General features: G+C 34.3%; 1 protein-coding gene and 1 pseudogene across 5 annotated transcripts; one reads left to right on the top strand and one right to left on the bottom strand.

Moving 5' to 3' along the window:
- Positions 1–12,623: 12,623 nt before the first annotated feature.
- LOC118607507 lies at positions 12,624–12,742 on the top strand (annotated as a pseudogene).
- Positions 12,743–24,511: 11,769 nt separating this feature from the next.
- On the bottom strand, positions 24,512–66,108 carry EMB (embigin). 5 transcript variants are annotated; one of them, XM_036226058.1, is made up of 10 exons: positions 65,824–66,108; positions 55,205–55,294; positions 46,684–46,870; positions 46,368–46,456; positions 38,117–38,244; positions 35,414–35,690; positions 34,605–34,851; positions 31,546–31,600; positions 28,619–30,954; positions 24,512–24,830 (listed from the first exon to the last, which is right to left on the bottom strand). In XM_036226058.1, the coding sequence occupies exons 1-7, from the start codon at positions 65,903–65,905 to the stop codon at positions 34,763–34,765; spliced, it is 942 nt and encodes a 313-aa protein (XP_036081951.1). In that variant the 5' UTR covers positions 65,906–66,108; the 3' UTR covers positions 24,512–24,830; positions 28,619–30,954; positions 31,546–31,600; positions 34,605–34,762. The 5 variants fall into 5 exon arrangements, with proteins under 5 accessions (XP_036081951.1, XP_015976815.2, XP_036081954.1 ...); XM_016121329.2 differs by lacking the exon at positions 24,512–24,830 and having other exon boundaries at positions 26,523–30,954; XM_036226061.1 differs by lacking the exon at positions 24,512–24,830 and having other exon boundaries at positions 26,523–30,954; positions 65,969–66,108.
- Positions 66,109–72,089: the final 5,981 nt, after the last annotated feature.

Below are 72,089 nucleotides of genomic sequence, written 5' to 3'. Positions count from 1 at the left end.
ATGTGCTTCAAATATTTAATGGATTTTTTGCATAAGGTTGCACTCATTACACATATTCATAGGAGACTAAAAACCTTATGTCTAGACAGCTGATGGCTGTGTGAATAGTAGAGTAGATATTAAATTAGAAGGCTTTCCAAATGATTTCACAATTAAGAGACTTTTAAAATTATCTTTTTGATAAGTGGCCAGCTTTGTTCAAAACCTTATAAGGTAAAAAGATTTTGAAAGACTTTGAGTCATTGATGGCAGCAGTTGTAATACTTTCTGTCAGAATTTTTATATTAGGACTATGCAAATTATCATCTATTAGACAAACATTTCTGGAAAGTATGAAGAATAGACAATACTATTATCCAAGGTTTTCTCCTATAAAAAATAATCTGTCTTATTTTCAAAATCAACACTTTTTATACATAAAGTTAGAGAAATTCTAGAATGCTATGGTGAAACCATACATCCTCATTTTAATAGGTATGAAAGTCTACTCCAGCAAGGAATAGGTAGGCATAATAGTTTCACACATCTGTAGTAACATACAGCACATATACCTTTCATTCCAGAGTCTACTGACCATATCTAGTCAGCTTGCATCAAAAAACAAGCAAGCAAATGAACGAAAACAACAAAGCCTTGACTCTACATACCTATGTTGATTTCCAGGCAAAGTGCAGTAATACAATTCAAAAAATACTTGTAAACTATTACTCAAACTTCAGAATGCCTAATATTTCACAGATAGCAACTCATTCGTTTTAATAGTGCCTTACTAACTCTGTATTAAACAGGCAAAGCCATCCATAGGAGCTGACAGTTTATTTATCCTTTCAGTCAGACAAGAGGCAATATACTAAATGGTAATTCTGCTGAAAAGACATGCCAATGGGAGCTCAAAACTGCATTTCTGAAAAACTGGTAAGATGTAAAAACTATAACAAAAATTAAACAAAGCTCAGTAAAGAGAGCCACTGAAGTATAAAGCAATGGCTCCAAACAGTGGAGAGCTGGGAAATGGCAGCTGGAGGAAAAAGATTAATTTGTCCTAAAGTAATCCTGCGTCTGCGCCTCTCTCTCTATCTCTATGTATTTCTATCTATCTTGATCTGTATTTCTGTCTCTATCATCTCTGTCTCATCTCTCTCTCTCTGAAACAAAGAGAGAAAAAAAATTGAAAAATAATAGTTTTTATGTGGCTACTATTCACCTATATACAAATAGAATTATTCCTGTTCATTTTAGAAATTGTGGGACGCTCCGAGTTAATAATGCAATATGACAAATAACAGAGACGCATGGACATGGACAACAGTTTAGTCGTTACCAGAGGGAACAGATAAAGGCAAAGAAGATCAAATATATGATGACGGAAGGAAATTTAGCTTTGGGGGGTGAACACACATGCAGTATACATATGACATATTATTGAATTGTACATTTGAAATTTATATAATTTTATTAACCAATGTCACCCCAATAAATTTAATAAAATCAGTAAAAATTAATTAAAATAATGCAATATGAGATCTAGTAAAACTTGCACTGATATAATAGGTACACATTTGACTTAAAATTTAATTTTCTCTTTAATATTTCATATGTTGTAAAATATTTGTAAAATATTAATCAATATTTTTTCTTGATATTGTCTTCCATTATCCTCCTTTTACCTATTACCATGTTCGAGCTGCTCGGTTTTGTTTTTTTTTAATACTTATTTCCTCAGAGAAGGAAAACATCGGGTAAGAAAAATCAGATGTAAGAGATGAGGACAGGTGTTCAGTGGCCTAAAGGGGTCTTAGAAAGAATCAAAACCGTGGACAAGTTGGTGAGATCTGAGAATCCAAGAGTCAGTATGCTGCTGAAGGAATGAAATACCCCAGAAGCAGCAAGTCCCCAGAGAAAGAATAGATATCTCTTGTGGTGGACAGGGTTGTAGACTGCATCCTCAGAGAGTCCCCTCAGCTGGTAGGACATGGAGGCAGCTGAGCAGTTCTCATGCTCATGAGAACAGCATACAAACAGCAGAAAAACCCATAAGATCTGAAGTAGTGGTAAAGACAGAAACAACATTAAGTTGTCTTCCTTTACATCTAACTTTCATGATCTGAGATTTTTATCCAGCTAATTTTCAAAATAATTATCACGTTAAAATGTCATCATCCACCTTTATGGCATTTCTGGGTTTAGTGGAGGAGTTATAAACATAGAATCTGATCATTTGATTTCAAATTCCAACTCTCTAATAATGGGCCAAGCAGAGTGCTCCACCTTGTGCCGGTCAACCCTGCATTCCTTCATTGTTACCAGTCTCTGTCTCTGCCATTATGATTTCATCCGATTGCATCACCAGAATGAATCAGGAGTTGACATTGAGCAGAAATAATTTAGAGAACTGTTTCCGTTTAGTATCTATATTTTGTAATAAAGCATTATATGTATTCTAAAGTATACATATTTTAGAAACTTGAGAAAAAGGGTGCAGAGAAGTAAAAAAAACTTAAACATAATATCATTGTCCATAAATAATCACTGTTAAAAATGTGATACCCTTTAATATATATATATACTTTTTAAAATCGTAAATCTTTTATATATCATACCCGTTTCATATATATATATACATAGATAGATATGTAATAACTGTATAGTACTATTTTCCAGTTAATAGTATTGTGAAATAATTTTTGTATTTATATATAAATGTTTGCCTCATTTTTAATTCAAACAGTATGAATTTTTTAACTCAACTATGAGTACCAAATAACTTTTCAGATTTTGCCATCTCACAACCAGTAGATGAATAGTTGTTATCTAGAAGCATGCTTTAAATGTTTTTCTCCCAACTTATAGAATAGTATTCTGAGTTTGTCTTTTTATATTCAATTTACTTCATTATGTCAAAAAAAAGGTCACAAAACTACATCTTGCCCTATATACTGCTTTGTCATATCTCATTAGGTAGTATGAGTCTGACATCTGCTGGCTACCTGTGAAGTTGCACAATTGTTACCAAGTGGAATTTACATTTAAATTTCAGTTAGTTAAACAAGAATTGGGTCTCAGTGTTCCTTGTGAGTTAAAGATCATTAGTGATTTTTTTGTGCACATTTCAGGTTCTACTTTTCTTAATAAATTTGTTTACAACTTGATATATTTTTACTCTTGAAATGATGGGTCAGTATTTTAGATAGAAGTCTTAAGAAGGATTTAAACCTCAATATTATTTAAATCTTATTTAAAAACTATCTTATGGTAATAATACAAGTTCAAATATAAATATTCTTAGTTTATTCTTATAATTTAACAGCTTTACCAAATGGATTATTTTTAAAAAATTAAATAAACTTGAAAAAATTTTGCACCATGTTGCAAATACAAATTGTAGTCCTATTTGGGAATTTTTACTACCAATTTCTATCTGTTGTTTTCAGCTTGTCAGAATTGGGATCTTAATGATTATATGTCAATATTTTGATCTTTGCATTAATCATTGTTTATTTAGGGGTTTTCATATATTCAAATAATAATTAGCATCTTTATTTTTCTTGGATGCTTTGAATATATCCTGATTTATTTAATCACTCACATTTTGTTAAGCTGCTCACTGTTACTGCTTTTCATGACTTAAAATTATACCAAAATGAATATTGTTATGCATAGAAACTTTTATATTTAAATAAATGAAAAAGTTTGTATGCATGAGAGATTGAAAGTAGTGTCCAAGATAAATGTTCTTTTGGGCATTTAAAGCTAATACTAAATATATTCAAATTCTAGAGCAAAGCAAGGTATGGTAGAGCTCTGTGTTGTGATTCCAGTGTTATCAGTGGGAAACTTCACTGGGTCCTCCTTTGTGTGAACCTCTGACTTAAGCATAAGAAAGAATGAGACACAGTAGTCTCACTTCTTGCTCCGGAAAATGCCATTAGTGGAGATGAGATATAGACAGACGTTTCTAATACAAAGCAGTAATGAATCATTGCAATAATGGAGGTCGAAGAAAAATATGACTTTCAAAAGGAATATTCGAGGAACTCTTCATTAATAGAAATTAAATAAAAATTGGGGTATGAATTCCAGTTTTTTTACTTATGCTATTTATGCATATTAACAAAATTACAATTTTTATGTTAGATGTGTTTCATGATCAGGATTACTAATATAAGAAACATCAGGTACTACCTCGCATTGAAGTGGTATTATCTGAGATTTACTGAACAAATTCCTACCAATTAAAAAAATAATAATTGCAGCACAATGTAGTGGAAATAATACTAACAGGGCTGGGTTTCTGAAGACCTGGTTATTTTCTCAGATTCACTTATTTTTGCAATATGAGATCCAACAACAATTCAAGCTACATATGATACATCACCACCTTTATCAATAAAGACCACACACACACACACACACACACACACACACACACACACACAATGTGCTGTTCAAGTATTTTTAAGTAATAGAAAAAAAATTTATGAAAATGCTCATCATACAAAACAGATAAAATTTCATTTACTGAAACAAGCAGTAGGAGGAGAGAGCCAGATTTCCCCAATCCCTGCCTCCACTCTTGCTTTATCTCTCAGAAACTTGATCTCTAGAAGAGCTATGTTAGGAAGAAAAAAGCATTCCCTGACATGTGAGAACCAACCTGAAACAACCAGGCATGTGACATGTGACGTTTTAGCAGCTGTCCTGATGCTCATGTTTAGGCCATGTTCTTGTCCTGTTGGACATAAAGAATCTCACAGAACCACAGTCACTCTGCGACCAAGAAGCTATGTTACAAAACAAGACCACTTGATAATTTTGTCTAAGCAAAGAAAAAAACAAGGTCACTGGGCAAATAAAACATCCAGTAGCTTCTTCTTCAGGCTAATATAACTGTATTGAGTATATAATACTTCTTTATAGGAATATATTGTATAGTAATATATTTTATCTGCTGCTGCTTTACCAATTATGGCTTTGGCCTACTATTCTGCACTCCTTTGAGCTAAAATTAAGACTCAGTCATGGAATTGTCCATACTTCCTGGCAGCACCCAATTCAGAATCTCTGCTTTCTTAGATCCTTCCCGAGATCACCTAACTAAAACTCAGGTAACAAGTAACAAGTCCTTTCCAATATGCTCTTCTTGAGACCCTTCGGTTTTCCATGGTGCATGTTCTTCCAGTGGATTCAATTGCAGGTGTGCGACCAGTGGTCTTTGGTGTAGAGAAATACAATTCATTTTTGCATGTTATTCTTATATCTTGTGAACTTGCAAAACTCATGAATTGGTTTTTTCTGTGGGTTTTTTATTTTTTGGTTTTTTGTTTTGTTTTGTTTTGCTGATTCCATAGCATTTTCTGTATCGACTATCATGTTGTCTGCAAATAGTTTTACTTTTTCCTTTCCAATCTGAACATCTTTTTATTTCTTCTATTTTACTGTCTAGATGTTGAATAGAAGTACTGAGGATGAAATCTTTGTTCCTGATCTTAGAGGGAAAGTATTCAATTTATCACTGTTTCTAAGTATGATGTCAGTTGCAGCTTTTAACTGATGCTCCTTATCGAGTTCAGGAAATTCCTTTCTATTCTTAGTTTCAAGAGGGTTTAGGTAGAAATGATATTGGATTTTTAAAAAATACTTTTCCTGCATCTATTGAAATTCTCTTACTTTTTTTGTGTATTTGTCACTAACGTAAATTATATTGATATATTTTTGAATGTTAAACAAGCCTTGCATTCTGGGGTAAATTCTATGTGGTCGTGATTCTTTTCATACATTATTGGATACGATTTGTTAAAATTTTGTAAGAATTTTTGCATATACATTTATGAGGAATATTCATATGTGTGTAGTTGTTTTTCTTTTACTGTGATATCCTTGTCTAGTTTGGTTATTAAAGTAATGTCGACCTCCTAAAATGAGTTGAGAAATATCCCCTCCTATTTTCTATAAGCAATTTTTTCTTCTTTAAATATTTGGTATTTAACAATTTCTGTTGTTTCCTTTGAGAAATCTCCTGACATCTTTATTTTTACTTCTTTATATGTAACTTTTTTTCAATCTACCACAGAGAAGGGGAGGGTTTTTAAGATTTTTCTTTTTATCAGTGAGTTTTAGTAATTTTATCCTACGACCATTTGGCTCTCATCTCTGCAGCCACACTGGCTTATTTGCTGTTTTTGAATATTCCAAGCATACTCCCACCTCATAACTTTGTACTGACTATTTTCTTTGCTAGGAAAGATCTTTGTACAGCTCTTCACCTCTTTCAAAGTTTTTATGCAAATATTACTCTCTCATTAATACTTACCGTGTTCATCATATTTAAAATTATAAATCTCCTAGCACTTTCAAACCGCTCTTATTATCAGTGATATAATTTTCCATAACACTCATCACTTTCTAACTTTCCATATAATAAATATATTTGTATGTTTATTTTCTGTTTCCCCAACTGGAATGTAAGCCAGGAGAATGGGAAACGTTGTCTGTTTTGTTCACTGTTGAATATATAGTACCTAGAATGATACCTAGAACAATACCTAGAATGGTGAACTGTCAGAATATATTTGTCGAAAAAATCAATAATCAAATAAATGAAAACTAAGTTAAAATTCTACTTTGAAAATAATATTAGAAATATTAATTCTTTTTGGTTGGAATACATTTTCCACTACAAGATTCTTTATTTTACTTTTGTCTTCCTGGCAATGGATAAGTGTTAAATAAATTTTTATTGAACAAATTAATAGTAAATTCTTTATTATGTCTTAAGGACAGCATATGAGACTTCAGTTGACAAATCTAGTGGAATACAAATATAATAATTTTATATTCGTTTATTTATAATTTTGACTGAAATGTTCTTTTGGCTTTGAATGTTCATTTTGGAAAATATTAGAACTAGTATAGTATAATAAAAAAAGTTGATATTATAGTCAAAAGACCTAAATTCAAGTCCAAGTTTTGCCACTTCCTAGACTTATGACCACAGGAAAATTTCTTAAGCTTTGAGTTTCAATTTTTTTAACTTTAAAATAAATTAATTTTAATTAATTATTCTGATATTATGCCTCTTAATTTTATACTTAAAATGAGGACAATGAATTATACCTTCTCTAAGTCCTTTCCAAGTCTAATGTTCAGGGAACCTATTGCAATAAATAACCTATCCAAACTCAGAATTGTAGAGGGTGATATTTTGCAGCTAGGCAACATTAGTACCATGCAAATTCTGAATCAACAGTCTAGGAAAGGAACCAAGGTTCTACATGTCTGAGATGCTCATGCTGGTCCAGGAACCATAACATACAGAGGAAAGTCTTCCATGACAGTGGGTGCTGGGATCAATGGCCAGAAGACTAAGCTTATTTAACTGGGATGACGTAGAATTCAAAGCCATAGATTCCGAAAGCTTCTCATCCTGGCTGATGAAAAGTTCAAAAACTGCGGACTTGTCATTGACATCTAACTTTTGTAGATATTTTTGTCCTCTCATTTTATTATGTTTAAATATGTTTTCTTCTCCCACCCTAATTCCTTAGGGATTCTTTTTATACTTCCTGCCTCCTAAGAGTAGGTATTCTACAAAGCTCAGTCTTGTGATCTTTAATAAAGATCTTTATTAAAGATCTTTAATAAATAGATCCTGTTTATGAGTTTAATTAAATCTGACCCACTTTTGATTTTCAGAATTGCATGTCCAATGAGAAAGAGAGAGAGAGAGATTTAAACAAAAAGTGAGATGTTTTGTATAATAGGAGCAATGACATCTTCAACAAAGGCTTGATCCAACTCAAACTGTATTCCCGTTAACAAAGTTCTTTTTTTTCCTCCTGCCTTCTGAAGTGCAGTCTTGACTCTCAGACTTGACCTAGTTTTCTCTGGAATATCTAGGACTTCCCTTATGATATTAAAATGGTTATCAAAGTTGCAGGCCTCACTTCCTGTAAAAGAAAGAAATATTTCCCATTCCCCATAGTCCCACTAAACATTTTTTACATCTCACTCACTTTAATTTGACCAAACCTGTACTAATCATTGAGAATAGGTGATGATACAAATTTATCTGTTTAAGTAGTTTGGGTGAAGTTAATCTCACCCAAATCTCATAGCTGAAAATGTGAAAGAGTACTTTGAGTGATAAAAAGGAGAAATGAGTGTCAATGAAGAAATGAACAAAATGTCCACTATCTTCAGCTCCAGTTCTCTGATTTTGCCTTATTTCCCAACATTCCCCACAACTTCAGTTAAGATATTTTTCAAAAAGCACTTCTCATCTCAAGTTCTTTCTCCTTGCTTTTTACTCTAATAATTCATATCCTACCCATTTTGGGGGTCTTGCCTCACAATTGCTCTTTGACCTTTCTGAAACACATTGCTTTTCCCCTCAATATTTCTTCAGTTTGCATTATTCTTTATTTTATATATGTTTGTTTCTGTACAACTAGATTATAAATACATGAGAAGATCAGGATATGTCTTACACCTTTTATATCCTTCCTCAATACTGAATAGGTTATCAAGCCCTTAGTCCTCACTCAATGAACAATTGCAGAATAAGACCTGTTATAATTAAACAGGCAGCATGTTGAGTCAAAAGAACACCAAAGTGGGAAGTGGACTTGAACTTTGATTCCAGCTCTGTCTTCTTCCAGTTGGCCAATCTTGTACAAGCTCTTTAACCTATTGAGCTTCATCTATAAAATAGACGGATCTCTATATGCTGTGCCTGTTTCATATTCAATTGTAGAATCAATTGAAATGAAGTATTTTCAAAAGTAAAGAGCTTTTTAAAAAAAACTTGGCGAACAATCTGGCAATGAATTCTGAAGTTTTTAGGCAATACTTCCAGGGGGGGAGCATAGCCAAGCTTTATGACTACCTTCAGAATAAGGAAGTGGAGAGAAGGAAGCCAGAAATTCAGGAATTAACATTTTCCCTGAACCACAAGAAAACCGGCCTAACTGATACTCATTCTTTTCAAATCAAATTGAAAAAGGAAGCGATTTATTGTCACTCTTTTCACAGTTGGAAATATGGAATTTTCCAATATTTTCAGTGAATTCATAACTCTGGCTCTATTAAAAATCAGGAGTTGAGGAAAATAAAAGCAGCCATTGCCAGTCAAACCAATTGTATCACAAAGTCACAGAATTGCAAAAGAGGAAGGAACATTAAGAAAGTGTCTGGTTCCTTAAATTAAGAAAATATCTCAACTTTTTAAACCATGCAAGAAGCCAATTTACAATGACTATAACAAGCTTTTTCAATTTCCCTGAGATGTAAAATCTCATCGTGTCACTACATTCATTGTAATACATATATAAATGCGTGTAGTTGGCCCCAAATCCCAAAAAGCCTTCATGTAGGAAGAAACTAATTGTCTCTCAGAACCTAAAGCTATGGGACTGCCAGAGAGAGTTTCTTTGTGAAAACAACTGAAGTGCTAACCCTACACCTGATTCTTTCCATTACTCTAACCTTGCATTATTAGCCTGTGGTTAATGTAAACTTGATATTCCTGAGAGAAATCTAAAATACCCAACAGGATTATTTCCTAACAATAAGGACAAACAGGAAAACAGATGGAGGTCATTCAGATAGGTTTCAAATCCCTGCCCAGTTTTCTCTAGCAAAACAAATGTAAGGAATTATAAAAATAACATCTACAGGATACCAGTATATACTTTTTTGGTATTTGAGACCTCTAATTTTAGGAAGGGAATTCTTAAGAGTCATTACTAATGAGTTTAACAATCACATAATGATAACTTTGCTCACTAATCAACTGCAGTCTTTTTTTAATACTGCTCAACTAACAAGTTTCTTGAGTTTATGGATACATTTTTATAAATTTCAACCTTACAAATATCATAAAATGAATAAATAGACTTGTAAATAATAACAATAATAATAAATATGTGCTTATTAATTCTATTCATTCATGTCACTAGTTATATGCTTTATATTATAAAGGAGAAGCAATTATAACACCATTGTATTTCTTCAATCTCTACCTTTAAATATGATACATGTAAAGATATTTCTCATGACAAAACACCAAATAACAAAAGTCTGTTTAATCTATAGGAGACTGGTTAAATAAGTTCTGGAATACCTACCAAAAATAAAAAAAAAATCAGCTACTGTAGAAAATAAAAATGAGCACTGATAGGAACTTTCCACACTGCTTACTTATCAATCCTTTTATGTGCATAGTTTTATTATCGTTTTCAATTGTTTTAAATTCCACTAGTATTATCTGTACAGTGAGGTTAAAGGCTATAATGGTTTTACTTTTTAGACTATTATGTACTTTAGAAAAATCACAAGTCCTAGATACATGTCTTATTTTCCACACACACACAAAAAATGGCAAGTCTGGCTGTGTAGGGCCTTTATTACAGCAATGAGTATGGGGACTTTGTAGGAGAGGAAGATGCTGTCCAACATGTTGCAAAATTATTTAACTGCAGAATCTTTTTTAGAAAGGATAACCACAGAGCCTAATATTCTATGCAAGAAATATTAGAAATTTCTGACTTTACCAATTAAGAAAATATTCATTGAATGGGTTCCTTCTTGTTGTTAATTACAGAGAATGTGATAAAATACATTTAACCTATGTAAGTCCTATAACTCCTTTTACCTTGATGCATATTTTAAAACAACTAAATTTATAATTCCTTAGTTTAGGGCAGGGGGTTGGCTTTTTTGTAAAGAGCCAGATAAGTAAATATTTTAGATTTTGTGAGCCACGTAGTCTCTGTTGCAACTCTTCGGCTCTGCAGATAAAAAGGGAAGCGCCATAGAGGATACGTAAACAACTGGACATGCCTAAAGCCCATAACATTTTACCTACAAATACAGATTTGGCCCCTGGGACCTAGAATGTAAATCCCTGGTTAACATTATTTTTCATGTGTATTATAAAAACTAAGAATCAAGTAGCCCTGTTAAAGCATGTGGTGTGTGGTATTTTTGGACCTTACACTCTATAATAGGCTGGGCAGCTCTGTTCAGCCAAGGGTAGTTCCCACAGATTGCTGACAGCCGAGGGCTGTCAGCCAGAAGCAATCCCAGCAGACAGGAGATAGTCCTTCTGTCCTAAAAGGGAATTTGGGACATAACACTGTATTAAGTACGATGCCTCTCTTCAACACAGATAGCTGAATCTGATTAGTATTAATATATTTACTTATTTGCTCTATGAGAATATACCAAAAGTAGTTTATTAGCTAATCACCTATGTTAGGGTATTTTAGATTGGCGCTCTTATTTTTCAATTATATACAGTATTGCAATTTATAAAGCCTTTTTTTTATATATATTTTTGAAACTGTATCTTCAGAGTTAATTCCAAGAAGAAGGATTGCTAGGTGTTTTATGTTAACAGATTTTAAAATATTGAACCCACTTTGAATTCATGAAATAAATTGCATTTGTGTATCACGTATTCCTTTATTAATTTAGAATTGTATTCCAGTCACTGATATTTTATTTAATATCTTTGCAGTGATATTCATAAGTGGTATTGCTTTATAATTTTCTTTTATTGTAATGACCCCATTAGATTTAGATATCATTATTATACTTCCATCTAAAAATAAAATTAAGAAATTTATCTCTATTTGTTGTGCTCTGGTATAGTTGCATAGTATTGGGACCACCTCATTTCTGAAGGTTTTATAGAATTTCACTGTGAAAATATCTGACAGTGTTTTCTTGTAGAGTATTTCCTAGATAATGTTCTCTATTTCTTCTACAGAACGTGCTATGTCTTCTGGAACAATATCCGCTTAATCTAGATTTTCATATTTATTTGTAGAAAATGTCAACAGTTACATATGTTTTTAAGTTATTCTCTTTTAATGTTTATTTCTCCTCTTGTAGCACATGAATATTGGTATTTTCTTTCATTTCTTTGTCTATTGTTGGTTTTACTTTTTTAAAAGAACAGGATTTTGAGTTATTAATTAGATAGAATTTTTCAATTTCTTACCTCATTTAATTTCTACTTTTATATCAGTTATTCCTCTGTCTCTTATGTCTCTTTATTTGGTATTCTTTTTCTAAGATTATGAGTTGAGATCATATTAATTTCCAGTTTTCCATTTTAATTAATACAAGTATTTAAGGTTATAGGCTGTCCACTGATCTTTGTTTTAAGTACATTTCATAGATTCTGAGATGTAGTGATTTTTTAACATTTTATTTTGAAATAACTATAGATTTATATGTACTTTTAAGAAGTAATACAGAGATACAATATATCTTTTTTTCAAATTCCCACATGTTTGCATAGGTATAATTTGCATAAATGTATTATAATATTACAACCAGGAAATTAACATTAACAAAAGCTATCAACCTTATTCAGATTTAATCAGTTTTGCATGAATTTATTTACATATGTGTATTTAATTCTATGCAATTTTATCACATATATGGACTTGTGTGACCTCAGCTGCAGTCTAGATACAGACAGTTTTATTACAAAGATCACTCATGATGCTGTTTTACAGCCACAGCAAACTAGTTCTCTCCCTGCTTCCTCATCCTTGGCAACAAATAAATCCATTCCCATCTCTATAATTTTGTCATTTCATGAATACCGTATAGTTTACGGCCATGCCACTGTGAACAAGCCCAATCCTGTCTGATCTTGGAAGCTAAGCAGTGTTGGGCCTGGTTAGTACTTGGATGACAGACCACCTAGGAATACCGGGTGCTGTAGGTATAAAAAAAAAAAAAGAAAGAAAGAAAAAGAAAAAGAAAAAAAAAGAATGCTGTATAAGTTGAATAATACAGATACAGACTTTGGATGTTGGCTTTTTTTCAATTAGCCTGATTCCTTGAAATCCATCCAAGTTCTTCTATATATCAATAGCTCATTCCTTTTTATTGCAGAGTAGTATTCTGTGATATGGATATACCACACTTTGTTTAACCATTCACATTGAGGGACATCTGGTTTGTTTCCAGGTTTTGCCTATTATGAATAAAGCTTCTTACAAACATTTATGTACAGGATTTCATGTAGACATAAGTTTTCATTTCCTTTGGAAACATGTCCAAAAGTTCAGCCACTGGGTTATACGGTTATTACAAGTTTAGTTTTATAAAAACCTGCCATATTCTTGTCCAGAGCAATGGTAGCATTTAACATTCCCACCAGCAATACGAATGGTCCAGTTTCTCTATATCCTAATCAGCATTTCATGTGATAACTATTTTTTATTTTAGCCATTCTCATACATATATAGGGCTATCTCATTGTGGTTTTAATTTGCGTTTTCCTAATGGCAAATGCTATTGAACATCTTTTCACATACTTATTTGCTGTTTATTATCTTCTTAAATAAAATATCTATTCATTCTTTTGCTAATTTTTCAATTGAACTTTTTTTTGAGGTGGGTTTGAGATTCCTATTTTATATATTCTAAATACAGGTCCTTTTTCAGATATGTCGTTTACAAATATTCTCTTCTAATCTGTGGCTTCTCATTTTAGCCTTCTCACAGAATAGAGAAAGGTTGTGTAGAGCAAATTTTTTTGTAGAGCAAAGATTTATAACTTCAATGAGGTTTATTTTATCCATTTTTACTTCTGTAGACCAGGCTTCTGGTGCCAGTTCTATGAACTTTTACCTAGCTCTACATTCTTAAGATTTTTCTCCTGCATTTTTTCTAAAATTCAATAAACTTACATATTACATTTAAGTTTTTAAATTAATCTTATTGGGGTAGCATTGATAAATAACATTACATAAGTTTCAGGTGTAAAATTTTATAATATGTCTATATATTTCATTGTGTGCTTGTCACCTGAAGACTATTCTCCTTCTGCCACAGTATTTGACCTTCTTCATCTTCCCCTCTCCACTCTTCCGCTCTGGTAATCACCATACTGTTGTCTGTATCTATGTTTAAGTTTGTGACTCATTTTTGTATAAGGTGAGAATTAGATCAAGGTTGGGTTTTTCGGTTTTGTTGTTGTTGTTTGCTTTTTTTTTTTTTTTTTTTACCTATAGATACCATTTGTTGAAAAGTTTATCATTTGCTCCACCACCATTTGTTGAAAAGTCTATTCTTCCCCCATTGAATTATTTTTACAACTTTGTCAAAAGAAGTTTGCTAAACTATGTCAGTTCCTCCACTAATGCCACACAATCTTGATTACTTTAACTATGTAGAATGCTTTAATATCAAGTAGAATCATTCCTCCTTGTTCTCTTTCTTTAACATATTGTTTTTACAATTTTAGGTCCAGTGGCTTTCTATATAAATGTTAAAATATGTTTATCTATATCTACAAACGAATCTTGCTGAGATTTTTTTAAATAGGAATTGTCTTACAGCTATAGATCAATTTGGGGAGAATTAACTTTTCATATTGAGGCTTCAATCATTGAACAGAGTATGTCTCTTCATTTATTTAGGTATTTTTGGTTTCTTTCATCAGTATTTCATAATTTTTACCATATGTATATTATTTAGTTTTTAAAAAATTTATAAAGAGTTTCATTTTCCTTGGAGCAATTTTATGTGATATTATTTTTATTTGTTTCATACTTAGTATGTGAATTATTTTTTGTCAGTTAACCTTGTATTCTATAACCTAAATTTACTTGTTCTAAGAATTTCTTTATGTAGATTTTTGTAAGATTTTACTTGATGATGTCCTCTATAAATAGAGAATTTTCTTTCTTTCCATCTGTAAGCATTTATATTAATTTTATATTATTGCAATGGCTATAGCATTTCTAATTGGTTTTTTTGTTTTGTTTTGTTTTGTTTTTTTTTTTGTTTAGTTTGTGTTTCCCCTTTCACCAATATATAAATCATGTCTTTTTATTCTACTTTTTTCCTCAGGCATCTTGTAATTTAGTCTTTATTTATTATACAATTTTGTCTTTTCCTTCTTTTCTTTCCTGAGGTCAATCAACTGCCATTTTATTTCTTTATGATTTTGGTACATCTCTGTCCTTTGTAAATTTCTAATTCAAGGTTATTGGGATTTTTTTTTATATCACCAAATGTTTGAGAATATTTAATTTATTTCAGAATATTGGTTAGTTTCCGTGTGTGTGCACGTGTGTGTGTGTGCTGGGAACTTTGATTGCTTTTAAAATAGCTTTATTCTCATTTGTAGTTTTCTTCTAGAGATCAAAACTTCTTTCGCCTTGTGTTTCATGAGCAAGACTACTGGTTTAGGGTGATTTAGAATGCTCTCAGTTGAAAAGCAACTCCTCTCCCCTTTTGTCAGTGTAGGAAAATGCAGGGATTTTTTTAATGAAGGCATTTGGAGGATAGTTTTTGTGTTTTGAATTCTGTGATTTTTGCTTTTGCTTTCAAAACTTTTCCCTACTTGCTACATTTCTCTTCATTGCACAATTTCCAGAGTCCACCTCTTTTCTCGTTTTTACCCTCCCCCAAAACAATAATTTTCTGAGGCTGCATACTTTTAAGTCCCTTATATACATCTAATGCTCTCTGATAAGTAAGAGCTCATTTTCAGTATTTTAGCACTTAATGTAGACTTTCTTTTTTTCTGGAGGGGATTTTAGTCCATTGTTAGGCCCTCTATTTCCTTCTCCTATCTTCCAGACTGTTTTTCAAAATATCTACTTTTTACTCTCTGCAAATGGTAGGTAGGAACTGAAGAAATAGCTCCACTGAAAAGTGATGTTTATTATCTGCTACAGGTAAAGTGAAGTTGTTTTTGTTCTGTTTTCTACTTCTACTGAAGGCTTGAAGGCTTTATGTGAGTGTTTTGTTTTTGTTAATTTGTATAGTTTTGAAGACTATATTAGAAGATTTTAATTTAGGTAGCTACCATTACTTTGAGTATCCAGAGTCAACATATATAATTTAAAGAATGACAGTTGAGTTTCATCTATAAACTCTTAATTTCAAATAGAAGAAAATATAAACTACTTAAGATTTTATTCGGGATTTTTCACAATATGGCTTCAATTTACAGATTCATTAATCAACACTTAACTCCCAGCCTTTCATTTCATACTGTTTTAATAATTGGTGCCACAATTTTCAGCATTCCTTGATTTTGCCTTTATTTCTCATCTCTGAACCTTTACTTCTCTACTCTTCTCTCCCTGATAAACTCACTCTGTTAAATATTCACTATCTGAAAATATTATTTTCCTGTTTAGTGTCTATCTTTCTCTTTAGTAGTAATTAATCTATCATTCTATGGAAAGAAATCAAACCAGGAGTGACTTCCCATTCTTGAGATTGGCAGGATGACCAAAAGCAACATATAAGTAAAATAATATTTTTCTCTTTTTCAAAAGATAATTACTGTGAAAGGAATATATTCAACAAAATCAATCATCTATGATTCATTAAAATTGAACTCTCACTTACTGTTTTGATAACATATGGTGAACTTTTCCTTAATATACATTATGATTATCAAGTTTCAGTTCCTGCAATATTTCATATTCTTCAAAAAATATTTTAAAGGTATAGGAAGTTTTAAATTATTAAAGGGCTGAATTTTTTTCATGGCATGAATACTTTTTTATTCTTAATTAACTATGACATGACACATAATTAGGAGCTTGGATGCCAATTCCAAATTTTAAAAAGAAGCCAAATACTTTGATATTTTCTAATTCATAGATATTGGGGCTGACCTCCACTCTCATTTATACTCATGAACTAGGGTGTTCTTTGGGTTCTATCCAAACATCTAGAGCAGAATATGAAGAAAATAATACCGTGCAGAAATAAAATTCACTGACAATCCATGAACTCCAAAGTTCTTTATCAAGAACTCCAAAGCAACTACAGTAGTACCCCCTTATCCATGGGCATATGTTCCAAGACGCCCCAGGGGATGCCTAAAACCATGGTAGTACTGAACCATACACACACACACACACACACACACACACACACACACCTCTGTTATTTCCTATACATACGTACCTTTTCACACTTTATGGCTTCTTTGGCATATTCAAATTTCATCATCACTACTCTTATGCTTTGGGGCCACTATTAAGTAAAATAAGGATTACTTGAACACAAGCACTGCCACATTGGGACAGTAGATCTGATAATTTGATAGTCTATATATAAGCAGGCACTGAACCATACTTTAGAAAATTAACTTTTAATAGTCTCCTCTTTAAGTGCCCCCTGCCTTTCTAAGCAGTACTTTCCAAAATAAATGATTTCACCAAGTGGAGGAAATGCCTATAATTGTTGGAATTTTCCTAGTACTCCTCAAATTAGACCAGTGTGCAGACAGTTGGCCTTAATAGCAAGATACTAACCACATTGAATTATTTTGGAAATCAAATTTAATGCTCTTTAGCTGATGAAAAAATAATGACTTGTTTTCTGAGTTCTTTTTCTTTTTATATTTTTCTCTCCCTCTACCTTGTCCTCAAAGATCACAACACAAACTGCATTTTCATAAGCAAGTTGAAAAATATGTTCAGAATCAAAATATAATTTTTAACTCTTTGATTAAAAAGTTCATACATTAACAAAAACATTTTGTAGGGGTAATTGGTACGGAAAATTACAGGGAAACAGTGAAAACTATACGTAGCTTTACCAGATTGTCTTTCTTGCTGCCTTCAACCATATCGCTTCAAAAGAATGACTGTCTCCCTCCCTCTCTCCCTCCCTTCCTCCCTCCCTCCCTCCCTCCCTTTCTCTCTCTCTCTCTCTCTCTCTCTCTCTCTCTCTCTCTCTCTCTTTCTCTCTCTCTCTCTTTCTTTTTCTTTCTTTCTTTCAGCTATAATCTGGGTTCTCATTTGAAAGAGATTTATACTAAGTTGGAAACTATATTTTAAACTCTAGTCCATCTGGACTGGCAAGAGAATGAGCAAAATGTTTTGTTCTAAGATTATGCTCTGTAGTAAATAACATTGATTTTAGTGATTTTTAAAAGGTTGCTAATATCACCAAACATATTCATTTTTTTCATTAACTTTGCACAAATTTATATATTTAATATACAGGTAGAATTTCCTATTAATGAGATTCGATATGCACCTCGTTGAAATAGGGATACAGAAAGAGGCTTCTATACTGTCGATTGACTGTATTTTTTTTGAAGAAAATATTAAGTGGATAATCAAGGAAAGATAAATTTGGTGCAGTTACATCAACAACTGGTATTTGGTTAGTTCCAGGGTAAACCTTGCAACTACAAATTTATTAAATTATTGCTAAGGTGACCTTAATAGAATTTAGATTACTACTGTAAACTTTTATCTGGTCTCCCTGCCTCAATTCTTGCACCTTCCATTCTCCACATAGAAGTCAAAGTAATCCTTTATTGTACATCATATCATGTCATGCTTCCGCTCTACACCATCCAATAACTTCTTATGTCAGAGGCTACTCCTTTTTCACCAATTTTATGTACTATTCTTTGAGAATATAACCCCTGATTTCTTCACAAACGCCTAGGATGAAAAGTACATTTTTCACTTTCTATCAAAGTTAGGTGTGGCCATAAGACTAAGTTCTCTTTAGTGGAATGAAAATATAAATGTATTTAATACTTTCTTGGCTATGACTTTATAAATAGAAGCATTTTCTTTGTTTCTTGTAGTTACTGATGATTGAAATACAGAGTTGATCACTGAAGTTCATCTAGCCTTTTTCATCCCTAAAGCTAAAACCATATTCTGAGGATGATTAAACAGCAAGATAGAAAGAGCTATATATTCCTGGCAACTTTTTGAAGCTGAACTTGATACCTATATCTTGACTTCTTTATAGGAAAAATAATTAATCTATTTTTTCTTAAGCTATTCTAAATATAAATTTTTCATCACTCTCAGTGCTACCTAATTCTAACTTTTTATGTGAATGAGAATAAAATTAAAGTCCTTTTCAGGGCCTACATGTTCTTTGGCTAATTTTAGCCCTTATTTCTTGCCTTCACCTTCCTTCAGCTATACTGGATTTCTCGCTCCTTCTTGGACACATTGAGCACATTATTAACTAGGGTCCTGTTCCTTCTATCCCTCAGCCTATTAAACTCTTTCCCTTAGATATACACAACTTTAGTCTGGTCTCCACTTGGACCTCCTCCAGAAAAGCCTTCTAATCACTGTATCGTAAAACAAGTTTGTCTTTCTTTGTCTGCTTTATTTTCCTTTATAGTGTTTATCAATCCCAGTTAAGATAGTATATATTTTATTTGCCTTTTTTTTCTATCTGTCTTTTCCACTAGAAGATAAGTTCCTTGAGGTAAGCACTGATTTTTTTTACCCTACCTCCCAGACAAAGAACCAGTCCAAACAGTTGCACATGTATGTATGAATGCATGAATAATTGATTATAGATGTATTTGCCCAGCATTGTTCTTATACTGTCATGAAATATATATTCTATCTATTATACCCAAAATAGTTAAGGTGGTAAATTGATATGACACTGATCACTTTTTTGAATAGTAAATTTGGTAAAAGAATCCTCAAGAATTTTCAAAGTGCCACTTGGTGATTTATATTGTTGATTTCATTTTTACACACAGGAAATGGGAAGAATCTAAATGAGATTATACCATAAATTTAGATTTTTAAAAAAAAATTTCTGAGAAGACACCAAAATGGAAATGCGATGAAATTGGTGTATCCCATCCTGAACTGGACTTTTTGATTCAACAAAGTATTATTTAACATTCTCGATTCAAAATTCTGAAGATATATTGACCTCCCATTACTCCGAGATTATTTGGCTCTAATTGCTTTATGGACCGGAGTAGAATTTTCCCTCAGTGAGCATTCCCACAATCAATCACACTGGAAAGCTGTCAATCCTGGGAAGGAAAACAAGCCTCCAGAGGTGTACCTCAGGGTAAGAAGTGTGGAAAGCTTTCTTTTTCTCTAAGCATCGGACTCTGAGAATGAGACCCTGGGAGTTCTCCCATTGGTGGAGCAGCCTGGATTTAAACAGAAAGGGAGGCTGGTAACAACTCCTGGTATAAGACTGCAACTATGTAATAATCGTAAACTATTTCCTATGCTATATTTCCTTTCGGTGTGGTCAAACCTTCAGTAGTATCTTGATAAATGTTCTCTATGTCATAGGAATTAAGAGAAGGAAATATTCCATATCTTAGGACAAAGCAGTCAAAGAAAAAGCAAGAGGTTTCTTCCAATATTCAGGGTGTTGGTCTCATCCTGGGTAGGGCTGTGCCCAAAATTTATTTTGTCATAATGGCAAATGGCATAATGGCAATTAACTCAGGCCGTACAGCTGAGGCAGAAGCATCACAGCATAAAAAGGAGATTGGAGGAACAAATCAGAGGGACATGACACATAAGAGACAAGACTCTAAAAAACTGTTAGGAATTGTTAAAACTGAGAATTTGAGAAGGTATTCATTTCTGTACTAAAGTCTATGGGGGAAGTCATCCCATTATAATGAAGGTGACCTAAGTAAGACCTCTTTTATCTGCTCTTTTCTATTTATATTCCAGAAATTATTCACCAAGGAAGAAAGCATTTTTCACATTGTAGTAAAAACTGTTTTGTTGTTATTGTTTTACTCAGCACTGCATATAAATTCTTTAGGAACCGCTTCCTTTAATCATGTATTCCCAGTGACTAGCAAATAATTGCTTGTGGAGGACATAAACAGGTCTTGTTCTAACAGCATTTATAGTCATTCCCATGATTCGAATGAAATAACATGCATAAAATAACTGTTATAACAATGTTAACTCAATCTTAATTGGTGCTAAGGGCTTTTTACAAAAAAAAAAAAAAAAAGCGAGGAAAATTTCAGTACAGCCTTATTGAAAAACTTCACATATTGTCATAGATGAGATGAAATAAAGTAAAAAGACTGCTCTGTACAATTTAAATTTAATAAGTTCATTTCCACATTTTTTTTCAATTTTTATTGTCTTTTAAAATGTATAAAACTAGGGTTTGGGGTGGCACATAGTCTGAGAAGAGACATGGGAATAAAAGAATCCTTTTCTCTCAGCCCAACTGTGACATAATTCCAAGAAAATAAGCTAGCTTCAAATTATGATCTTTCTAAATACTTTAACTTCCCTCTCCAAATGTAAGTTCTTGGTATTTCTGAAGCTAAAACAAAGGAAGGTCCTGGCTGAGGTCCAGCTTTGTCCTTCAGTAGATACTAGTTAGCAACAATTTTGCCAGATATAATTTAGTAAACCAACACATCTTATTATGTGTGGTATAAAAGAAAAATTTATAGACAATGAACGTGTAAATTCTTATTTATGATCTCAATCATACAAAGCTCATGAATGTAAAACATTTTGGCAGGGCCTAGGATTTTGTAAAACTTCAATGTGTCATAGTTCATTCGTTTGTCAACGTTCTTTCTTAAATCAGGCTTTTCAGCTCCTGTCTTTCAATAACTCTGATTTGGATTGAGAAGCTTCCAGTTTAAACTCAATCCTATGGATACTGATTGCTTTTCTGAAACATATTATTAAAGTAATTGGCTCCCATTTAGTCTGTGTGCACAATGGTAGGGACACAAATACAAAGGAATTAGTACTTTGGCAAATTCCTATGATTAAAACAGAAAAGTAAGGATGACAGATTTCACATGGTTTAAAATCAGATTAAGAGCCCAAATGAAATAACATCTGTTTCATTTCCTAAGGGAACATCATCAGTTCTTTCTACAGCTGACTGTAATAGATAAGTTTTTGGATTAGGAACTCAAACTGTGCTTTCACTGTTAATTGTGAAGCTCAAAATAATATAAAAAAATAGCAAGTCACTACTTAATAGGTGTGGGAACAGAAATCTAATTTTCATAGTTGAGTATTTATTTTCTTAATTGTGATTTCCCCCACATAAATAGATTGGTATCGTTCCTGTCATCTCTTTGTGTACTTCTATAACTTGAAGAATCTTTGCTTTCTCTTTAGATAAAATATACTTATTTTTATACTGCTTTAAACTACCTTATTTTATCTTTAATTAACGTGGGTTTTTTTTTCCTTATCTCAAGAACCTCAGGGCATCACCAATCAGAATTAGAGTATAATTTGATCATCACTTTCTGAATTCTGGGAGAATTTTTAAAAGCATAGACCATTCCTTCGAGCATAGACTTATGCCTCTGAGCTTCCTGATCTAGAAGAGCAGATAGGTTGGCTCATGGTGTCATCGGAGAGGCAGATGTCGCTCTCACTTGAAAGCAGGTGCTGCTGAATGCTTTCTCTAGCCACAAACTCCTGCCACAGCAAATCACTGTGAACCCCATTGATCACTCTTATCTCCTGCTCCCAATGATAGCTGCTATAATGGCTCTAGAACCTCTATTCAGAGAATCAAATATATAATTTATTGAGTAAATATAGTTATGACAAGGTGGTGTGAATATGAATATTTACTCATATTTTGTGCATGCATATATATTTTTATGAATGTGCAAGGTTTAATTCAGCCTTGATTTTGGATTTATTTCCAAAGTAAAATAACCTCTTTTGTCAGCATAAAGTTGTGACCCTTGAAGCTATGGTTATGTAAAATGAGAGTTTTCATATAAATAATTTCCATCTCATATAACTACAGAGCACAAAATATTCTTATGCCCAGATGATTTTAAGTTTATATGTAAATACTGTCAATTATTCAATGATAGGGAGAAACTTATGTATTGTTTAAGAATGAATTTTTTTTTCCTGGCAAAGACTATCTGATAAGATGTTATAATCTGAATTCATGGGCTTGTAACTATCTCTATTCATTGCATTTTAACATGGGCTTGTAACCATCTCTATTCTTTGCATTTTAGGTTGATTTTCTACCTGAACCAGTAATTAAAAAGTAAAAAAATCTCTACTATATTATTTTCTAATTATAATCATTTAATTCAGACTATTCAATTGATTCAAACATTTTGTAAACACTTTATTTTGAAAAAATTATAGATTCACAGGAAATCACAAAGATAGAACAGAGAAGTCTCATTTACCCATAATTCCATTTCACCCAATGGTTACATCTGAAGTAATTATAGTACAATAACAAATGAAAGAAATTGGCATTGGTATAATGTCACATATGTAGATTCATATAACTACTAAGATACAAAACCCATCATTGCGAAGATCTCTTTAATGCTATCTTTTCATATTCACAGTCATACCTTCTTCCTCCTAGCATTATAACCCCTAAAACACTGATTTGTTCTCCATCTCTATAATCTTTGTCATTTCTAGACTGTCATATAAATGGAATTATGCCTTTTGATATGGGCTGTTTTCACTCAGTATAATGTCCTTAAAATTCATCAGTCATTGCATGTATCAATAGTTTGTTCCTTTTTATTGCTGAGTAATATCCCATGGTATGGATGTAGCCTAGTTTGTTTAAATAGTCACTTATCTAAGACATTTTGGCTGCTTCCAGTTCTTAGCTATTATAATTAAAGCTGCTATGTATTATCATGTAGCTTTTTTATGTGGACATAAATTTTCATTTCTCTGGAATGAATGCCTAGAAATGTGATTGCTGGGTTATATGGAAAATATACATTTATTATTTTTAAAAGCCGCTATATTTCCTCTCAGAGTATCTATACATTTCCATAAGTAATATACAAGAGGTCTTATTTCTGTGAATCCTCAACAGCATCTGGTATTGTCAGTATTTTTTATTTTAGCTGCTCTCATCTGTATGTACTGATAGCTCATTGTAATCATAGTTTGCATTTCCTTAATGGCTAGTGAAGTTGAGCATCTTTGTGTATGCCTATTTGTCACCCATAAGTCCTTGTTGGTGAAACGTCTCTTTATGTCTTTTGCTCATTTTCTAGTTAGATTATTTGTTTTGTTGTTCCTGTTGAGTTTTTGAGGTTCTTTACATATTTTACATATTGGTCCTTTATCAGATATGTGGTTTGTAAACATTTTCTCCTAGTGTGTAATTTATCTTTTCATCCTCTTATGATGGTCTTTTGAAGATGAAAAGTTTTTCATTTGAATGAAGTAGAATTTATCAATTTTTTAACTTAATGTATTACTCTTTTGATATCATGTCTATGTACCAAGCCCTAGGTCCCAAAGATTTTCTCCTATTTTTCTTCTAAAGGATTTATACATAATTTTTTTATCCTATCACTTTTTTATCATGGTTATAAAAACGCACACATAAAAGTTACCATCTTAACCATTTTTAAGGATACAGTTCAAGAGTGTTAAATGTATTCACATTGTTGTAAAACAGATTTCCATAACTTTTTCATCTTGCAGGACTGAAATGCTATAGCTACAAAGCAATAACTTTCATTCCCCACCCTCAGCCTTGGGTTAACCGCCATTATAATTGGTTTTTATGGATTTGGCTACTTTAGATACCTCACAGAAGGTGAATCATACAGTGTTTATCTTTTTGTAACTGGCCTATTTTACTTGGCATAATGTCTTCAAGGTTTATCTATATTGTAGCATGTGACAGGATTACCTCTTTTTTTGAAAGCTGAATATTATTCCATTGTATATACTACATTTTGTTTATCTCTTCAATTTTTAATGGACACGTAAGTTGCTTCCACATCTTGACTCTTGCAAGTAGTGCCACTATGAACATGGATGTGAAAGATTAATAGTTTGAAGCTTTATAATTAAATTTGTTATCCATTTTGAGGCAATTTTTATAAAACATGTGAGGTTTAAGATGAGGTTTATCTTTTTAGATATCCAATTCCTCCAGCAACATTTGTTGAAAAGACTTTGGCAGTGCTTGTGTGGAGCTACTTCTGAGTTCTTTCCTATTTCATTGCTCTGTATATCTGTCCTTCTGCATGTACCACATAGTCTGAATTAAGGTAGCTGTATAATAAATCACAAAAAAAATTGAAGCAAATCCTCCGACTTTATTCTGATTTTTCAAAATTGTTTCAGTTCCTATATATATATTTTTTATTTTCAGATAAATTTTAGAGTAATCTCACCTTTATCTTTAGAAAAAATCTTACTGTGATTTTTATAAAAATTGTATTAAATCTGTATATCACTTTGGAGAGAATTGACATCTCTACTTCTTTGAGTCTTCCAATTTATTTTGCCTCCATTGACACTCCAGAGGAGGAGTGTACCTTGCTTCTCCAGGACAGGAATGGGAATTCAGGCTCCACTAGGAGTGGGAAGGGTATCTCATTACCACTAGTCTGGGATATATGAGGCAAACAATAAAATCAGGAATCTCACTGGTATGTTGTACCTCATGTCCTGAAGTCCCTAGTTGGTCTGCATTCTTCTCTTCACCTTTTTGTATTGTTTACTATTTGCTTTATAAGGCCCAAGGTTGTTAGCTGTACTTAGGAGGAGGACTAGGGGAAAATACATCTACTCCATCTTTCTAGAAGTGGATCTCCCTAACCATTGTTTTATCTGGTCATTGCCCAAATACAATCACTCAGTACCTTTAAATTGGCCTCTCATGCTTTACAAGACAAACATTTCTTTATTAATTATTAATCATTTTCATATATATTTAATTATTTCAATTAAGATAAGAATCAAATATGATACATAGTGAAATATTCTGTTAGCCTCCCTACTATTTTTTCTATTTCCTTGACTAGTGGAATCATTAAAATTGAAATATTAATTCTCTTTTGTAGCAGTAGACATTGTCATAAAATACAGACTTTGGAAACATTTTTGCTCAATCAATTTAAAATGACACTTCAATTTTTTAGAAAAATTTACCCAGGAAAACAAGCAAATACATTCAATACTTAACTTCATTTTTAAATGTTTATTTATGTAAAGATGATAGTTGTCCTTTAATTTTCCAGATATATTTGGTATATTTTAAACATTCCTTTCTAACTTCCTATGTGATGTGTCAAAATACAGAGTCCCAGTTCTAGGCATACTTTTTAGTTGCTTTTGAGAATGATGAATTGTTTAACAAAACTTAAACTTCCTGAGTATAATCAAAGAAAAAATTTTGTATTTTCTATTACCAATTTATTTTAAATCTACCTTTAAACCATTATTAATTTTTTTTAATTAAAAATACATTTTCTAATACTTTAATTTTTAATTCTGAGTAAATTTATTGATTTTATTTGCACATTAGGTATTTCCTTTGAGTTATATGCAACAAAAAAGTTTTTTAAAACATCCCAATACATTTTCTGTGCTATTTACGTAATATAGAAAGGCACTAATGAGAATTTAGGCACAGATACCAAAAATTATAATTAGGAAATATGTTATAATAAATCCATAATTCTTGATTTTAAAAAACAGTAATTCATGGTGAAATTTTTATCAAGAGATAAGAAGTTAATAAAAACATATTTCATGATATTTTTGTAGCATTAAATAGCATTATAGCTAATTACATATGTAATAAGTCTCATATTTTCATTTGTTTATCAAATAAACTTTAGAAAAATAATTTGTGATAATTAAATTAAGTAAATTACAGATTAAATAACAAAATCACTTTTTATGAACAGAAATTCTTAAAGATAATAGATAACATACCAAAATAATATATAGATTTTAACCACTATCTTAAACAAGTTTCCCTAGCATTTTCCCATTCAGGAAATGAGAGAGTAAGAAATATAGATGGTTACAGGTGATTAAAAGTGATTTTGATGACATTATTCATGAGTGATCACTGATTTCATACGTAAATTTTATTGTAAAGGCATAATTAGGCATTCTTGATTCATTGAGACACACAGATATTATTATTAAGACACATTAATTATGAAAATAAACAAGCCCAAAGAATTTTCAATTCATTTCACAGGCCGTCAAAAGCAGAACTTTCTTTCCCTGCTTCTCTTATAATTTGTGAATCATACTTTTAAATGCTAATAAAGTTTTATTATTCTTGCAAAGTAATCTTTAAGCTACTAAATTATCTCATAGGCACTTCTCTATAGTGAGCTGACCTGACATTTGCCAAAGATGACTCTTTCCCTGAAAGTGAATTTATGTTTATCATTCAAACTTGCTGCTGTCCTTACTGCTATGCCTAGGCCAGAGCATCCATAAAATACTTAGCTAGCTCTTCCTTGAGGACTAAAAATGTGGCCATGCGGTCCCTTTCCTGTCTGTTGTCCCGGTAAATTATAATAGCACCTCCTTTTGTTCTCCGTGTTTGGGTGATCAATTTTATGGTAACATTAACTATAGAGAAGTAAAATTCGAGATTGGGGAAGACTTTCCAAAGAAGCAACTGTACCGATTCCCAGCACAGTTTCAGGTCAACAAGTATGCCATAGCACAGGTCCTATAAACTTTAAAATTATGGAACTTATTATTTAACTTTAGAACATCTAAAAGGGTGACATTAAAAAAAAAAAGATAGTTGATTAGAAAATAGCCTTGTTTTGTAAATAGCATGTAAGTAACAAGCCAAAGCTCCTCAATGTGGTTGTTAAACCTAGACTCCTGAGAAAGACTTCTTAGATTTCAACCCCAGTTCCAAACACTTAATCTCTCTAAGTTTCAGTATCCTCATCTATATAAAAGTAGATAATAATAGTTCCTATAGAATAAGATTATGTGGGGATGAAATGAGATAACACATTTCAAAGCATTTAGCACAGTGCCTGTCACATGGTAACCACTCAAGAAATGTCATTTATTATTATTTAATAATAATATATATCCTCAATAAAGACTCAATTGACAAAGAGGCCATGGCACTGACCTTCTGGATGCAGTGCGAATATATTCCTAAATATCACGTGAGAGAAATGTACATAGAGAGTTCCAGTTTTTTTTATCAATACTAGAGTAGGATAAATTCACATTTAATCAAAATCAAAGTAGACATTACATACGTATATATAATTAAAGATTTCAAAATAATTGATTCGTTTATATGTTTTTCATTTATTCAATATACATTAGTCCAGAGCATGCTATAATTAGGTCACTGTGCCTTTTAATTAATACTGGAACATATACTTGAATTTACTCCCACCTAAAGATTAACAATGCTAATAGGGAGTAAGTCCCTAATTTATTGCATAGCCTTGTTCAATCAAAAAAAAGATTTATTTTCTATAGAGTATAATATATGGTAGATCACTTTGCATAAATTCATTTAAATGCCTCAAAGATGAATACCAGGGAATAAATGCAGAACTCACATCTTGTTCTTTTGATGAATTTGATTAAAGACAAACTTTCAGTGATCAAAACCAAACAATTGAAGCTTTATTTAAAAAAAAGTTTCTTTTAAGATTAAATTTTGAATTGGATTCTAATGTATTGTAAGGTACTACCAGGTCTCGGTGGGGAGGAAGAATGAGAAATTTGTCAGACTGGGCACAAATGTCAACACTTGCCAACAGTACTATGCAAAGGAATGTATTCTTTATATTTAATTAAAGTTTATACATTATCTTACTAAAAGAAAGTATAAAATTAACATTTTTACTGTCCTCAAAAAATAAAAGACAATAGGAATTTAAACAAGTTGAAAGCAACATACCCTGTGTAGTAGTTTAGGAATCAGAACTTTCTTTGTTCACTAGCTATTAATACATTATTAACATCTGGCAAGATTTTTTTATTTTATTACTGTGTGTTTTTCAAAAACAATAGAAGCAAAAATTAAAGTATAAAAGCTTGCTTACCTCTGATTAAATATTTTAATTCTGATGTCACAATCTAGATTGTTCTAAAAATAAGAACAAATTTATGAAATTTGATTGATCTTACTTAGACATTTATTCATGCAACACATTTCCTGACATCTCTAAGGTATCCTCTCTGTGGAAGGTATAAGACACAAATAAAAATCAGAATCCAGGGAGGAGAAAAATAAATGTATATTTACAGTTCAGGGTGATAACTACAAAGAGATGATAGTTATGTGACACATAAGATGGAACACACTCCTGATGGTATGAGGGATCTGACGTCAGATTACAGTCTTGAAAGCTAAACTTGAATTAGCCCATGGGAAGGAGTGCAAGGACAGCATCCCTTACATGCCAAAGCTACATCAAGACGTTAGAGATTAACGGTTTGGAAAACTGCAATGTTAAGAATGGCAAAAGTGAGCTTGCTGAGTTTGACATGAAGCTGCCACACTAAGTTACATAGTGAGATTTGTGTTTTAGAAAGATGATTTAGGCAGCAATCAAAAAAAAAAAAAAAAGAATTACTTCAAGATGAGACTGAGGTAGGAAAATCAAGACTTTGGCTGTTGCAACTGGATAGGGTGAAGTGCGGGAAGCAATGGGTGGATTAATGAGCTGTCAGGAAGGTCAAAGGAAGAGAGATTCCTAATTAATACAGATTAATTAATAGAGAAGAAGAAAGTATCATGAGTCCTAGGTTTTGGCCTGAGTAACTAGAAGCTGAGGAAAAAGAGAAAGACTACGAAGGGACATTTACATTAGAGCATAAACTAATATGAAAGTATCTGAGAATTTTAAGACTTTGGATTGACTTAATATGCTGAAAAACCCTGTTAGCTGGAAAGAGTAATAGAATTTCCCATGGCATCTAACGCATAAATGTGCAGTGGTTTTTCCTACAGCTTTTCTGCTCACTTAGTATTTTCAGTCAATTTACAATTGGTCATTATGAATTAATCCATTTATCATCTCCATGAGGTTAGTTAATGGAAACATTTCATTTTTAATCTATCAGTGGTGAAGTAATTTTCAAGAAGATAATTTTATTAAATTAATAATGAATTAAAGCAAAACAAATGCCTAGCTTATGGCTCTGAGACCAAGAATAAAATGAAATCTGCCATTACTTAAGGGGTGTATCCTAGTTCAACGAAACTTGTAAGTATGGTTAACATGCTTTACACAAAATACTGCTACAACAAAATAATGAGCAACTTATTCGTACTAGTAATATTTTTAACATTAGTTAGGATTCCATACAAATTACAAATTTCACTACCAGAATTTTATTATAATTTTATCACCTAGCACATTGTATAAATTTCCATAAAGCATCTTTTTTAAATCACTGAACTCTTCTTCTCCAAATTATAATCCTCTAGTTACCAAGAATTGTGTGCGACTACCCCGAACTTCCCTCGTTGCTTCTGATCGTTCTGAACCCTGATGAACCGTAAGCAGTGAAATGCTGCTTAATCTTCCATTCAAATCCACTGACAGCTTTTCATGTCTATTCAGATTTCATTAGATTTGGCGAGAGTGATTTAATATATTTCAGTTATATATGCAATAGAAACTAAGTATTCTATTTTTAAAGAAAAGTCCAAGGTGTTTACAACAATATAGAAGTACTTTAGTACTTCTGGATTTCAGACAAAGGAAGATTGTGAAGTGCTAATAATGCATTTTTAGATGTTTACTGAGCTGTGGACAACAGGAAACTGGGTATCAAGTCAAAGATACCAGGAAACATGAACCACAGAAGCATCCTTATAGCGGTGCCACATTATGACTGTACAGACCTGCACCCTATAACATCAATATTGTAACTGATTGTTCTGATTATTCAGTATGACAGAAAGATGACCTTTACATGAAAATTATTACAAATACTTCTATCCAAAGTAAGCATGGTTAGGGGGGAAAAAATATTTTAAGACAAATGGAAAAGGCTTCCTTTTTAATGACTTCTTTGGTTATAAACAGGTCTTGAGTGACATTAGCTCTATGAATTATTAACTGTTCTGTGTGTCCTGTGAGGACCAGGATGAAATTAATTACCCTGGGTTATAGTTCACAGAACATATTTAATACAATTTACCTTGCTTTAATGTAAAATCATTACAGAATGAAAATATATCTTTTGATCTGAGATAGCATATATTACTTAGGAAGCTACTCCTGAGCATGTTGCATACTTTTTATTATTTTAAAAATAAAAACTCAGATATTCTTAACAGGAAGCATAAACAAAGCAGAAATACCAACTCTGTACATCTTCCCATGACTCTTGACTTGATGTTTCTCATTCATTGGCCCACAGGTTCCTGAGTTAAATAAAACAACAAAATATAATTAGCATGTTTATTTCTGGTTATTCTATAATGACTTATTATCACTTTAGCAAAACAAAACTTGCTGAGAAAAGGTGACCTAAATGATTGCTAAAACCACAGCAATCATACTAAATATTCTAAATACACAGGAAAAAAAAATGATGATGAACTAGGAAAATTTTGATTCTAATCAGTAAAGAAAATAAGTGAATATGGACCAAATATATGAACTATATAAGAATAAAATAGGAGAATCCAGAAAAATTGAGAGAAAAAAAAATAAGACTACATGAAAAGTTATAAAAGAAACTAGCCTATGATGACAAAAGAAAAAATATATATATGCAGTTCAATAGATTTTCTTTTAGATTTGTTGCTACCTGTTTTCTGGTTAAAAAAAAAAAGATTTCATTTATGCATAACTATATTTCTCTCCAATAATTTTGTAAACAGCATATTCAAGCACATAGTGATTAATTAGGTCTTTTATGAAACTAAAAAAAAAAATTAGCTGGATTAATAGAGAGCCTGTGTATAGTGGATTTTACCTTTTACTTGGAATACCATTTGGAAGTTACTTACCTTTTTTCTATGCCTGGGGCCATTATTTTCTATATCATTGCTATCGTCTGATTTCCTGTATGGAAAACAAAACAAGAAAATCACTAGATGTTTGCATTGCATAATATTAAGTCAGTACACCATCTGTAATATGTCATGGCTATCAGATTAACATAAAAGGGCAATACAGACAGAATTCATTCTTCTTAAAACAGTTTTACTTGTAATGTTCTTTTTTTAATGCCATTGCTAGGAAAGGAACTCTCATCACAAATTATAGTGGCAAAGGCCTGTTTATTTTATGCAGAGGGAGAACTGCTTCTCCCTCAGCATGTGTAAGGGGCTTGGGTATATGGCTATAACTTGTGTGTTGTTTTGACACCTGCGAAATCAAAGCCAATTGGGAGCTCAGCCAATATGTGAGATGCAATTGCTGTAATTTAACATGTTTATTACACTGAATTAGAGACTAAACATGGTTCTTTATCTACCTAATGTGCATCAGAGCAAGAACACAAACCTAGGCTTCAGATCCTTAAAACAAAAGAGACTAAACTAGATAACAAGGATGTATAATGAATGCCCTTCTAGGTCTTATGGGCAGCTTTAAGTTATTAAGTTATTAACACCAGAGAATAAATTCAACCACCTAACCAACTATGTCAAGATTTGGGGATGGGGCGGGTAGGTGAGATTGTATAGATTAAATATACGACTGGATCAGATAGATAATGTGAGCTCCTCGTTGAACTATTTGAAGTGACTGGCTTGTTTACACGTTATACATTTAGTACTATTTTTAAGAATTATTTTCACCAAGAAACTATGAGTCGCTGATATCTAAACACATATATAAATATTACATATAAAATGTATTGAAAAATAGTGCTTACTCTCTGTTAGGAAAAAATCATCTAACTAAAAATTCTGAAAGAGTATTAGTAAAAGGTTGGCGTAAATGAGTTATGGTGCCCTTGATACCTGTATGAAATCTGAAGATACTGATATAGCCTAAAGATGAGAACTGAAAAACTGACCGTGATCTCTGTGGAGCAGTCTAGGATGGAGAAAGTGATGTACGATATCCCAGTTTTCAAAAACAAAAAGTTAATTTTTTGTCCTGGAGGTTAAATCAGTTTGACATTGCTCCTAAGGTATTCTACCAAAAAATATTTTTTACATAGGGTAGGCTACATAAATGAAAATTAAATCATTAAGAATTGATAATATTAAGAATTGCTCCACATTGTTCTAGCACCGTCCATTCAGAGCGTGTCTTAAAGAAGCCAGAATGCACTGGGACTGGAGCAACCTCAAATGTGACTGCAAGGGGATGGCTGGAAACATTGGGAGGCCAAACTGGGACACTAGAAGAATCAGGCAAGGTTGTAGCTGTTTCACGTATCTAAATGACTGTCATGTATTTTATATGGCCCTAACGGGACTCCATACATGAGAACCAGAAAGATAAAAAGTTTAAATCAACATAAATAAGATATCTAAGTCATCCAGAAAGGTGTAATTAATTCTCTTCCAACTGTGAGAGTCCGTGATACTAAGACAAGAACTGCTTTTTTCCTAGCTGGAGTTATGGGACTCCTGGTATAATTATTTTATGCACTTAATTTAGAAGCTTATATCATGTTGATTTATTTTACTTTCAATATATGAATTGAGTAAAAATAACTATTTTGAATAATGTCTAAAAATATCTAGGTGAGAACGGTACACCCCAGGCCTGCTTTTTAACTGTGGCTACAGCACTCACACCTCACAGCTCTTATTGGCTGATAAAAATAAACTTTTAAGTACCATGTTTGGTTGGTAACAGTTGCTCAGACCTCCAATTTCCTAGGTTTTTCTTGTCTGCTTTAATCTGGTCTCATTTCCCCAATCCCCATTAACTCTGTTACTCAATTTTTTTTGAAGTATCACTGATATACAATATTATATTAATCTCAGGTATACGACACAGTGATTTAACATCTGTATATCTTACAATGTTATCACTACAATAGGTCTAGTAACCATCAATCACCATACAAAATTATCATGACATTGCTGACTATTTTCCTTATGCTATATGTTACATTTCCAGGGCTTATTTACAGACCTAGTGGGTTTTATGTTAAATGATATAAGTCAGAGAAAAACAAATACCAAATGATTTCACTTACTGTGGAATCTAAACAAAAAAGAACAAAACAGATTCATAGATACATAAGGTTGGCAGAGGGGTGTGGGGATGGATAAAAAAGATGAAAGGGAGTAAGAGGCACGAACTTTCAGTTATAAAATAAATGTTACTCAGATATTAATCCCAGTCTTGTCCACTTCCATCTGTGGACTCCACACTCAGTTCTCTGATTTGAAGGAGCTAGCAACTCTCAGCTTCGCCAAACCAAATTACATCCCCAGTAATGTCCCTCTCAGCCTTTCTCATGCTCAACTCTGAACAAAGGTGGGAGGGTTATTAGAGATCTAGAGACATAATTTGTGTGTTTTCAAAAATAAGGACTAATTGAACTCTAGACCTGTGATTTGGAACATGGCAGGGAATCAGAATCAGTGAAAGACATTTTAAAGAAGTACAGATGCCCAGGCACCAATCCTTTGGATCAGAATCTCTGATCCAAAGATCCAGTAAAGTCTGAGCAACTGTATTTTTAAGGAGCATCCTAAGTGATCAAAAATATGGCCAGGGTTGAGAATCAGTGCTTTAGATAAGTAATATTTCCTTATGGTTATTAAACACCTTCTGTGCGTCAAAGCCAATACTAATCACTTTTACATATATAACATCATGTAATCCAACAGCCTTATGTCATAAGTACTATCATTAAACCCATTTTTTAAGGAGAAAACTAAAGCACAGAATGGTGAAGGGCAGTATGTGATGGCGGGGGATTCCAACACAGGTAGGCAAACTCCAGGTGCTTCCCATAACATGTACATGTACATAAAAAATAACGCATGTGTACCATACCATGTGATTCCTCCCTAATTAAACATTTTTTTCTACTTCATTTTTAACTGTATTTTACTCAAGTGAAAATTAATCCATAAAAAATAATACTTACAGCTGTTCAATTTGTTCAAATTCTTTCCCATTGGCTGTGTAACAAAAGAATATAAATATTAATATTGGTTTATTATTCTTCTGGAGCATATGTGTTCAGTTCAGCTTTGCTCCTGAGTTAAGGGTGATTTCCCCTCTTTGGAATGAAAGAGAGGCGTGCTATGTTAGACGGTGGCACTCCATCACCTCCTCCTCTTTTCCTGATCTCCAGACCTTGCCTACAATTTCAATCAAGCATAGTCTAGTACCTAGAATTTTCAAGAACAGGATTGTTTGATTAATTACAAAATTACTTAAGTTATTAAAATTTAGAATCAAGAAAGTATACAGAATTTAAGATAAATTTTCTTAAAGGAACCATTGGTTTCTCGACTCGTAAAACATCAGGTACGGACTACAAAACTAGGACATTGACAGGACAATGTCTCTTTTTTGAGAACTCCAGAATATTTTATAAAATATTTTTAAACGAGTTATCTAAGTGAAATAATAACTGTCTTTGAAATCTTCTACATTAAGCTGCCACAGAATTTTCCAATATTCTAGTGCCAAGCACATATCAACTAATTGGTACATAAGTACCAGTGTTATCAAGGAAAAATGGGGTGGGAGATATATTTTAATATTTTAGTAAGTTGAAACAGGAAGACCATCATTAATACAAGTTCATAGCTCACTGTCACCATTGATATTAACATAAATATCACTCCAAATAACAAAAACTAGATTTTTTCCCCCAAAAAATATTAAAGCCCTTATAATGTATTAAGTCATAACATGAGAATGTTATCTGAAAAAAATAAATCCTACCTCGGTTCTTCTTCCTTTGGGTGTACATTTCACAAAGCAGAATAATAGCCACTAGAAAAACAACCTCAGCAGCTATTGCAAGAAATGGTTTGAGGGGCACCAGATAGCTCAGCACGACAAGTTCAATGTGACTCTCACTCTCCCCTAAATGGAATATTGCATGGCACCGGTAAGATCCCTGATCTTCTTCTGAAAGATGCATTATCTTGAGCCTTGTCTCATTAACATTTGCTCCATTGATCACATATTTATCATTCCTTTGAACATCAAGAGGAACCTAATATAAGGAGACATTAAAATCCATTTTTATCATATTACATAAAAGATACGTGTCCTAAATGATTTAGTTTTGAGTGAAAGCTATAAGAAAACTACTTGCCAGGAAAAGGCATATTAAAATTTGTGAAAAGTTATCCATAACGGACCTCAAGTCTTATTAGATGTTGATCTCCCAGAGGCAGCAAACAAAGGAAAAATATACTTTTCTTTACGTAGCACTGAATATTTTTAATGAGAATTAAAAAATCCCACCATCTGGGTTTCACATTCTAATTCCTGACTAGCTATTCAAGAACTTCCTCTTTCACAGCACAAGCATATATTATATCAACTATTAAATTAGTGAAGCTATTTAATCTGATCGTTCCAATAAAGGAAGCTCACTGGGTCCTGATATTGGAAGTTCCTCTGACTAGACCTGAAGATGAAATCCAGAGGCCTTTAAAGCTGATGTAAAAGGAATGGTAGAAATCCCCATTGAGCCTGGTACATGTGGTGGTCTGCCCACTTTCTGGATTTTCATATCCGAATTTCTCTCTTTCTCAGGTAGGCTGGCTTCTGAGATTCAGTGGATTTTCCCCAACCTCTTAAGAACCATACTAAGCTAGTTGAGGGCTTATTTACTTAATCCATTTATATTAAATTTTATTCTCAAGTCATTTGATGTCTCTACTGTTCTATCACTCAACTGCACTGCTCAATAAATGCCAATCTGCATACAAATGTTCCCAGAGGTCATCTGATGAAGAACTGTCTCTGAGTTTATTATTTGCCCAAAGAATTGTAGCAGCCTGGCTCCTTGTACACAGCATTGCATGTAATACTTGTTACAAATGTACCCTTTCTAACTCAGAGCTGATAAATCAAAATACTGCATGATTAATAGGCATCCCAAGTGATTCTGATGCAGATGGTTCGTCTACATTTTGAAAAAACTCTTGACCTAAAGTTTTGACCTACATGCTCTTCCCTGCACTTTGTTCTGACATCTGAATATGACCCACACTTAGGGCCATATTAAGAGAAAATTGTTATAACAAATGGAATTAGAGACTGCATTCTAAAAGTTTAATATAATTACATTTAAGGTATTTTTGTCTAGTATCATATATAAATCAATTAATTTCGGCTATGTATTTCAAATCTGCAATTGATATACTTTTTACAAATTTATGTTTTTAAAAAATATTTACATATACAAAATAATTGCCTTTCCTAATCATCAGTAAGAAGATAAAAAAGAAATATTAATGGTTCAAGTGTGCTCCCAAGTGATTTTGAGCTATTTCTTTGAAAAATCACAAAATCGATCACTCTTTCTTTTAAGTCATTCCTCTGTCCTCCTTCAACAGTCTATGATGGCATCAGTTTTGTTTAAGAACTAATTCAATATTTCATTGTAGATCTGCATTCTCACTCATACTGTTCTTTCTAGAATTATACAGCTTGCTTTTACAGGACTTTCATTTCAATGATTATTAGCATCAAGGCAATAGAAGGATGTCCCCTAAAGCAGCGGTACCCAACCTTTTTGGCACCCTGGACTGGTGCTCCTATGAGAATCTAATGACTGATGGCCTAAAATGGAGCTGAGGTGGTGATGCTAGTGCTGGGGAGTGGCTGCAAATACAGATGAAGCTTTGCTCATTAGCCTGCTGCTCACCTCCTACTGCATGGTTCCTAAGAAGCTGGTTATGGTCTGTGGCTGGGGGATTGCCCTAAAGGACAATTTCTAAAACTTCCCTGCTATCAGAGGCTGTTTGGGAGGAAGAAAGACAGCCATAAATGATTTCTTGAATACTCATGTTTTTCTTAATATCAGCTTTTTGAATAGTCATTAATTCCTTAATAGGAATTTTAAGTATTTGGCTTCCCTTAACTCTCTGGAAGGCCAAAAGAGGCCAACGACACTTACTGAAAGAGCCTAACACGTAAGTTGAAATTACCAAATTTTCATTTTTTTTCTCAAATAGTGACATGTTGCATTCTATCACAACTGTTTCCAGAGGCAGAAGCAGGGAGACTGCTTTTTTCCCCAGTATTTTCATGAAATGATAGGAAAAAATAAATCTTTTGTTGTTGTTGTTGTTGTTGTTGTTGTTGTTGTTGTTGTTGTTGTTAGGGTTATTTCTAAACTCACCAACTAAAAGTGAATTTCAACTTCTTCTCAAAGAATTTAAATAAATAGCTAAATCTAAAAAACAAAGAGTATCAGCTAATGAAACATTGAGTATCTTTAGATGTATAATGTAATATGCTAAAAACATCAAATAACTCCATTAATCGTGATTCTTTATGAATACATGCTAAAGAACAAGATAACAGAAGTATAAAGAGTTCTGGGAATTCTGAGTCTGTTATAATCTTATTATTTATGAAATAAGAGTTTTTGTTTTCTTCATTATCAAAGAAATATGATCTTACCTCTGCACTCTCATTACTAAAGTACCAGGTCCAGTTTAAAGGGAAACAATCTTGACATTTACATATCAAGACAGTTGAATCCCCCACATAAGTGATCAATGGTTTGTTTTTTCCATGAAGTTCAGGGACTAAGAAAAATTTAGAGAAATGTATATTACTGAAAGATTTTGAATAAGGGAGATGTATTCAAGTTCAACACAATTTCTTCTTTCATTTTTTCATTATGATTTTACATAATTTTAGTTCTACATAAAATGAAACTAATTTATAGTAGTTAGGATGTATGGTACTAACAATAATAGCAGTAGATAGTTCAATATAATTATTCGTAAAGTAAAATTAGAAGAATGATCTTCTGTTATTGAGCTTAATAACAGTATAAGTATTATAATAAACTGTTATTTGCTTTGGATAAGAAAGAAACTATATTTCATGACTATTTCTTCACGCCAAAGTTATTTTAAAACAATTTTTTTCAAAGTTTTACCTTAGATGGCATTTGAGTGGAGACAAAAATTTTCAGGATATAAATTCTTTAGTTGATACAGATTAATAAAAGCCATCAAAGAGTAGGAGAGGTAGGCATATGAGAAAGGAACATAGGAAAATTAATTTAAAAAAACAGTAGGAATGAAAATGAGATTTAAAAAGTTTCATGTGGTTTCACAAAAAAATCATTATAATAAATTTACTAAGAAGATTTTGAAGCAGATACCATTAGTAACAGAATAAAAATGAGCTCTGAATTTAGAAAAATTAGATTTTAAGGATATAAATAACTTAGTAAATTAAAACATAAAGAACATAAGCAACAACAACAAAAAAAGCCAACCAATAGCTTCCATAGTGAAACCAGTTCCTTCATATTGTCCTCAAAGTATATATTGTAGAAGGTACAGTTACATCGGAGATGTAGACCGATCATCAAAGATTACTTTTGATTTTTCTCTTTTACTAATTTTAGCAGGTTTCATGTTTTGTGTTGTTTACTTTATCCTTTGTTGTTGTTTAGTTTGCCAACAGAGAGAGAATGTAGGAAATTATGTCTACATTTTGAATACTATGCTAACGAATTTTATAGGGATTATTTGATATTCACTTGTTATCTTCTTTCTAGATTTTATTATTTGTAAGATCAGAGTGGAGAATGGAAAGATCAATTTTAATTATCATAATTAGGTTTCTAGATTAAATACATTTTCCAGGTGCTCTTGGCTTTTTACTATCTGAAGATAATTAGGCATTGAGTGCATGTATCAATTATAAAGATGAGGAAGTAGAAAATAATTGGTAATAACTAGAAAAAGAAGTCCTATTTGTATAACCACCAGAGAAGTGGTAAAAATAGAGTTGGAGGATAGTATTTTGTTATGGGTTCTGTCTTTAGGTGATTACTATTACAATGATGAATGTGAGAAGTCCTTTTTCCTTATTGTCGAAAGTAGGCCTCAATATAATTATACCTATCACCCTCTCCTTCATCAGGACTGCTGACCAACAGTGTTGAATGAGGCCCTGCTAATAATAAAGAGATGCAAGTAAGAGGAAAGTATGTCACCCACAAAAGCATAAACGCTTCAGGTGATCATAAGAAGAATGACAGAGCAATCTATGTCAGTGGTTCTCATACTTTTCATAACCAAGAGAGCATATTTTGATGAAACTGAGTGGCCCATAATTTTATATTAGCCAAAGATGTGAATCACTAATTTATAATTGCCCCATTGATAGTTTATGAAAACTTATTAAGGTACCACTAGGGTGCTCCTGAGGGAAGAGAGAGATGAGTACATGTGACCAGGGTGACTAAAGCCATCCAGCCAGAAGAAATTGGTGAGCTGACCTTGGCAGAAGGTATTCTGAGCACTCCTTTTGAGTACTTGCTATTGGTCACTATTAGGCTGAGGGACATTAAGGTACATGTGGTTTATATGTATCCATTTCAAAAGTTGAATCATGAGTGTTTGAGAGACAGCATGGTGTGACAATGATGTAACAAAGATAAGATTTGGGTTCAAGAAATATTTGAATTAGAAATACAGCTTTAGTGTTATTAGTATTGAGTGTAAAGGTAGGTTATACCCATCCTATAGTGTTGCCAGGATTAAGTATGAGAACATAATAAACACATTGTATTATGAACACCACAAACATTCAAACTTTTGTCGTGATCATATACTGGTACTACTTTTCTTAACTGAGCCATTTGTAATGCTCACGGCTTTTCTACATAGTGATCATTAGCCAGCTTACTAGGATAAGTTCTCTTGTCACATGGAAGAATGACTAGGCCAACTGGCCATGTGTAACCATGAAATAAAAGAAATGAGACCTAGATAAAAAAAAAGAGCTGGAAATCCATCTGAATTCATCTCAGAACCATAAGAATGTGCAAAAACAACCTCAAAAGAGAAAAAGGCTCCAAATTGATTTATCGACCACTTAACTCATTTAGAAAGGAGATTAAAAGATAAAAAAATGATGAAAAACAGATGAATTCATAGGAAACAAGGTCCAGAAAAATGAAGAAATGGTGGCTTTGAGATGCTGGTGATGGTACCAATCCATCCTTTAAACAACTTCTCAGTAAAGCTGTAAAACAATTTCTACTACTTAAAACACACATTCACATGATTGACTAAAACAGTTGAATAAGATTTTCTTTGTCTTAAGGATTACAATTTAAGTATAAATTAGAAAATTTTAAATCAGGGTGCCTAATTACTGCTCCTTACCAACACAAGAAATTAAATTGGTTGAAAACATAAAAGAAAATCTTGTTTTCAGATGTATGTAATATATGGAACAGAAAGAATACATGGAATAATAACTTTACATAATATCCTGAAACCTAAGAATGAAAAGGAAATAGCCCACTAACCACATACTGGTTTGAACAGGAAAAGGCAGAAAGAATAAAGCAAATAATACTTTGACACAACCTAAAGCTAAAGAGTGAGGCCTCTCTCCCCTCTATCTCCCCACCATCCTGACTTCAATGTGTGGCCTCAAGTGTGCCATGTAATCTCCAGGTCTTGTAAGTAGTAAATCTAAATAATATATCTGTATCTTTGCGGAGTTCCATGATTGCTGAAGGGTGTCTTGCAAGCACAAGAACCACAAGGGCTAGTCCAGTTAAACAGTGATCATGGATAGGCTGACACCAGTACAAAACACTCTCGCACAAGTGTTCTGCCCTGTTGGGTGAAGCTACTTCTATTTGGTTCAGTTTCCCCAGTTTGCAGCTACTCCTTCAGGGCTCATTTGTAGACCCAGATAACACTCTAATGGAGGAAAATAGCCAATATAAGGAAATTGGAAGCAACTCCAGGATCCAAGAGAATGAGTTGACTATCTGTCCTGTATTTTATAAACAAGATGATAAGTTTAAATGTCAAAATGTTAAAGGCCTAAATTAAGCTGAACCATAAAATATTTTATTCTGTTTTGTTTTTCTTATGATAGAGCCAGTTTCCTCACTAGACATTGGACGTGATGGCAAAAGAAGGCTGGGCAGTTTTCCCTGGTGACTTAAGTCCCTGGTGACCTCAATATAAATTCCCTCCTCTCATTCAACCCTCCAGTTTTCCAGTCCTAGAGAAGATTGTTCTAGATTAGTCATGCTGCAGGGCACTGATTGGGCCCCATTTTCTAGGAATGGGAATTTGGAAGTATAAATAACCCAGCCTCATGCTCAGTATGATGGTTTTTTTGTTTTGTTTTGTTTTGTTTTGTTTTTTCCGGATCAGGAGGTTTTATCTTCCTGTCTAGAATAGTAACTATCAAATTGAGCTTAGGCTGTGAAGGAATAGATGACTCTGTTTTGGTTAGTAAGATCTAATTAAGGAAAAAGATGCTATCCATGTGGTCAAACCTCCCAAGGGTTTCAGTAAGGTTTGTGGCCAAAGCTGGCCAATGATAATAATAAAAATTACTTTGCTTTGGTATCTCCTTTTTGTGTATATTTCCATATTGGAGATTTTGTTGTGAGGAAGAATGATTAAACCAAGTGAGAACAAAGTTATTCTTGGGTCTCCTGACAAAACACTCTGAATCTATCATCTCAAAGCCACTTTCTAATCACACTTCATTTCAATATACCCAACACCTAGTGTAGTTTTATTATTAAATGAAGTATGAGAACACAGATGCACCTGAGAGATAAAGTCCCATTTGGAAAGGTCAACCACGCTTTAGGAGAGGCCGCAACTAAAGACCTGCAGAATTAGCAGAGATCTGAGCATGGCTAAAATAGGAATTCTTTTCTCAAGCCACAAGGTTCCTTCTAGACCTCACATGGAGCAGAGCCACACCTGCATACCACCTGGAGAGGTACAACATGTACATATTTGGCACTGCTTTTTAACAATGCAGCTGCGGTGCAGTTACTCCTAGAGCCAAGCTAGTCTTGCCTTCACACACACTCTGCCTTGAAGGCAGATTCCAAGACTGGTTGTGTTGAGCACTGGTCCAGGGCACAGTGTCTGTTTTCCCAGTCTGTTGATCTCCCAGGTGTCTATCCTATTTCTCAATCTTGGCATACTTCTTCCTGGAAATAAATTAGGGTCATGCATTAGCAGGAAAATATGTGTTGAAATATGATCAAAATGCTGAAATTTACTCACAAGACTAAGACTCAAAAGTGAATAAAAAGCAACGTTTCAGTGGAAAACATGACAGAAGATAGATAAACTGTTCCTCAGCAAGCCTCTAAGAAACAAAGGCCTGGGAAGCATAACAGTTGGCTGAAAGGGACTTTTTATGAAAATTTTGGGTATTTTTTGAGATTTGGGTGAGGGACACATTGCCGCACTGTTAAACCATCTCCCTTAAATGTTAAGATCAGGGAATAGACGCCAGATAACAGTGACAATGAAAGTGATGCCAGAAGGAAACAAAACCAAATTCCATTTCCTTTTCATTTCTCTCTCTCTCTTTTTTTTTTACTATCCCTTAGATTAATGGCCAACATGGCATTAACCACTGCTCTGCTGTGCTTAATATGACAGTGTCGATCTAAATTATAAAATGCACTATGTTCAGGGAACATAAATTTGTTTGACCTGCTCCTGAGGTCACAGTTATGGGCTGCTGCTTATGTTTGGAAATATTTATGACTAGGAAGATAGTGATATAGTATTCTAACGTGTCCTGTTGACCTTTTGGAACTTTGCATAAAATAGGCCACATGAGAGTCTTAGAATTGGAAGAATCCACTTTTGAAGATAGTAAAATTGCTGATTCAGACTAGTGTCTAGGAAAATGGTGTCTAGGATCTAGCTAATGAAAGTGAAAATTCTGTGGAGCTGTAAGGTTGGAGATTTCTATCTGGATATCCACAGACTAGAAAAAATCAGCTTGTGTCACTTTTGGCTAAGAGATATTTACATATTTCCAAATTAGAGAAAAGATTCTTCCATATTGTCAAAGACAGCTAACTTTAACACAGTTTTGAAGCTGAAGTTCTAACTGATTCTATTATGTTACATTTCCATATTTTGACTCCTTGGGTACTTCCCAGTGAAGGCAGATGGCTGGGCCAAGTAGCTTGGTACTGTCTAAATCTCACCATGATTTCCCAAAACTTCCATGTCCTATTATTTGTCCTTTATCAACCAAACTTCTGCATCTTTCTGCTAGGAGATTTTAACGAATAGTGAAGTTTTCACCAACTACCTCAGAATATCCCTCCTCTCCCACTACCAAGAAACATTGCAGACCATCACTCGTCTTTCTTGTGTGAAAAGTAACACCAACATATTACACAGTTGCAAGCTTCCAGTGACTTTTGCTATCTTTCCTGTCACTGGCATCAATAACCAAACACATAAACAGCAGGTCTTTTTGCATCATGCTCAACAGTGATATGGATGCCCTTTAACATAATCTTGTAATAATAAATCAACCAGTTCCCATAAAGGCAGAAGCAGAAACTTTGTTGATGAATTGTTCTAAGAACTCAGTCTTACACACTATAGTTGACTCATGTAGTCAATACCAGAATTTTTTGTTTTTTTGGCTCGACTTAAAATAGAGGATAAAATAGGCTTTTCATCCACGCTCATCTGTAGTGCTGCTTACAGAAAGATAATCCTTCTTCTTAGGAAAAACCATAAGCAACCCACATAGAGAAAGAGTATAATAGAATATTGATTAAAATGTATACCATTTTATAAGGCTTACAGCTCTAATTACATAACTGTAAGTTTTCTCCATATGCCAAACATCTTTAAATTGTAATCAAATAAAATTATTTCTCCAAATGATATTTAATTTAGATTAATTACAGAGAATTATTTTCTTACCAAAAAAAAAGATCTAAAAGGGCCCAACTTATTAATTTTTTAAATATCTTTAAAATATAGTACATTCTTAAAAGTTACATTAATGTTAAGTGGGCATTAAAAACTGATAAACTGAACCAAACTGCTTCAAGAAAACTATAAAAGGAAAAAAAAGTAAATATTCTGTGGCTCTTTGCATTCCTCAGGCATTTGATTTCACATGTAGGTGTTCCTGACACCAGTTAGCATCAGCCTAGTTATCTCAAAATAGATATGAAAGAAGGAAGCCTTCTCCAAGACTACCTGACATTAAGTTTATTGGTATATTGAAAAGTAAAATGCTTCTGTTAATGTTCACATTAGAAGAAGGATCATTTCCAAATAATGGTTTAAGTAATTTATTATAAGAGGGCTAATGAGAAAAGTGTAATTTATTCAATATTTAAACTTTAAAAAGGCATAACTAGTACATATTTCTAGAAAACAGCCATTTAGGAGAGAAAAAGCAATTTTAAAGGTGAATCTCTTGGAATCACATTAAGCATCGAGATTCGATGAATATTTCCTTAAGACCTATAGGCCTTCTTTACATATTTAAAGGACACTTGATAAAATGTTTACTAGGATTGTGTATGTGTGTGTGTACACACAAGCATATGCTTATGTTTACTATCCTTTTAGCTCATTAGGAAGGAAAGAAAGAAGAAAAAGGGGGAGGGATGGGAGTAGGGATAGAGGGAGAGAGAGAAAAAGAAGGGAAAGGAAAAAAGAAAAAAGGAAAGAAGGAAAGGAATAAAAGGAAGGAAATGTATAGTACCTCTATCCCTTCACTAAGTTAAATTAGGCAAATGGAGGAAAGAAGTTAAGAGAGAATATATATGATCGGAATAATCAGGGGATGATAATAGTTTCTGCTTTTGCAGAGACAAAATTACATAAACACAAGAATTTGTTATATTTAGCAAGAAGGAACATTTACAAAACTACATGAAGGATATGAATCTATGAGTGTAGAGGGAATAGAGGGAAGGATATAGGAGCAAATCATCTTAAACCATGGCAATGATGAAGCAGGCCATTCTGCTGTTGACGGGGCCTTGGGGACCGTGTCCATATTTTTTGCCAGAGCAGCTGGCCAGAGTTCACGATTTTTAAGAAAAGTAGAGAATGATTTCTCATGTACTCTTTGAAAGTACTATGAAGCAGAACCCAAAACATTTAATATGGCAGCAGACCACATTTCCCAAAAACCAACATGGACACTGTGTTTCACTTATCTATCACAGAATATGGGTTTTACGTGAAGGTAATTATCTAACTTGAATGACTAGTCTTTATTATGAAATTGAGATCTTTAAAGTTTTGGTTTAATGATTAATAGTAAAATACTTTGATTTTTTGTTGTTGTTCACAAAAAGGAGAGATGTAGATTATATTCTGGGGTTTGTCCTTACTTTATGAGATCAAAGGCAACCTTTTGTGTATCTCCATATTATTTTTAAGTTTTATATATCCCTAAAACCCCAAGTCCTGGAGCCGCTGACACAGAATACCAAAGCATATTCTCACAGTCTAGGAATGCAATAACTCAGACAACTAGAGGACTATTATAAAAGCTCTGAGTTTAGAGAGATAGATAATATAAACGTACATCGATACATACCTACATACAAGAAACTGTTATGATTTGCAAATAACATGGCAGCCTGATCTTTCAAACTAAATTCTGTGTTTTAGACTAGGGAAGGGAGGCAAGAGCAGGAGTAGATTGGGAAATACAAATTCTACCACTGGAAAGACACTAGAGGACATTTTTTTCGAAGATGCCACTTACAATTCAATGGAAAGCATATCATTTTCTTTCAACTGCATTATGTCTACTATTATAAAAATAATTTTAAAATTTGGGGATTTAGAATTCTAAGAATAAAATGCTGAAGTTACTAGTATCAGTTATTAGTACTGACCTTTGAAATTAAATGTTCCCCTTTGTTCCTTTTCCTCTTGAAAGAAACAAGAATAACTTCCCATTTGTTTGCTATTAGTGATGGTGAACCTAAAAATAATTTAAATTATTAATATAGGCTTAGTTCTCAAAACTCTTAGTGCAAATGAAGACTTAGCCATTAATCAAAATTTAAAAATAGAAAAAAATCTATAGATATACAAATTAAAATATTAGCATAACACTCAAGTGACAACAACAAAAAAAAAAGAATGCCAATCAGCAAAAATATTTAGAATTTAACTAGTAACTTCATCTTGCGGTACAGGTATACTCACACGTATTGGGTATACAGGATGCTTCCAGTTACATTGATGAGATAATTAGTCTCAAGTAGTTCATCACCTTTTTTCCAAGTCACATTTACTGAATTCAGATCCCCAAATGTTCTGAACTGGCATGTGAGTTCTATATTAGAAGGTCTTTGCAATGCGATATTTTTTTCCACTGGAACACCGGAATGTTCTATTAGCCACAAAATTAAAAAAAAAAAAAAAAAAGATTTAAAAGTTACCCCTAGGGGAAATCCAATATATAAAACAGTTTAAATCATCAACAATAGCACTCTACTGACAGTTTCTTAATGTAACATAGCTTTCAAGAATTATTTCTCTGTCAACATAGATTTGGTTCCCTTTATTATTTATTCTCTTTCATCGGCACAGATGAAGAAAAGTTTTGTTAAAACACTAACAGAATCACAAAAGCCTGAGTCTGTGATCTTAATCTCAAAATATCTAGCTGACAAGAATATAGGGGAAAGAGAACCGTATCAAGTAGTGCCATATACTCTGACAGTGTAGAGTTTTTACAGTACAACCGTAAAAACAAACAAACAAAAACTAGGGAGAAAAGGGAGTGACTATTTTAACTCCTTTCAGTAATCATATTAGTAGTTATTACAAGAATAATTTGTGTAAAATGTGGGTTTGTGTGAATCTTCTTACTCCTTAAGAACATGGAGGAATTGGGTAAAGATTCAGATCTAAGACAAAAGAATTTTAAGTAAACATCCTGTAGTTTTAAATTTCACAGGACTTGAAATACCAGTACAAAGCCATGAGGTGGTATATCTATATCTAACTGTATATAAGTATATAGAGATATAAGTATCCCACTTATGAAAGATACATAAAGCCAACTTTTCTTATTTTGAACAACGGTAAACAAACAAACAAAAAATAGCAGGGGTAAAGTCTTTGAAGACTTCTGTGAATCTTTTCCTCTGGTCTGTTCTGAGCATCACTCATTACTCATCACTCAGCCCAAGTCTACTCTAGCAGGATGGCCGTACTCAGAATGAGGAGACCCAGGCCTTGCTGCTGGCCATGGAGTTGCAGAAGGCTGTGGAGGCTGGAACACCCAGAAATGGCTATTTTGACTCTTACATTATTTTTGACTCGTTGACACCTTGTGAAGCTGATGACAAACTGAGACATGGCAACATTAACTCTCTAAGCAAGGAACATTACAAAAATAATTACATTCCAGAAGGTGATGCCAGGGCACCATTCTCTTTTCAGTGATGTGGCTCATTGGAGCCTCCTAACATAGCAGGAAGTTAAAATATGAATTATACCCCCTTTCACAAGGAAGAAGCCCAATGTCTGAGATTCTTTTTCTGAGGTTATTCACAGGACAAAATAAAGTTTTTGGACACCTTTATGTTGGACATCTCAGTTTTGTCATTTCATGAGATTAGATGAGGTTATCATAATGAAAGTTTTAGTAATATATTAATTGCTGAATAATTACCTATTTACTTCTTTTCACCTTTATCCCATTGGGGAACATAACAAAAGATATCATGTATGTTGCTAAAAGTTATATATTGATTATATCATTTATACAGCAGTTCTATGAGATAGGTACTATTATATCATTAATTTTTTACTTTAGACATTTTTATCATTTTTACTTCACAGATGAGGAAGCTGAGACAAAGAGAAATTGACTATCTTATCCAGATCATATATCAACCTAGTGACAGAAGCGAATCTCAAATTGGTGAGGCTGAGTCCAGATTCTCATAACCAACAGTGTATACCAACAGGAGAATGACTAAGACTAGAGAACTAATGTATGAAGACTATACTTAATAATCTATTGAACACTGGAAATATGCGTAGAGAAGTAGATTTCAGGTGCACTCATCACACACAAAAATAACTGATAGATGATGAATGTTAATTAGCTTGACTGTAGTAAGATTTCACTATATATACATGTATCAATTCACTATATATATAAAACCACATTAAACATGAACACCTTAAATCTATATAATTTTAATTTTAAAACTATTTTTAAAAGGAAAAATTAACCATAATAGAAACCCTAAATCAAATGAGATCTAAATCACAGCTGGCAGTCAATAGCATAAAAACATTAATTATCTCCCAAATTAATTTACAGATTCAGTGGAAAGTCGGTCAAAATCCCCCCCAAAAAGTATTTTTTTGTGGAACCTTACCCCAGAAAAATCTATATGTCCAGGAGAAAATCTAAAAGTCCAGAAAATACAAAACCTACTTTTTAAAAAAAGAAAAAAAAACAAAGACATAAAGCTGTATCAAGTGTTTCAAAATTTATATTTATGTTAATGTTGCTGGAAAACTCCAGGAAACTAATGGAACAAAATAGGAAGAATTTTTCAGATTACAAGTTGGAAATTATTTGTGGGTCAGGAAGTCAATTTAGAGTTACCACCAGATTTTTTTAATGTATTGGAAGAGGAGAAGAAAAATTATCAGAGTGTAACACACCTATTACACTAGCTGTTGCTTGGTGAACATTTTGTTTCACATATGTGCATGCATGGGTGGTGTGTCAAGTTACAAGATAAATTTACTTCTTACTTTATCTAGCACTAGAAAATGTTTGAAAAACATTGAAACAATAAACAGACTAGTATATGGAAATTTGAAATATGATTAGGGTGGTATTTCAAAGCCATAAGAAAATGAACTATTCAATAAAGGTTGTTGAGACATTAGCTATGTATATAAAAATAACAAGACTAAAGTTAGTGCCCTGTCACACACATATATAAAAATATCTTTCAAATAGGTTAAAAACCAAAGGGTGAAAAAACTCCTATGAAAATATTTCTATAAAAAAGGATTTAATAAACATACATACATATATAAGTATGTCCAATTCCAAAATGCAAATTAAAAAAAAAAACCAATGATGTAGCTTTTCGCACTCAATATTGCAACGACCAAAAGGTTAATATCAAGTGCAAGTCAAGATATAGAAAAAATTATCTTCAGATATGCAAGTGGGAGGAAGGGGTAAATTGTCAGAATACTTCGGAGGGCAATTTGCAATCTATTAAAATAAAAATGCACAGAAATTCTGATTCGGCAGTACTACTTTGTAGTATTAATCCAGGGGAACACACAGTTATGCCCAGAGAGAGATATGTACAAATGTTCATTGCTGCATGGTTTACAATAGAAAAAAATTAAACTAGAGTCCATTAAGAGAAAATGTCTAAGTAAGTTGGTATATTTATACTGTACACACAAGTAAAGGAAACAAGCTAGTTCCATGTAATGTGCCTAGATCTCCAAGAACTAATGTTGAATAACAAAAGAACATTTTTCAGAGCAATGTGTATATGTCTATACCACTAATATTAAAGAATACAGAACAATGTTAAAAAATACTACATAGTCTCTGAGGGTACATATGAACATACATGAAACAGAGGAAGAGAGAGAGAGACGGCTATAAGAGAGAAAGAGCAGAGACAGAAGTGGGGGGTGGATAAAGGGGCTTTGACTTCCTCTGGCAAGTTTTCATCCCGAGAAGATCTATTCGCTTACTTCTCTAACATGCTTTATCTTTTTACATACTTACTTACTTACTTACTTATTTTTGATAGCAGACTATTCTTTTCTCATGTTTTAATATTTCTTCTTTTATGTCCTTACCTAATATTTCTACAGTCTGAAGGTCTGGACTGTCTAATCCTACTGCTCCTTAGCTCACTCTGTGTTCAGGGCTGCTTCATGGTTTTTTATGCATCTGTCTTGTGATCTGTTCCTCAGTAGAGACTGCATAGCCAGGGTAGACTACTGTTCATAGATATTTTTCATTTGCTTTCCTGCAGAAGCATTGCACCCTACTACAGTCACTTGGACCTCCTGCATAATGCAAGGACTGTAAATTTGAGATCTAAACCTTGCTGAGGGCAGATTCTTATCTCTGAATGCTCAGGGGAGTTTTCGTTTTTGACACAGAAAGCCAAGACCAAGAATCCAACTTCTCATCACCTGTGCTGGTCAGCTAATTTTTCCCCCTAGGTCAAACCTTTCGCTGTGTTTAAAGCTTAGGGAGGATCAGCTTTCTGGGAGTTTTCAGTTCCAACTCCCCTCCTTGCCTAGATTCAAGGCTTTGTTCTTAACATCTGTGGCTCTTAAAACTCAAGAGCCTTGGCAACAAACAAGGAAATCTAACATGATTTCAGTTTACAGTTCTGATTCCTAGGTTACCAGTTTGGGTTAGTGGCAATTGTCTTTACTTTTTTGTGTACTTAGCTGTATATTTATAAGAACATTTGCTATATTCTAGATTTTCTAGGTGTGAGGAGAATTTTCAGATTCTTTGATTTACTATATTGCTGGAAATAAAATAATGTTTCAACATTTTTAATGAACCCATTTTTACTTATGCAATTAAAAATTAATAAAATATGCTAAATATAGATCAGTGAAACAGAAGTAGTACTTTATTGAAGATGTAGCTTTGACTTCATTCTCAAAAACTGAGAGGACTGGAACTCAGCAGGAGGGAAGTAAAATGATTAGATTATAACCAATCAGGTTCCCTGTGCCATGTGGGCTAGGAGGTCCCATGCCTGTTATCAACACCATCTTCTAACAGTTTGCTGAGATTCTTTATTAAATGTTAACAACCATGTGATTATTAAATCATTGTCTTCCCATGGTAACAGGATGGGGGACAGTTACACAGCTCCTCTTTTTAATGTGTAGAGCACTGGTTCTTAACTGGGGGTATTTTTGCACACCCTCCCCACCCGCCCCCTGCCCCCTGCCATGGCCAGACATGAAGCAATATCTGAAAATATTTTCCAGTTGTCACAACTTTGTGCGTGCCACTCAAACCTAGTGAGTAGAGAAGACCAGGGATGCTGCTAAACATCCTGGAATACACCCAAACACCCCTCCTTCCTAAAACAAAGATTTATCCAGACCAAAATTTCAATAGTTCTGCTAATCAGAAACCCTGGTGAAAAGCAAAAGTTGCTTGCAGCTACTGCCACTTGTGTTACTATGGTGGATCTGTTCTGTCTTCTCTTTCTCTCACTCTCTGTGAATGTTCAGATTCCCTTTATTTCCTCTGTACACCAACAGTCTTCGCATAAGGTTTGAGGACTGGCAGGCTGCCTCTGAGAAACATCATAAACGTCTGCCCCTTGTTGGAGTCCTTTGAGGATCTTCTCTGCAACAAATGTAAAGGATTCTCACTTCTGTTCTTTTCCTCAGTCTTATCGACCAGGCACCTAGCTCCAGAATCTGAACAGTCCTAACCCTGGCTGGCTCTTAGGCAATGTGGCAACCTTTCCTGACCTTGACTAGTCTTCCCAAAGTTTACTCTGTACCTTAATATACATATCTGTACCTCCAATGACTGCTTTATCCACCTCCATCCCTCACTAGGACCATGTCAAGCCAGCTGCTTATATCTCAACATGGCAAATCAAATGCGCCACTAGAGATAGCCTATACCAACATCATCAGGGTGGTCAAAAAACCGCCAGCGGATGTTCTGGTTTCAATCTCTTTGGTTAAACTATAACACACTGATCAAGATACCAAACACTATGATATGCAGAGGAAGTGAAAAAATATAAAAACAATAAAGAAATACCCTAATTGCTATAACACAAACAATGAATTCCAAATATTGACAATGGGAAACAGTACGGCAATATAAAAATAGTCCATTCTCAGAAGATTAGCTTTAAAAATCCAGTGATATCAGGAAAAGGAAAAAGACTTTTATTCTTAGTCAAGTCAATTATACCCTCACAATATATCCACTATCTCAGCAAATGCAATTTCTAACATAAACCTATTTAGAAATAAGGCAGTTAAAATAGTTTCATTTTCATTGTCTTTGGAACTTTTTACATTCAGACTAATGTAGATTTTCTTAAAATAGGTATAATTGTTTTAATGATGTGTTGAAAGAATTAGTAATTGGGCATTAAGAAAGGCTGTATAACATAATGGTTAGCAGCATGGCCCCTAGTGCCACACTATCTGAGTTCAACACTGAGCTCCAGCTTACCAACTGTGACCTTGGTAAGTCCACTTGCTCTCTGTGTGCCTCTTTTCCCTCATCTGCAAATTACAAATAATAATACTCCTTGTGTAGGGTTGTTATGAGGATTAAATTAACTTTTATTTAGAAATATATAGTCAGTCACACACCACATAAAGACTTTTCACTCATTGACAGACTGTGTATACAATGTGGTATACCATATAGCTTAGGCGTGCAGTAGGCTATACCATCTAGGTGTGTGTAAGTGCACTCTGTGATGTTTGTACAATGATGATATTGCCTGACCAGGCATTTCTCAGATTGGATCTCAGTCCCTAAGGGATGCGGGACTGTACATGGTACATAGTTGATACTATGTGTTTGTTAAGTAATTAGAAACATTTTGGAAACAAAATAATAAACAACCAGGATTTCATGAATCAAAGGTCATGTTTTTCCTTCTCCCAGGCACAGGACCCTGTGTTTCCCAGTCTCAAGCATCTTTGAGTAACTTAAATGTGCTAAGAACGAGGCCAATGTTATCATGTTGGTCCAAAATTTTCAAACAATGTATTACATTTCAATGTCTCTATAAGAAACATTTTATCCTAAAAGAGAAATCAAGTCCTAAAATAACCAGGAGGAAAGAGAAAATAATGAATAACACCATAGAAATGGTGTCATTTACAGATGTACTTGAGTGGTTTTATAATCAGTACTGGCACAGTTCAAATAAATAATGATATGACAATATGAAAACATTCTATTCATAAAGTGGGTGAAAAATATTATTGATAGCAATGAGAAGAAAGCCTATGGTTCCTAACGATCACAAATACATCTTCACATTTAAATTCTACATTTCAGTAAAGGCAGATTCTAAAACCAAGCTTTTTGATGAGAAGGCAAGCAGAACAACCACTTACATGAAAATGCAACCGTCTGGGTCACAGATAAGAGATCCAGTGTTACAAAATCAATGTCAAATCTCTCTTTTGTCAACTGATAACAAACCTGGACTTAAATAAGGAAAAACTTCATTCAAAGATTATTGCATTAGAGAAAATGTTCCAGACCTTGGATCTGCAGGCATCTCAAAATCAAACAGAAATAGGTCTTTAATAGGGAAGGGTGAGCAGGCTAGCAGGAACTCTTGAGAAAGAACCATGCAAACTAGTGAGTGGAAGCAGACAGCATGATTGGGCTGTGGTCGGACTTGGGTCAAGCCGAGGTTCAGGGGCCTGGCTGAAGTTTGATAGGCCTGAGCCAAAGATAAGGAAGCAGTGACAGCTGTGTACCCTCCATCTCCTCAGAGCAGGAGGAATACTGGTTTCAACTGCAGTCTTAGAATAAGAGAGCAGTCAGGAGGTAAACCCTCTAAACAGGTTCGGTAAGTAAATAACCAGCTTGGCATAAACTGAAAAGTTCATTTTTTGCTCTCGCCCTGGGCATCTGACCCTCTTACCCCACCAGGCTCCAACTGTTCTGGGTGAAGGAGGGGCGTACTGCTGCCAGCACCCCCCGGCTGGTCAAAGGATTTGTAAACTTCTGTTTTCTCATGAATCTCTCTTAAACGTTTCATCCTGACAGAGTAAAGCAACAACTGGCACATGCAAAAAGTACAAGAACAGGTGCTGTTCTTTTTGACAAGTAAGAATAAATTTCAAATACTAGAATAGGAACAAACAGGAGTTGCACAATGACACAAAAATGTTCTGCTGAGAAGCTCAATGCAAATATTCCATTGGTATCATATTAGGGAAGAAAAAGAACACCTTTTATTCATATTAAACAAATACAGAAACAGTTCCTCAGACAAGAGGGCAGCTAAAGACCTAGACATGTAGCTGGGTAAAACTCGTTATTGACTTAATAACAGGTTTGAAATATGTTAAGTGCTAATTAAACCTTTAATACTTTTACTAAAGCACATAACCACTTTTAGTCATTTAAAGAACTCTACGATTATTTTTGAAACACAAATCCAAAACTGAGAAAAGAGAAAGCAGAGCTGAGTTTTATTTCAGAGTTCTTGTTTTTCTACAACACTGTCATTGACTCACTGATAGCTTCTTTAATTTATCTGCCTGAAGGTCTTCCACTAGGTACATGAGTTCTCTCAATGCAGAGTGATTTGAATGGATGCACCAGCAAGAACTGATTAAAATAACAATAATAATAATAAGAGTATCTGCCATTCAAAATAAGCCCTCGCCTCTTCCCAACCGTCCCTTTTCTAGAGAGCCTTTCTGAGCCTTCCCATGTCTAGACTAGCTACCTCCTCTCTGCACACCAGCCTCAGTGCATTAGACTTTCACATTCTATGTTATGTAGTAGAAGGTACTATATATACTGTATATATATACTAAAATTATACAAGGGACTGGTGTATTTCTCCCAGACCATGAGCAGGGATCAGTACTTCATGAGTCAAAATGCAATGGCTTAATAAAATAAAAACTTAGGTTGGCATTGTTATTTGAAATATGATACATTTACCAGTCAATGATATGTTATGACTCTCCAAGGAAAGGTTAGAGTATTTTCCCAGCATTTCTTCTCGGACAAGTGGACTCATAAAAGGTGAAACTGTAAGAAAGAGAACATGTGATTACATATTCTTATGAAGATTAAAGGACTATCTAAAAGCTAGTTTACAACAGCTAAAATATTATTGTATACTATTAATGAAAAATAATGTTTTCAGGAAGATCTAATTAACTAGGTCTTATATGTGCACAGATATTCAGAAAGCTATTAAGCTATTAAATGAGACTAAATTTCAAATTTTCCCTATTTTCTTTTACTGAAAAATCCTTTACCTATTAGGTAGCTTTTTAAAAAAAAACTTATTTTCTTATCCTACAATTTATAGTTTCTTTATAAAACATGAATGAAGACACCGAGGAATGTAAAGTGGCAGAAAAAGGAAAAGTATGATGAGGCAGAGAGAAGATGAGAGAACAGAGAGACAGAGAGACAAGAATAGAAGGCATGAAAAAGGACAGTGGAGGACACAGAAGATAAGATGGATGCACAATGCGAGTTTGTGCTGCTAATGCTTTTCCAGCTATGATACAGTACAAGGAGTCCTCTACCAAACTGACTTAATGGTTTTCCTCTGTCACTTGTATCTTCTTCTGAAAACGTTTATCAAAGAAACAAGGTTTGCATTTCCACCTCTCTCACTCTTCTCAAAGCTGCTTTTTCTTACATTGGCTGCTACTGTTTCTTTGACTGTAGGGCCCCGGAACTTAGCTACCATGAAAACTGTCTCCATTCTGTCGAACAAGTCAGAAAAGGAAAAAAAGGCTTATTATTGTCAATTTGGCTGCACTCTTTAAACTTCATTCAATTTAAATTCATTTTTTATTTTATTTTTTATATTCTACTCAAGAAGTTATTCTTAGTGTAAGATTAGATTTCCAGTTATTTCCTTTTCTTCTTTGTATGAAAAATGTTATCAAAGTTAGTGATTGCTTTTGTTGCTTCAGCTTACATATAGCTTTTACAATTTTGCTTAATAAAAAAAAATCTACCTAGAAGAGCTTAATTCCCAATAAGTTGTGTTCCAGAGGCTTAATAATTTCTAATTCAGCTTTGGAAGGTGGAATGCATTCTCCCGTAAAATAATCCTTTAACAAATTAAGTACCTAAGTTATTCTTCCTATACTAAGCTCTGACAGTGAGTATACAGGAAAATATGCCCCGAGTTTCTCACTAAGCAATACAAAACTTTTCCTCCACCTCCATCTAATGTTCATTCTTTCTGTTTCTCTCTCTCTCTCTCTCGCTCTCTCTCTCTCTCTCTCTCTCTTTCTCTCTGTCTCTGTCTCTGTCTCTGTCTCTCTCTGTTTCTCTCTCTCTCTCTCTCTCTCTCTCTCTCTCTCTCTCACACACACACACACACACACACACACACACACACACACACACACACACATCTGCCCCAAAAGGTTTTTATCAACATTCTTTTCCTAACGAAAATTATTTTTTTCCATTCTTGGACATAGTTCATTCAGAGATAGTATTAAAAAAGTATCTCATGAAGATCAAGGCAGGTGCTATTTACTTATGATGGGAATCTGGGAGGGTGAAGATGGGAAGGAAGGAAGGAGCCGTTTTGCAATATCATCTGTTCAATGAAGCTTGCACATAAACTCTGACGCCTTTCCTTCCATTGCTTTCTTGGCCTAGCCTACTGCAGAATAGAATGCAACCTTGAGGGTTCTCCCCACACTGCTTATCTCTGAAATAAGCCCATAATCCTTTTGAAAGGGTCTGGCATCATTTATTATTATTATTATTATTATTATTATTATTATTATTTATTATTATTACTTGTTTTTATTTATTATTATTAATTTATTCACCCCTGTAGCAACAATAAAAGAGTGACATAAGCTGAAAAAATTCGGTCATTCTTCTTATTTCACTTAAATAAGTGAATAGACAGAGCACCTGGTACACGCTTGATACTGATGAAGAGTGCGAAGCCAAGTAAACAGTTCCTACAGGGCTACATGCATCATAATATCAGTTTGGGCCCACCATTTGTGATTGTGAGTCATCAGAATTTTTGAGTAGCACTCGTTCATAGTAGTGACAGTAACTGGCCTGTGTACTTTACTGAAGTTGGCATGTGAGCTAGATGATGAAGCCTCGTCTACATCTCTAAGGGACTGGAAATGGAATAGAGGTGGAGATGATGCCAAGAGCTGAGGCTGGAGTGATTTTCCCATTACATATCATCAGGACCTGGATGGTAGGGCCCACCTAGGTCCTGCATTAGAACAGGAGAGAAAAGGGATCTGAGCTTGGCCTCAGGAAAAAAAAAAAAAATCTAAGCTTATAAAAGTTGAAGGAATCGGAGAAAGAGGGAAAAAAAACAAGCTTCAAGAGTAAGGAACTGTGGGTAGTTCCAGAACACACTAGCGGTTGCAACCACTTCCAATTGCCAGTTCATATATTAAAAATATAATCAGACATCCATAAAGCAGCTACCAGCTGTAGCCTAACTTCATATTCCCTCTAAAACGTTCATCTTATCTTGCTCAGGTTCCAGATTCCACCGAATGAGCCCCAAGTGCAAAAGAACATGTATAACTGTTGTGATTTTTGCCTCAGGAAAATTACCTTAAAGAGGCAATGTATACAAACATCCTGAGTCCAAAAGCAGGGCGGTCTACAGAAGGTGTTAGAATAGTAAGAGTGAGTAGTTCTTTGTTTGGCCAAGATATTTTTTAATTAAAAAAGTGAGAATGTAAACCTTATTGCTTTCAGTAGGAGGACAGCTGGCAGGAGGCTGATTCAGCTGACATCGGTGTTTAAAGGAAATTGGCAGGAAATTCAGGCAGATGTGGTTTAAATACTTCCCTGAAAGGATCGGGGTGAGTCATAAAAATACAAAATGGAGAGGCTGAGATTTCGTATCTGAATCCAAGTTCTGCCACTGACATGTTATTTGGGGTTTCATTCCATGGAGAAAGGAGGGAAGGTAAGAAAAGCTACATAATTTTGAGTGATGGTGCCAAGATCATGACGTGCATTCCTCAGCTTAACGTGCTCACCCCTTTCTTAATCATTGCTGGAAACATTCCATGTGGCATTCTTTCACAGGTAGTGGCAAAAATGCCAACGTAAAAGAGTAACATCTAATAGTTGTTCCAGAGATGAAAAGGTTTGTTTTTCTCCCTCTGCAGGGAAGATGGGGCGTGTAGGTTTGCATCAAAGAACTGAATAATATCCTAATTTTCACCTATTATTATTTCTTGTGAAATAGCAAATGTCATCGACTTAAATATCTCTCATACATTATATTTAAAAATTGACATTGCTAGAGGGACTTATTATGTTATGCTGTTGACATTTTCAAATGAAATGAATGTTTTATAATTTCTCCTTAAGATATCAAGGTAACATTTTCACATGTTTAATTTTGGAACCCTGTTTCATTGAAATAAATTAGGAAAGAAAGAAAGACCAACAGTAGAAAATTTTATTGGGTTTTAAGATTTGCTTTTATTTAAATCAGAAAAGAAGTTCAACTATATCTCCATTTAAGAATAAGCATTTCCTCTAAATTGCTCCCCCAAAATTTCTTTATTATATTTTAAAATCTTGGAAGGGTCTAAACTTCATTTAGAGAAAAGTGTAAAAAAAAAACTGTTATCTGGATAAATATCATTATTTCATTCATATAATGTACTGATTGCTACCAATATGCATAATTACAATTATTTTAATAAATCTTAATTTTAGCCATATAAATGTGAAACCCAATCACAGAACACTATAACCTAGGAATGGACAATATATACTATTTATAAAACAAGAGTTTTGGAACTCAAAGTATATTTCCTTGGGAAGCAACTATATATGACCATGACAAATTGTAAAAGCCATTTAAGTCATGGTATGGCTGAACTAAAGCATTAAAATATCTAATTACTAATATTGCTTATAAGCAATACATTTAGAGTTCTACTTCTGGGTTCTATATATACTGCTTATGAATATATTATTCTTATCTCCTGTCCATAACTGCAGTAGTAGAAAGAAGAAAAGGGGAGATAAGACACTATACTTACTCCAAAGAGGGTTTGTGAAAAAAAGAAAAGAAGATTTGGCAAGAAAATAAATTCCTAATGAGGACATCTATAAGTTAGACTTTCTAAGTCAGGGACAGAAAACAGTCCTGACGGGGAACTCATTTTTTTTTTTTCATAGTATGGGAACTATTGGACAAGAAGGCCATTTTTAGATGAGTTAAAAAACAAAAAAAGAACTAAAAAGCCTAATGACAAATGCAATGTGCACTTTTACACAGCCTTGTAAAAATATTTTTTAAACCTGGTAATATAGGAATACAAACAAATTGATCTTTAAAATATGACTTTTACAATCAAATATATTTTGAAGCACAGTATAGAAATATGTTTCAAACTACCTCTGTAAGTAAGGGTCATTAAGATATTTTAACAAATAAAACACTTAAAAAATAAAAACCCAAAAGTTTGACTAAGATTTCTGCTCTAGGGATAGTAAGTTCTTAAATTGTTTCACCCACTAGTTTATTCTTTGATAAGAGTTTGATTGTATTCAGTAGTTCTCAACTGCAGATGATTTTGCCCTGCCAGGGGACATTTAGCAATGTCTGGAGATATTCTGGTTGTCAAAGTTGGAGAAGATTATTAGTATCCAGTAGGTTATATTAGTTTTTTAAGGCTACTGTAACAAATTAAAACAACAGAAATTTATTGTCTCATAATTCTGAAGGCTAGAAGCCTGAAATTAAGGTTTAGGGCTTTGCTCCTCTGAAGGGTCTAGGAAAGAATCCTTCCTCACCTCCCCCTAGCTTCCGTCAGGTGCCAGCAGTCTTGGTGTTCTTTGGCTTGTAGCTGCATCACTCCAGTCTCTTTGCTCTGTTTTTATATGGTCATCTTCCCTCTGTGTATGTGTGTCGCCATATCCGAATCTCCTTTTTTCTTTCATAGAAATCACAGTCATTGAGTTAAGGCTCTATCTCAATCTAGTATATCCTCATTTTGCCTTGATTACATCTGCAAAGACTTTCACAGATACCAAGGGTGAGGAGGACATGAACATTTCTTTTTGTGGGACACTGCTCACCCACTATATAGGTAGAGTCCAGGATGCTGATAAACATCTTAAAATGACAGCCCCCACAACAGAGAATTGTCCAGCCCAAAACATCAACAATGCCAAGATTGAGAAATCCTAATTTCAAAACAGGTACATCTTCATCAACTCTGATTCTTCAACTTGATGATTTTTAATAATCCCCAATGACTTTGTGGTCCTCAGGTCCTATTCTACATAGTTCAGGTGCAGATATTTTAAAGCATGGACATTTCTTGCAACCTTCCTTCGCCAACCACATCTTCCTGTCAGGGTGCTATTTTGAGGACCTTTTACGTAGAAGCACCAATTGCTGAATGGGTTTTGAAATGCACACCAGGAAACAAGTTACAGCTATTAGCTCGCTCCAGACTCTTGGCTACTTCACAAAAGCATTTTAGGCTTCAAGATCAATCAAATAGTACATCTAAATTCCCTTTCAGGCTCTCAGAACTATGTAATTATAAGACTATAAAAAAGATTCTGTCTTGGGAGTAGACATACATTAATAATGATATAAGGACAATAACTTTAAAAATGCCAGAAAATGTAATTTTCAATTAAAAGAATAACATCATTTTTAAAGGTAATATCTATTATTTCTGTACTAAAAATATTTGAGAGATCTCGTTATGCGTGAATACTGACTATATCTTATTAGGAATAGAGTTTATTTTTAACAAAACATGAGATTTTTTTTTCTTCTATGTGCACTTGTATCTCCTAACTTGTTTGTTTCTGTGGTTTACATATTATTGTGAATTATGGGAGGCCAGGCAGACAAAAGTAACTTCAAGAGATTACAGTTCAGGACACATAACCTTGACACATAATGTTACTGTTTGAGAACAAATACTCCTTTGGAAAATGCTACCTAATTATATATACTCATGACCACTTCTCAACTATCCCCTGTGCTTTAATGTCCATGTTAACTCAGACTTTCTCAAAAGGAGTTGAAATTCATTTTGCTTCTTTTCAAAAAATCTTGAACTAACAGAAAAGTCTCCAATACAGAATAAAGAATTTTCCCCCTGAACTATTTGAGAATAAATTGCTGACCTGATGACCCCTTTCCCTCTGAAACATTAATATATATTTACTACAAAAGACATATCCCCGCATTATCCCAGTACTGCCATTAAAATAGAGAACTAAGCATTTATGCATTACCATCTCATCCATCCCACACCTCATGTAAGTTTTAACAAAAGTCCTTTGGTTGAAATGTACTTTTTAACGAAAGGTTCCAACTCAGAATCGTATGTTGCCATTAGCTGCTATGTCCCTCTCTTCTCCTTCACTCTGGAAGACTTTAGTCTCTCCTAACTTTTATGACCTTGATACTTGTGAAGGTCCCAGGATAGTTATGTTGTAAGATGATTAAATGCAGAGCAGACATCTTTGGTAGGAATAGTACAGAGGTGACTGTGTCTCTCTCATTGCATCCTATCATATGGCACACCATTTTTATTTTTTCTCTTTACTGGTAATTTTCACTTTACTTCATTAAAGTGATGTTCGGAAGGCTTCTTCACTATAGTTATTCTTTCTCCATTTCGATTAGTAGGAATTTTGTGTAAAGTTACTTTCAACCTAAGTAACATTCTGTGCTTCATTAAAATATTAATTGATTCATTTAATTTATATCAGTAGATACTCATGAGTACCTATATTATCCAATGGGCATTATTCAGTGGATACTAATGGATACTAGTCCATTAGTATTATTATTGCATCCCAGATTTGTCTAATGGGAGCTCCTTCGCTCTGGCTCCTGTATCCTTTTGACATGACCTATCGTTCTTTGAGTACTTCATTGTTTCTGGCACAAGAAACAATGATGTTCCAGGCTTATTTTATCCTTTCCCTACCCTAGTCCTTAAATGAGACATTTCTCCAAGAAGTCCTAGTTAATATTAGTAAAGACTGTTCTTTCAAATTAAGATTTTGGTGCTAAGTATGGTTATTACTATTGGGAAATCACTGCTTTATCTCAGTAGACAAAGTCAAGAATACACACATCTCTATTCATTCACAAATGCATATGACATTAAATATAGTGGATATGATATATATGTATGTAAATATATGACACATACATACATTATACATATGGTTACACATTTAAATCTATGTCTCTATTTACATAGATGTAGACATAAGAATGAGATATATGTTTAAAGTCATGAATTCACATGAATGCTACAAATTACAATCTAACGCCATGAGGTTCATTCTAATTGTTCTTTATTTCTTTCTTTTCCAGTGAAAAATCTGGATTCTATTACCCTTACTAGCTTTACTTATTTGATCAATCCCTTCGTATATAACTAAGCTCCCATTGCCACTGCCACACCTGGCCCCAATGGTGTCTTCCTCTCTCAGGCTCCAACATCCGGTACTCTGTGCTCTCCTGCATCCCTGATCAGGATCAGACGACACATGTCGGGCTGTGCCTGCGTAGAAGACCTTGTCAGTCTGCTCAGCTCTGAAGCCCAGCACCAGACCACTTCTCTGCAGGAACACCCACCTCACTGTACTTGGGCTCTAACTGCCCACACAGGGCCACTCACCTACCTGGACACCTTCCTGACCAGGCTCAACCTCTAAGTCTCTGGTCCAGGCCCCTCTGGCTACCACCCTCCACCAAGGGAGGATGCCTTCCTGCATGTCCCCACTTAATGACTATAGGACCCATTCTGGGAAGGAAAGGAAAAGAGATGAAAGAGAGGGACAGAAGCCAGGAAGAGGAAGAGACAGTTAAACTAATTCTTTAAAAATGCTTATATATGATGTATTTTGATGCATCAGATACAACCCTACTAAAGATAGGCTTACAGTTAATCTGTTCCTTTAAACATTTTAAACACCGTGAAATGTAAAAACTGCCTAAGTTTTCTGCTCAGATATAGACTAACACAATGTCAGGCCCATCTAGGAGCTTAAACTATATCTATTCCAATAAATATGTATTACTAGGCAGTTTGTCTGGGGCAGGGAGGTGGGCATATAGAAAGGAAGTAGGTTGATCAAGGAAGCATATAACTCTGGAAGTTAAAAATGATCATATCAAAAGATTCCCCTGCAAATATTTTTTAAAAGATAAACATGACCCATTCTCTCAATTCATTCCATGTAATAGTAATTACAATGTTTAAATATTCCCATTTAAGTGATAGTTCTTCTTACAAAGATTTTACATTTCTTTTTTAACTGAAATGGCCTAAAAGAGTTGAGTCCCTATGCCTAACTGGACTCCAGGACTCACACTGTGTCAACAGCCCTTCAGTTCAAATTGCGCATTTAGATTCACACACTGTGCTCTCTGTTGGTGGCTCCAAACTTTCATAAGTATTGTGAAAGTTGAGTATTGTGTTTGGAAAGATAGACTTTGGAGCTGGATTGAACAATGCTTAATTTCCTGCTCTACTACTTAATTAACTAAGTGTCCTTCGGTATTTATTTCACTTCCCCGAGTTACAATTTCCTCATCTCAAAGTCAGAGTCAATAAAAACTAACTCATAAGGCTATAAACTGCATAAGGCAATGCCAGTGATGCAATACACATAGTTGTTATAAAAAACATGAAAAATTATAACCATTTTCATTATTAAAATTTGGCCAAAAATTTTAGGTCTACAGAACACCTCTAAGTTCAAAGCACCTAGATATATATATATATATATATATATATATATATATATATATATAGCAATAAACATCACAATGTCGTTTAGCAAAGAGGAAACTGAATCTCAAGATCAATACAGAATCTATAAAACAAGATGAGGTTGGCTGTCTGACAATTTTTAATTCTACCTGAAAATTAGATGTTAACTTCATGCCTTTTATGTGGCACATTATTCCATAATTTTGGTTTAAGAGACACTAAAAGGACAGAACTTACACTATATACAAACACAGACATTCGCCATATATACACACATCACCCCATTTAATTACAATTTTATTTGCTAATTTATTCCACTTTCATTTGTTGCTTACTTTTTTCTCTTTAGAAGTCAACTCTGAATGTCAATTTAAACTTGACTCCCTGATGCCAAGAGTAAATATCTACCCAACGGTGTACTCTAGGCCATGCCATTTTAAAGTAGTGGTTTTCAACCTGATTCATATGATTAAAGTCACAGGGGATTTTAAAAACTCTTGATGTCCAGGCTGAATCCCAGGCCAACTGAATCAGAATTTATGAGGGCAGGATCCAGGAAGTGTTTTTAAATATTTGGCAATTCTAACATATAGCCAAATCGAAAACCAAAGTTCTAGGACTAACCCAGAATGCATTCGTCCTCAGAACTGCAATATTCTGAAGTAAATGGTGAGTGAATTTAGGGATAGAAAAATTAAGGATGACCTGAAGGGGAAAGATGTTCTTGACAGCTCTTTATAAGTGGTATGAATGAAAAAGAGATGTGGGAAATTGAGAAACTGAAGCGACCCAAATGTTTTGTGACCAAACAGGCCTTTTAAAGAACATTTTAAAAATATATATAATTGTATCCTTTGATTATCTATTTTTATAGTATATTATGAAATATCTACATGCTATAAGCTCATAAAAATGAATTCCTAAGAAAAGTTGAAAATCTTGAATAATATCCCAATTTTAGTTAACCATTGGGCAATATTTGCCAACTTGAGAGGAAATCTGTTATCCTAAATGGCTGCTAACACTAAAATTTATAACACAGGAATGTGCATTAGAAAATAGGTTAGGAAAAAAAAAAGTTTAGCTGTAATACTTTCAACATTAAAAAATAATTATAAACAGGTAATTATTAAACGGCAAATTTTTTTTGATAATGTTTTGCATACAAATACCTCTTTCAAAGTGTCTAACAAAACAACCACAAAAACTTCATCGTCAAAGACCATGGTGTAAAAGACACACACACACACACACATAATCAATCCAATGAGTTATGGGGCTTTGTGTGGTTGTTGTGTTGTTTTTTATATCTTAGTCACATCCTTAAAGCTAACACACCCGCCAGGAAGTAAGTAGGTGGTATTTAAGCCTTACAATCAATTCGAGTGAAGGGAGTTGGCCTGGGAGAATGTGGGTTTCACAACACGGCCACTTTCGCGGAGGCCAGTCGCTGCCTGCGCCCGCCCGCACCCTCACACCCACCGCCCTCTTCTTAGGAACACGCAGACGCGGCCCTACTACCAGCGTCCCCGACTGCGGGACACTGTTGGTTCGTAATTCACAACCCAGAGCGGAGGGACCCGAACTGCCCGAGTCCCCTCGTCCGGTTTAGATAACCCAAGCGTGGCCAGTGGGAGGAGGTGGCCGCTGCTCTCAGCCTGCGGTTGTCGGCATCCTCCCTCCCGCTTCGCCCCAGCACCCTTGCCGAGGCGCGCCGGCCAAGCCTTCCGCCCGCGAGGACCGGACCTCCGCACCCCTTCCTGCGCGCCCTCCGCCCCCTCCTCGGTCCTGCACCCATCACACCTGGGGGATGGCCGTCTGCCAAGCTCGGGCGTACAATGGCCAAGAGGCACGGGAGGAGCAGCAGCCCCGGGAGGGTGTGCATGGTGCCGGCGGGTCAGCCGCGACCCTCGACAAGGCCTGTTTCTCAGCGCACCGTCGTGGGTACCTGGAGTCCCTGCGCACACTAGTGGGATGCCAGTCCCGGGGACGCGACACACGAGAAAAGGAGGAGTGGGAGGGGCCCGGCCGCCCTGCCCTCCTCCCCCGAGACGCTCTCACTGCTCCAGAGGCCGCCCCAGATCTGTGCCCGGCCCCGCCATCAATTATGCAGCGCGTCGCCGGCTGCAGGCGCGCCGGGATGTGCGGCGGCCGCTCCAAGCCTTGGTCTCTCCACGTTCCGTCATCGGGGCTCCGACGGGTCTGGGAGGGAGCTCGCTGAAGACACGGGGTTACGTGATGTCTAACCCATCTCCTGAGGGAGAGGTTGAAACTATATATGTTATCTTATATTTTATATTATATCATATATTATTTATATGATTATGTCTGCTGCAGATTACCCTTTGCAGTTCATTTGAAGCGGGATTCGCTTATTTACTTTTTACTTTGTTGGGACAGATGAGAGGGTGCAGTACACTTTTCTGTCCCCCCATCCCACATACACCACACACACACACACACACACACACACACACACACACACACACACACACCCGGTTCATCCCTGGATTATTAAGGAGACAAGTTTGCACTGGCGAAAGGCGCTATCCAGCTGCCCTACATCCTGGACTAATCTTTGCTCTGCGTACCAAGTACCAATTGCACGAATCTTCTTCCCCTTTGGTCTCTGAAGACTTAACTGGTTCTCTCCAGATTAAGATTTCAGAGTCCCAAGGCCCTACCTACATTATGTCTGTTTTTCCTTTTCCTTTTGTTTGCTTAGCTTTACAGGTCTTGAGGAGCCACCTAGAGCTCAAGAAACAAAAACTACCAAATACAGCTACTACTAAACTACACAAACCTGTTGACTCGCATCAAACTTGAGCATGGTTTACAATGCTATTCTCTACACAGCAGTGCTGTAGCTTGGAATTTTCAGTGCAGCTGACCAAATAAAATAAAACAACTAAAAGCTATTGTTTTATCAGAAAGAGGAAGAATCTCCATTACAACATAAAAGAGTAGTAAGATTTGATGATTCCCTAGGATGTTATAACATGTTAAAAGATTTTTAAAAAATATTTCTCATGAGCTTTCTTTTCACTTCCTTTATTTCTTGGACATCAGATTCAAAATTCATAAATTCTACATACATTTGTGTCCTAAAAAAAAGAGGATTAAAAGAAAATGTTACATACGAATTTTAACAATTGAAGTGCTAAACAGAACTATGCTCATTTCAGGTGGGAATGGTTAATTTTTAATTGGTATGTATCACTAAGATATTCTGTTTCCAGTGTATTATATAGGCAAAACTGTGGAAAAGAAGTAGGTTATTTAAATTGGTGTTGAGAAAATATGAGTAACACAATTCATTTACCAATAGTAAATATCAACCAAATGCCAGACATTGTGTTCAAAATAGACTGCATGTACTGCAAGCATATCACGTGCGCGCGCACACACACACACACTCACACTCACACTCACACACATAGTAATTAGAGAGCTATTCATCTATAACTACAAATCTAAGAAAAGCTTCCTATTCTCAGTCAGAAAATTATGGTTATAATAACTAAGGCTTTCTCAACAAAGCCTTATAAAAGACCCTGAAAAACTTAACGTTTTACATTACGACCCTCTCAGGACCTTGGCCCAAGTTACTAAACCCAAATTGCCTGATTTTTGGCTGTTAAATAGCATCCCTGTGTTGCTGCTGCCCTACAACCTGGAAGAACTAAGCACAAATGTTTCCCAATGCCTTTTGGAGAGTCTTAATGGTAAGCACTTCTCAAAACAAACTGAACTCTGGCTGATCTTCCCCAATTAGTCTTATAGAATCTTTAATCTCAAGTTTACCTTTCTTCGAATAAACTGACCTAATTGATAAGAAAATTATCTTTTCAGTTGAATTAGCCTGTTTATAAATAGGAAAAAGTTGAGGCAAACTCTCACTGTCACTATTGTTGTTAGAGTAAAACAAGTTAAGAAAGAAATATAATTCTTGTTTCACTAAGCATTTTGAAGGTCTTTTCTCCATTGTTACTATTTATATTTAGATATTGATATATTTAGACTTACACTCACTCAACTTTTTTCAAATACTCCATATCCTTCCAAACCAGTTTGTATAATAACTTCCTCGTATGGCTGTTTCTCTGACCTTTCTGGTCCAAATCGACTTCTACCTCTGTGGTGAATTAAATATAGCCACAAATGCTTTGACACTCTTCTCATCATAAAGTGTGTCGAGGGTCCTATGTTTCTTCTCCTCCAACTGGGTGAGTTCTGTAAAACTGTGTGAGTTCCTGGATCCAGACCACAAGAGTGTCCATTTCCTTTCTCCTTATTCTTACAAAACAACTGCCAGAAAAGAAATATGACTACCATGGTGTGAAATGCCCCAGAACAATGAGATGCCATGTGGAAAGAGAGCAGCCAGCCAAGGAGAAGTAAGGTGCTAGGTTTGTGTGGGAACTTTCTGGGACCCTGTGAACAAGCCCAGGCCCCAGATGAGTACCTCAGCGATCCCAGCTGATGCCCCTTGGAGCAGAGGAATTGTCTCTCTGAGCCATGCTGACCTCTTGGCCCACTCAATTGTGAGGTGTAATATCACTCTTGTTTTAAACCATTAAATTTGGGGGTAGTATGAGTCACCACAATAAATAACCCAAACACTCTCCTCTGAACTCATACTGTCCCTAGGATTAATTTGATAATTAATAATTTATGGACTTGTGACGGCCTTCATTCTTGGCCTGAATTTCCATTTAAATATTTTATTGGCATTCAATTTGTTATGTGATTCTATCTTCTTTCCCAATTATATTACAACTCTTTTCAGTACCTGCTAATCGTTCTATAATTCTTTATATTTCCTGCGGTATCTTAAAATAGTACTTTTAGTGTACTCTGTTTTTAGTTATTAGAAAATTAGTATAAACTCATGTTTATAAATTTATATTTTTTCTTATAAACTCGCGTTTACAAAGTAATGCTATAGAAGTTTCATTTTTTTTCCTTTCGAGATACACATGGCTATTGAAAAGTGTGTGGCAGGGTCTTGGAAGGGTGTGAAAGCAAGAATGAGAATGTGGATGTGGGTTACTGCTTATTGAAAATAATATTTAATTTACAAATTTTATTGGAGAAAAACATTTTATCAGATAGGACTATATAAAGTACTAAAAATAAAGGTGAGAATTTGCTACTGACAAGTCGTAAAAATAAACAAACAAAAACCCAAAAGTAAGATATGGAAGGCAAGTTTCTGCAGTGGCTAACAAGATTCCTGTCCCCCTCCTCATTTGCCCTGGTTGCCCTTGAAGGTGGGCAAGCTTGTGAACATAATGGGGTAGTCACTATCTTGATTAGATTGCATCTGATAAGACTCCATTAAAATGGAGGGAAACATTCCTAGTGAGAAAGATGTCCTCATATTTGTCTGAAAGAAACTTTGTAATCTGTCTGCTTCTAGAAGGAACAACCTCCAGGAGCTGAACATATCAGTCCTACAAGCCCAAAGAACTGAATTCTGCCAACGACCAATGAGCTTGGCAGGAAGCCCGAAGCCTCCAATTAGATCACAGGCCAATGAACATCTTGATAGCAGCCTGATGAGACTTGAACCAAGGACCTGAGACTTCTGACCCATGAAATCCATGAGACCATACAGTTGTGTTAAACAACTAAGTTTGCGGGAATTTGTTATACAGCAATAGAAAACTGATGCTAGGGGATTCCTAGTCATGTAAGAAAATAATTCTGTACTTGAACAAGGTCAGGAATGCCTATGGGAGGACAAAGATGAAAGTACTCTAGTTATCTCTGGATATTAAGAAGAACGGGTAAAAAGTTCCAGAGCTACTTGGAAGGCTGTATCATTTCTAAATCAGTACCTGTGACCAACTGACAGTTAGTTATTCGCTCTCCTCTGGAAGGAAGGAAAAAACACAAACAACAAAAATATGTGTGCATGTGTGTACATGCGTCTTTACATGTATGTATGTGTGTATGTATGTATGTATATACATACATATATGTTTTAATTATTTAAGCAATGTGTGGAGATCCCTTGATCGCAAATGGAAGTTCTCTACAACATCCCAGGAGATTGAACTGGTCTAAACCAATGGCTATAATCTCATTCCCTTTAGCAACGGGAAGTCTAAGGAGGAACACAGGTAATGAATGAGATAAAAGAGGAAACCTACCGCAGGAGGTCTTCTTTCATCGAAGAGGTAAAAAGCTTTAGAGAGGGAAAGATGTTTGCCCCTTCCCTTTGATACCTTCTTTCTACCTTGAATATAGCCTTGATGCCAGGATTGACAGTGGCAATTTTGCAATCATGTGGTGACCAGCCACCTTTTCTAAAAGTAGCAGAAAGGAAAAGAAAAAGAAACATGGATTCCTGGTGTTATCACTGAACTGCTGTACAAGCCCCAAGATGCTTACCTCCTCACCATGTAAAACAATAACGACTATTAGTTACAGCACTGTTGTTTGGATTTTTAGTTCATGGCACCATTCCTTTGTTCCATGACTTTCTGTACCCTGCCTTTGTTGAAATAAAAGCCTTACCCCGTGCCTTGGAATTCCCACTCTGTCTTCACACAGGATTCTCCTTCTATGTCCTAATTTAATGACTCACCTCTACTGTCAAGATAATATGCAATATTGAAGGCTTTTAATGATCTGGACCTCTTTAACTCTAATTTACCTTTCAACATCTTCCCCCACCCAAACTTTAGTATTCATCATAAATACTTGGAATTCCCCCAAAGTCAGTTGTCTTGTGTACCTCGCTGACTTTATCTCTGATTATTTTTCCCCTAGTTTTTAGCTTTTATTTTTTAATTACAGCAGACATTCAGTATTATTTTATATTAGTTTCAGGTGTATGGCATAGTGGTTAGACATTTATATAATTTATGAAATAATCCCCCCATTAAGTCTAATACCCCCCTGACACCATAGTTATTACAATATTATTAACTATATTCCTTATGCTGTACTTTACATTCTTACGACTATTTTGTAACCAATTTGTACTTCTTAATCCCTTCATCTTTTCACCAAGCCCCCCAATCCCCCTCCCATCTGACAGTCTCTTTTTCTTTCCCTTCGCTTCTTCCTTCCCTACTTTTTATTTATTTTTTTCTTTTAACATTTGGAATATCATTGACTATAGCTCTACTACCTAATCCTCGCTTGAATTTCTCTGTGCCCTCTTCTCCAAAAAATTCTCTCTGATTAAAGAGACTCTAGCTCCCACAACTTCTCATGTACACCCTTATCCCAAATCTTTGTGGATAATGCTGTAATCTATTTTATTTTCATCCTTTAGCCCCCTAAATACTGAAACAGTGTCTCATTTACATTTGCATGCTATGTACCACAATACCCAGCACACTGTTGTAGAAACAAATGAAAAAATGAAACTCGAAAGCTATAAATGGATATTTTTTGAAAAGTAACCATCTCTTAGAGTCTTCCCTACCCAGATTCCTTTCCCAGTGATAATGGTTATCAGTTGCTGCCTTCTTCCAGGGATATTCCAAAGCTGGGCAAAATGTTTCTGGATGCCTGTGCCTTTCACAAAGATGGTGGCATTTTGTGCTCACTGTCCCACACCAAGCTTGTCTACTTCAACAATATCTACTTCCTCTAGTTGGAGTTTTCTTCTTTAAACAGCTAAATAGTATTCTTTCTATGGATGTTCAGCCAGGTATTTACCAGGTCTCAATTGACTGTATTTATATTGTTTCGATCCTTTCCACTTACAAAAAAATTAAAGATCAATATTATTGGACATTTCTTTAGTGGTTCATACAAGAGTATGCATAGTGAATATAATCATGAAAATAATATTTCTTAATCAAAAGATATTTGTGCTTTAAACTTGGGTAGGTATTGTCCCATTGTTTTTAAGTTATATTAGTTTACATTCTCATCAACAATGAGCAGACCTGTTTCTCTGTATAAATGCCAACTAGTCTAATTCTTGATCTTTGCTAAAAATTGGCATGCATTTACAGTTTAATTGTATTTCTTTTATTATAAGTGAGGGTGAGCATTTTTTTTATATGTGAAAATGTTGTGTACAAATGTTGCAAACAACAAAA

The sequence above is a fragment of the Rousettus aegyptiacus genome, unplaced genomic scaffold (genome assembly GCF_014176215.1).
Source record: "Rousettus aegyptiacus isolate mRouAeg1 unplaced genomic scaffold, mRouAeg1.p scaffold_m13_p_8, whole genome shotgun sequence".
NCBI lineage: Eukaryota > Metazoa > Chordata > Mammalia > Chiroptera > Pteropodidae > Rousettus > Rousettus aegyptiacus.
This window is presented reverse-complemented; position numbering and strand designations above follow the sequence as displayed.

What these genes read in the sequence shown, in the direction of transcription:
- EMB (XM_036226058.1), bottom strand. Translation starts at nt 65,905, where the DNA reads ATGCACACCCTCCCGGGGCTGCTGCTCCTCCCGTGCCTCTTGGCCATT. An exon ending in TCATAACATATCATTGACTG is followed by an intron (nt 46,871 to 55,204) that starts GTAAATGTATCA and finishes TGTGGCTAATAG; the next exon opens with AACATTCCGGTGTTCCAGTG. An exon ending in TTAGTAATGAGAGTGCAGAG is followed by an intron (nt 35,691 to 38,116) that starts GTAAGATCATAT and finishes TCCTTATATTAG; the next exon opens with GTTCCTCTTGATGTTCAAAG.